At 38.3% G+C, this 72,089-nt stretch overlaps 2 protein-coding genes across 2 annotated transcripts; one reads left to right on the forward strand and one right to left on the reverse strand.

Annotated features, from left to right (window-relative positions):
* The first annotated feature begins 24,674 nt into the window (after nt 1-24,674).
* LOC131928424 (uncharacterized) lies at nt 24,675-32,189 on the forward strand. Its single transcript, XM_059284460.1, has 6 exons — nt 24,675-24,741; nt 26,378-26,475; nt 27,708-27,955; nt 29,486-29,717; nt 30,563-30,633; nt 31,995-32,189. Exons 2-6 carry the CDS (start codon nt 26,430-26,432, stop codon nt 32,010-32,012), a joined length of 615 nt encoding a protein of 204 aa, XP_059140443.1. The 5' UTR covers nt 24,675-24,741; nt 26,378-26,429; the 3' UTR covers nt 32,013-32,189.
* Nucleotides 32,190-36,103: 3,914 nt separating this feature from the next.
* LOC131928379 (uncharacterized) lies at nt 36,104-48,668 on the reverse strand. The gene is made up of 12 exons (XM_059284392.1): nt 48,566-48,668; nt 44,982-45,370; nt 44,209-44,294; nt 43,486-43,699; nt 42,433-42,545; nt 42,228-42,261; nt 41,813-41,979; nt 40,795-40,944; nt 40,173-40,353; nt 39,112-39,265; nt 37,647-37,738; nt 36,104-36,548 (listed from the first exon to the last, which is right to left on the reverse strand). Exons 2-12 carry the CDS (start codon nt 45,339-45,341, stop codon nt 36,468-36,470), a joined length of 1,632 nt encoding a protein of 543 aa, XP_059140375.1. The 5' UTR covers nt 45,342-45,370; nt 48,566-48,668; the 3' UTR covers nt 36,104-36,467.
* Nucleotides 48,669-72,089: the final 23,421 nt, after the last annotated feature.

Raw genomic sequence — 72,089 nt, forward strand, 5'->3', positions numbered from 1 at the left:
TTTTGGTTGGTTTATGCAAGTTTGAGAAAAAACCATTTTAAATTCTACATATAGAAAGGAAAGAGATAAAGAACAGAGAATCCTGAAAAAAAAATCGAAACTATTACCAAGCGGCATAAAGCAGTTCCACATTGATTTGTCAAATTATAAACAGATTTAGAGTAAAGCTGGATGTTTATTTTACTCATCTCAAAAATATATGTACATTTGCAGCAAGTGGATATATATACATGTACCTTCGTACTATCGACATTATGTGATAAGGTTGTGTAAATGAACTGCGGACAAACGAAAAGCCATCATAGGGTTTGAACACAGAATACTGTCGACTGACAAAATAATATTGAATCTAGTCATATTTTAAACAATACTGTGGTAAGACAAATTAATGGGTTTAGACATCTATAGAGTAGTAAAAAATTAAAATCTTAGATTATACGAAAAATTACGCAAGATATCTACATATATTAAATTACTATGAGTTGCCGTTCTTGGCAATTTAGAAGCAAAAATCAAAATAGGCATATTCTTTTACGTAAATTGCCCTTTTGAACATGACGATCCATAGAGTAGGTGAAGTATAGTTAATACGTTTCGGTGACCTCGGCAAATAAAGGGGCAGTTTGGTCAGCACTATACCCAGCTGCCTTTACTTTCCCAATTTGAGTTGGGTACCCATCAGAGCTGGGTGGACCCAGATACTCTCTATTAACACAACTCGTGATTTTTGGGCTAGCAGTGGTACGCTCTAGCGCTCTATCTCACAAATATTAATCTAATAAGGTAATTCTTTTATAATGTAGTAAGAGATTTATTATATCAGAGGGTATAATCATTCATCATGTAAAAATAATTTATAAATATTATACCCGGTACTTATAGGTAACAAGTATGGCGCATGATATTTTTGTATTGATATTTTACTCAAATTATATAAGATCTATATTAGTTGCCTTTTTTAAAATAGTTTTTTATAGTTTTTAAGCCATGCTAAATAACCATAAAGTTAGCTATAAATAATGTATCGTAAATTTTTTTTCTAAAAAAATTTTTTTTAATTATCAGTTGTTTTTTTTTTATTTATTTATTTATTGATAGCTGTGGTTTCATACAGTGCCCCGTCATAAAAATAAACATATCTCTCATCAGAGGCTACAGGTTCCTAGAACACTCAATCTAGCAGGTAGGAAAATATGAATGTGTGCTGTTTGAACCCTTCTATAGACCCCCTTCCCCCCAAATGAAAGCTTACGGATAAGTGTCCATATGCCATTTGTCACACTGGAGCAAGTATTAACTTGATAAAACAGCCTGCGGGTAAACTACATTTGGGCAAGCGTCTTTCGATAAAACATCCGACCATCGATTTGTTTAGTTAACACAGAAAATCTAAATTACTAACAACTAATTGCATGTATGGTTTACGAAGTGACACAAAAATACAGAACGGAACTTTGATTATGTCAGTTGTTTTATTAATTCCGAAAAAACACAATCGTTACATCACTTAGAATAGAAGACCAGATATGTTTATACTGTTCTAAGGGGTCATCCATAAATGAAGACACGCTTTTTTTGACGATTTTTACCTCCCTCCTCCCCTCCGTCACACATCGTCACAAAAAGCCAGACCCCCCCTTCCCCTAAAATGACGTCACACCTCAGACGACAACCCCCTCAAAATTGCAGTTGAATTTTTTCTTAAAACATCGATAATTTTCCAAAATTTTATCAGAACTCTGTGAACCTAGAGTATTTTAATCAATTCCTATTAAAATTTATTAAAATTTATTTTCAATTTATTAAAATTTATTAAAACCGTTTTCTAAATCACGAACAAACGGCTAAAACTAGTTTTCTAACATAGCTTTTTTATAATGCTAAACTGTGACGTCACACCATCTGACCCCCCTCCCCCTCATCACACACCGTCACAAAATTACGGACCCCCCTCCCCCCTACGAATGTGACGTCATTTATAGACGACCCCTAAACAACCAAATTTTGCTTATATAACTAACGTATATATGTTAGAAGAAAAAAGTACTTTTCTTTTAATTTAACAAGTCAGATCATTTCACATCTTCTTAAAATATACACACGTTCCATTTCTTGAGTTTGTGTAACTAAAATAAAAACAGCATTGGCAACACCCTTAAGTTTAAACAGAAATAAATTTTCCGTATTTGTTGCCAAAATTTTGCTTTTCCTAGCTCACAAATTCAAGAAAAAATGTTCGTGTTTAAAATAAGATGTAATCTGGCAAATATAAAATTGTCACGACACAATTTTTTTTGTTATGTGTGTCCGTACTCCCATTGAACGTGTTATATTTTGTTTCTTTAAATGTCCATAGAAACCCTAAAAATAAACTTTTTCACACAACTTTGTGCCAAATATTTTTGGCAAGGGCGTCAAGTTGAAATCTAAAAAATGTTTTTTTTTTGGTTATTGTTTAGCAATAAAATTTAAAAAAAAATATTAGATCAAATAAAGAAGGCCGTTGACAAAAATTATGTTCAGATTGTGTCATTTCAAGCAAACGTGACGCTATCGTGTTTCATGAAAAGTATTTTTCAATCAATGTTGTAAATGTTACATATTTGACATCTAATAATTTCGGGTATTTAAATTTAATAAATTATTTTTTTTTAATTTAATTTTTTTTCCTGATATTTTTAAATTATGCAGGTGAAGTATAGATGTTTTTAATTATCTATTAGCTACTTATATAATATTATTCACAATAATAATTCCCTCCTCAAACAGTAAAGGCTTTAAGTTGGCCAAGAGAGACATTATGAAAACTCAAGGGTTACCAAACGAATAGATTTTTAAAAATAAAATGCAAAGTAAAGACAAGAAAAAAGTATATCATTTTTAGTTAGGCTCATCAAATATTTATTAAAAATGATAATTATTAACAATAACAAACACACTAAAACAACTTGTGTTCAAACATAGGTTATATAAGAGCTAATGTTGCTTCGTCAGACTTTAAAGCTACAAGAACGGACATTTATATGAAAATATAACGATATGTGTATATTCATTTAAATTCTTTTTAACTGCGGGAATAATATATTTTATTATTATTATTAATGTTGTTGTTTTTTTTTGAAGAATTTTGCGGTGTGGCAGTCACAGCGAAACATGATAAGGGAAAGAAATGAGGCGGGCGCTTTCATGACATCACCTGACATGCCATGGGATGATGGCGTCGCTGTCCCAGCCTTTGTGTCTCACCTGTTTTGTCTGAGGCTATGGTTATCTTGGACGCAATTTTTTTTAGGAATTTTACACGTCTAAAAAATATTGACAGGTGTCGCCACGGTCAAACTTTGGCCTAATATTGTATTCTAGATTATAAATTTGAGGAAGATTTTTTTATTACTAGACAAGGTTGTTCAAACTTAAGTTGTCCTCAGAAACACACACAAAGAGTAAATAAATTAAAGCGAATTTTACTAAGTTTTAATTTACGCTTTTGTGAAAGAGATTCAGTGAAACAGGATAGATTAGAGTCAGGGTCGGCGCAACCTATAAGGCGATCGAGGCGGTCGTCTATGGCGCCATCCATAGTTTGAGCGCAATAGGTTTAATTGCTATTATCAAAAAGTACCTAATAATTAATAACTTTTAGCAAGGAGTAGCGATCTATTTCGGCACCCAGGACTAACTATCGATTTTGCGCCCCAACCCCAAAATTAGGTCTATATAGGCCTATCTTTATTCGCGATGGTGAAAATGCAACCCCACCTCCCTAATTTGGAAAGGTCGGGGCACTTTTTACCAGTCATTTGGCCTTTTTATTTTAGTGTCACACAATTGATGTAGAAAACGATTAAATAATTTTCGTAATTTAAATTTCAAACATTTCAAACGGTTATCTAATTTTAGTATTACTTGTAAATCTCGTTTTCTTTGACTTTAAATTATAAACCAGTCCTGGTGTAGAGAGCTTTGTAATGACGGGGTGTTCAAAGTATTGTACTTGTTTGGTAAGTTTTGATGGATCGTTTAGATTTGGGAGTAACGGCGGAAGGCTGTTATTGATATGGTTTCGTAGGTATAAAGTATCGAAGTGTTAAAGTGTCATAATTTTTATTCGGCCTTTTTTGTAGTTGAATGTCTAGTGTAATATGATTGGTAATAGAGAAATGAGAATGCAGGTGATGAAGTATCGTAGTTCTGAGTTCGAAAATATTGATTCTTGCGGTATTAAGGTATCGAGTTATATTGACTGTTAAATAGTAGTAGTAGGTCAAGTGAAATCGTTGTTCCGCATGTAGAGCTTGGTGAAGTTAAACGAGTTGGTATCGTAGTTCTGGAGCATCGAGTCTAGTTATGTTTAGGTATCGAAGTGTGATATGTGCTGTGAATGTAGTAGAGTATATCGAGTAGTCGAGTTTATCGCAAGTTAGATGATTTTAATTCGCTACGGAGCACCCTACAAAGATAGTTAAGCGTTCTCTAGTTGAAATATCTTTATTTTTTTATGAATCTATATTAACACTCTTAAAGTATTAATATATAATATTAAATAGGAAGGAATTTATAACCTACCGTAAAATTTGTTTTTTCAATTTTTTTTTATAATTTATCATTGACTCTAGCCCAGGGGTCGGCAACCTGCGGCTCGCGAGCCGCATGCGGCTCTTTAGAAATCAAGATGCGGCTCTCCAGCTCCTTGCACAAATACTAATAATCTTAATAAAAAAATAAAATATATGAAATAAAAAAATGTTAGTGGCTCTTTAAAACCAGGGAAATTTTGAAAATTGTAACTTTTGGCTCTTCCGCTTCAAAAGGTTGCCGACCCCTGATCTAGCCATGTCTAAAACAGTTACTCTTTTTGAAAGACGTCCCTTTATTTAAGGGATCCAAAATTTTATTCAATTTATTATTTTGTGACCCCTGTAAGTGCATGTCATCAAAATTGAATAGAAGAATGTTTTAATAAAGATACCACTTTTAGACTTTCAAATAAAACATACAGTTAAGTATTCAATAGGTAAAATAATTATTTTTACAGGTTAAATAGCTAAAATAAAAGCTTTGTTATAATTGTAATGACATTTAGAGCGTTTTATTGTGTTTTTAAACATGTTTTAGTTACACTTGTTTAATTTAGCTATTCTTGAGAAAGCTATTTCCCTTGAATAAAATTTTGGTATTTTGATTTTCAAATGGGAGATAATTCGTTGCTTAACTTTACATTCATTTCAAATTCCTTGACCCTAGGTTGACCGCTTTAAGTTATTATCTGCAATTGTGAAAATTATATAGAGCTTACGTTCTAAACAAAATAGTTTGGTAGTGTTTTTTTAGCATTAGTACATTACATTAGTAGCCGTTGTAGGTTGCAATCCTTAATGTTAGTAGACATACAGTCTTAGTCGTAAATTAAACATTCAATTAATTGTCTTTTCATATTTTTCACCCTCCCCTAAAGGATTCATATATAACAATTTAAGGCTGCAATCTCTAACATTTATAGCCTTTTATTTTTCAAAAACAAAAATAAATCGTTAAATAGTAACACAATATAGACATTTTACAATTATAACTAAAGACATTCAAGCTTAAAACAGGTAAGTTCCGTTTTGGAACTCACCTCGGTCTGCAGAGAGCCCAAATCTTCAAGAAATTTTTTTTATCAGTGTTTTTTTCCACATTTTTTTTTTGCCGGGAGGGTTGGGAAGCACTTAATATTTTCTAAGAGGGGTGGGGGGGGGCTATGCCGTAAAGTACAAAAGGCTCATGGACAATTTCAATAAAAAACGAAGGAGGCAAGATAAAATTTGATTTTGATGTCTACTTATAACCAGTGGCGTAGCGAGGTCGGGTGTCACGCGGTGCGGCAGTTAATGGTATCACCCCCCAGAGGCGTAGTGACCCACTCCCCCCCCCCAAATTTTGCACCCCCCCCCCCTCGAATTTTCGATTTGCACCCCCCCCCCCCCTCAAGTTTTTCTTTATATATTTTGCTGTTTTTTTGCCTTGTTGTCACCCGGTGCGGTTCTATGAGACATAGAATTTACAGCGTCAGTTGTGTGCTCGCTTTAGTATTACAGTTTTCATTATCGGCTTGTGAGGACTGATACAGATTTACAATAGTAATATTTCTTTCTTACCTGCTTTCAATCATTTTAGATTGTTTACTTATACAAAGATCTAATACAAAACTACTAAAATACAATTTTATTTTTAAACCTGAAAATGCAAATGTGTAATTAAATTGTGATTCAGGGTGGTTTTTTTTACAGTAGTGGTGGGTTGATGGGGTTTGGGCTTTTAAGTAGAGCTGAATTAAATTTGGGATTAAAGAAAAATAATATTATAAATATTATAAGCAGCCGGAATGTTGAGTACAATGAAACATATCAAATCAAAAGTATGGGTTTTTTTAAGTATAAGATCTATAGAAAAACCGCATTGGGTCGATTAGTGACGAATATAAATAAAATAAACATTACTAGTGCTAGACAACTCTTAAAAACCATATCTGTAAAGCGACTGGTTAATTATATACTTAACGTGTTGTCGGAAACGTATTTCAGTTGCAGTCTTTTGCTTATTTCAAGACACACTTAAATTTGTATTATTCTTTTCAAACGTGCATAATAAATATCTAATTAACTTTTGCGGGGGATAATAAAACACTAGTAACTCTTCCCAAGACAGACGAATGCGAGTTACGGGCCTTTTTTTTGACGGACAAAACGTGAATGTTTGTCTAGGAATGGAAAAGTTTGAGTACTGTAAACAGCTGTAGCAAATCTTTTAGTCAGAGGTCTATAGAAATGTGGACTAGTGACTATTTTAAGTCAGCCTCCTAAGCTAGCCGTCAACCAAACTGACCGGTGACTATTCTAAGTCAGCCGTCAACAAAAATCTGACCAGTGACTATTTTAAGCCCAGTTGAAGTGGGAGGAGGTGCGCGCGCAATTCGAAGATAATATGTTTACTTCCGGGCTTAACATTTTGGTCAGCTGTTTGTTGGCGGTGAAAGCGGGTCAGATGTAGTTTGTTTTGGACAGACGACAGCCCCTGGGGCGGCAAACAGACATCTGACATTTCTAGTTAGGGAGCGTATGGACATGGGCGCCAGGTCAACGGGGGTCACCTTACCCCCCCCCCCCCCTCCCCCGGAAATATATATACTGAAAATGTATCGGGAAATATCATAAAGTAAGTCTACACATTTTAGTAAATACTTAAACTTCATGGTATGTCACAATACCGATTCAAATAAAGGCTATTCTATTTTATATCAGTTTTTACAGTTTTTCTTCAGCATCGCTGTATAAGATTCGTCCAAAAATAAATGCCTTCAACGTTGTTATTGTTGATATTTCCTCCCCCCCCCCTTCACTTTATCCCTAGTCTTCGCCTCCAGAAAGCGAAACTCCCCTCTATAATGACCTTGCATTTTAGCCTACCTTTCCCCACCCCATCCTCCTAAACTGCACTTTTCCATGCACTAAGACGGCAAATCGTTCTTAAAATATCCACTAGACTTAGTCAACATAGGGTTTATTGAATCTATTTAAGGGGTCGGCGTGGTCGGTAAAGCTCATGGTTGCTAAACCGAAAGTCGCGAGTTCGAACCCTCGTGCAGATGAGGCTTGTTAGCTGGGGACAGCCACTCCAAAATCAAACAACTGCTGCCTTGAAGTTTGTTCTTGGTTGGACAAGGGCTATGGAAGCAAATCCAAAAAGAAAAGTAGGCTGAAATTGGAGTCAATGGCCTTAATGGCGCATAACCAGTTGACACGTATACTTAACTGTGTTGGAGGCGTGGTCGAGTCGGCAAAGCTCATGGTTGTTGAATTCGATACAGTCTCGAGTTCAAACCCTATGCCAGATAAGGCTCGATCCCCTCAAACACTAAACATTAAGAACAAAGAAGAAGAAGAAGAAAGACTCTATTTAATTACACATTTTAAATCCTTTTTCGAAGAAAAAGATTACTGCGAAATTCCGTATAAAATTTTTAAAAAATATTAAAGTGACACACTCATATTTTTTTTACTCTCGACCTCATCAACCAACATCACGAAATTCCTTACACTCCTAACTTCAAGATTGTAACGTCATATATTGAGAGTTTAAAAATAGAGCCAATGAGCTGAAATTTAAATACAAAAACTACACCGGAATCGATTTCGGACACTGAAACGATTTTATTATTATTACAATGGGGTATAGCCTGGTAGTTCATGTATTTTAATAATACACCTTCCCCTATCATCACAACACACTAACACTACTAATAAAATTAAAATGGAAAAGTGTTAGCTAATTTACTATTATATTATTAAAAAGTATTCCACTAGGCTCGAGTTCGAATACGGCTTCAAGTCAGTAGAACGTCCCTGAGTCTACATAGCTTAAATCGGTACCTAACTTATGTAAGGGAAAGTAAAGGCGCTGGGCAAAGTCCTGACCACAACCTCCCTTCATAAGTCGAGGTCAAGAAACATGAAATCTACTTCATATGTCCAATGGATCGCTAGGTCTAAAGATGATTCATTTTTTTTTTAATTTAATAATTATTTGTTTAAATATTACTAGCCATTATTCAACCGGAAATCATTTTGTACTTATTTAACAAATGTTATAAAATATTCAAGTTTGTATTTAATAAAATGCTATCTGGCAACATACATTGGAACCGGACTTTTCTAGCCTATTATCTAGTTTTTTTGTTTTTTTTAAATTTTCATTTCACCGTTTATTAAAATGCTTATACAATTAAACCGTAACTTAACCAAATGACCTCTCATTCGATTGTTATGCGGATTATCTAAATTTAGAATGATACTCTCTAATTCTATGTTAAAACAAAACATGTTTCCTTAAACCAGAATTACAAACAAAACACACAAAAAACGGCGAAAGATGCGTGCGCGACAATTCGCGTCAATTATTTCACACCGTCTGCGGCCACTGAGTCACGTGATGGCCGTTATTTCGGTCACAGCCCTGCGGACCCCTGGCCCCTCGGTCAACTGTGAAATTGCTACCCCCTTTAGGCGTTGGTTAGCGAGTTGTCGTGAGAGATGTTGCAGTGTGGGAAAAGTTAAGGGCCCTTGTTGACCAAAGGATTAAAATAAAACTTCTTGCCCTAAAGAGTGAACTGTGTGGATTAAAATTACCTTTAACCTTTTGGTGGATTTTACTTGAGTACAAGACACAAGGGGGTTTGCACGACGTTTTTAGGGACTCCCTGATTCATGCTTTATTTACACATTATTTTTTTAGAAAACATTTTTTTTTGTAGTATTCATTTTTTTATTTGTTCAGATGTGTTTTTTATTTTTATTTTCAATAATAGTTTTACAATATTGTCATTAATGCTTTTATTTTTTTTTCTATCGAGCATTTTCTATTAAATATTAATTTTTAAAAATTCTAAATAATGCTTTTATGTATTTGCTTATAACAATGTATTTTCTACTAAATAATAGTTATTTTTAAATTATAATTAATGTTGTCATTTATTTTCTTATAATCTAGAATTTTCGACACAATAATAATTACTTTTTAATTCTAATTAATGCTTTTACGTATTTGCTTATAATATAGCCTTTTCTATTAAATAATAATTATTTTTTAATTATAAGTAGGGGCCTAATGGTTTTATTTATTTTCTTAATAATCTAGCATTTTATCCTAAATAATTTTTTATTTAAAGTAACATTGTCATGAAAAGAAACATTTATTTCTTAAATGAATATATTTTAAAATATTTGTTATAGCTACCTATCTTAACAATTGTTTATTTTGTGGTTAGATGGGTTGAAGGGTTGGTTGTAGATTCGTTAATGGAATGGGGTTGGCATATGGAATAAGTTGTGTACCTCCCGTGAGCTACCACTAAACTCGTAATTCTGGTTGGTTAAATTAAAGTTAAGTCTGCTCATTCTTTAGTAGTTTTTTTGTTCAGGTTCCTTGTAGTGCGTTTAAATAAATGGTTACTGGCAAAATTATAATCGAATTGTTGAGTCTATATAAAATCGTATTTTATATAGGTGTAAATAGCCTAAAAATTCTATAGATTGCGGTAGTAGTGAGTAATGGTGTTTAGAAAAGTAAAATTGCATAGCCTGATGGGATACGAGGCCAAAGTGTGAGGTTATTTTAGTTGTAATTTACACTACTGTTGCTAACCCGAATGTCTCAAGTTCGAATCTTAGTTCAACTCAATAGAACGTCCATGAGTCCACCCAGTTCTAATGAGTACCTAAACATGTGAATTCAACTTCACTTGCCCATGGTTCGTAAGGTTCGAAGAGGGAACTTTACTTTTTACACTATTGTGCCTATGTCTTGTGACTGTTATGGTATAGTGTATATATATATATATATATATATATATATATATATATATATATATATATATATATATATATATATATATATATATATATATATATATCTTAACTGCGAACCTGGAATATCAATGCTGGGTTTGTTTGAAAATTGATTCGCTAAAGTTGCCAAGACACGAATTTTGTTGAGATAAACTCACTGATCCTCATTCATTTTAATACTTTCCGGCGTTTTGATCTCACCTAAAGGATTTCGTTTTGCCCTTCAATGTTTATAGTACTTAAACAAAAACAATTTTTAAAAATCTATTGTGTATAATAGCATTTCGTTTTCTTCACACTGGATCTTTTTAAGGGGAAATAATCCAACAGTTCATGGGTTTTAAATTTTTATCCCCGTCTAAAAAGAATAATTCCAGTTTTATTTTGTTGTTCAACAAAGGACGGCATTGTTGTCTGGTGTCATGTCACGTCGATCACGCAATGACAGCTGTCAGTCCTCGTCAGCTGACCTAATCCACGTGACAACAACCAGCTGTCCATGTTGACCCCAGCGGTCAGCGGTGCAAGATTTCCCAACCGGCCGTAATCCTAATTGCGCGACCCCGCTAAACCTTAACAAAAGACGGACCCTCTCTCAGCTCTCGACGGAAGTTAAAATTTGAACTTGAAAAAGTTAAAAAACTGTATCGCCTGTTCACAGACACGGAATTATTTTCAAATTTCGTCATGGCTATGATATAAATTTCGGGATTAAAGTTTTTATTTTTTATATTTTTTTCGGTGCTTGCAACCTAATAACAGTATGTTGGGTTAGGATTGTTTAAGAATTGTTTGTGTATACATCACAAAAAGGTTAAGATGGTGAATTGTTGAGTGTACATGAAAGGCTATGGATTGTTTCACGATAACTAGGCTCTTTTGTGAGGGAATAAAAAGCATACTTTGAGGATTACGTTGAATTCTGAATAAACAAGAGCAGAATGAATGTAACTTCAACAAAAATTATAAATCATATGACGGCGTGGCTTAGCAATAGAGTACTAGACTGCTAAACCGAAAGTATTGGGTTAGAATCCGTGTTCATTACGTCCATGAGTTTGTTCAGAACTTATGGGAAACTAACTCATGTTAGAGAAAGTACAAGCGGCTGAGCGTAGTGCTTTACCACATTATCCCTTCATATGCCGATGTAAAAAAAAAAGACATTTGAACTACGGTTTTTTTTTAAGCAAAAAATGAAACATGAAGAGAAGAAATAAAAAATGCAATGGCACAAAAAAGTTGAGGGTTTTCTTTGAATAATACTTATCCAAGGATTTCGACTTAAAATTCAACACCGCGTTCTCTTGATTCGAGTACCCATATTTTCCATAGTGCTACGTACATACAAGTTCTAAAGAGCAAAGTATGTGTGAGATAGCACCACCTATGTAACACGTTTTGATACCTAGAACCACATATAAGTTACGTCAAATCATGTACGTTTTGCATACATACATAAGTATGTGTCCCATAGGACCGCGTATGTGTCACATGGAACCGCGTTTGTGTCACATAAAAATATGAATGTGTCACATACATATGTCATATGCATTACATAACACAACGAATATTTTGCATATAACCACATCTATTTTAAATTTAACCATGTATGTGTCACAAAGTTCCACCTTATCACACACAATGTGGAAAAAAATTTTTTAACACAACTGATTGTCATTTATAAAGTTGAAACTAAAATAAATGTTTATGAGCTATTCATCATAAATGAGTCCTTTTATTTATATTTCCAAACATGCTTTGTTTTATTAATAAAGTGTTGTTTAAAAAAAATGAAAGATTGGGATACAATGCTAATAACGGACACTTACACCCTAAGACATTTGGCACGACTTCGACGTTTCAGTTTAAAACACCTGAAACTTTAAGCATTCACCTTGCAGCGTATTTAAAGAAATACCTGTCACACTACCAGGTCGCGGTGTCGATTAAACAGAGACGAAGTTAGATTAAAGATGACAGTCTGAACTAGCCATAAAAACCATTATTTTGTTTTGGGCTGTTATCTCCCTTGATAGTGGCCGCCATTGCCTACTTGAGAAATTGGAAAACACAGACCCTTATTTAGCCAGCTGGATAGTTTTCTTGGCTAACCAGCGTAAAAACGAAACAAGGACCACATCAGTTATTTATAAATATGAGAAGGTTTAGAAAAACGCTGATAATTCATTACACTTGAAACACATGTTTTACTAGGGTTGTTTTTCTAAAATAGTTGTATAGGCCTACACTCTTCATAAATTTGAATTCCTTCCACGTATATTTATTTGCACCCATGGTCTAATAAGTGGTCGGGTAGGCAATGCTCATGGGTGCAAAATCGAAAAGTCCCGAGATCGAACCCCCGAGCAAATTAGGAACATAAAAGAAGAAGGCTGATTGGTAATAAAAAAATATATAGAATAGAATCTGAAACAAACATTTTTATGTGAATTGTTTGTTAATCTTTGTTAATGAAGATATATTGATAAATGTAACGCAGGGGGGGGGGGGGTGATGGTAAAAATGTACTAGACCCTCCATAACCAAGCCATTTCCGCCTTGTAATTAGTTTTGGTAAACAAAGGCAATGGAAGCCAACCCTAAACAGGGTGACACTCAAAACTTAATCGTGTTGTGGGAAATCCCGTCCAATATACAAAAAGAACGATGTAGTATAGCGTTTCTTTAATAACTGTAGGTATGGTTCAGATAATCAGTATTTCTTTCAGACTTTTTTCTCCTGTTAGAACTTTAAAATTTCGGTGGGTTTAGGGGGGGGGGGGTGATGGGACTGGAGAGCGGAAACTGGTTAAAGTATATATTTTCAAAAAAAATATATTTCGAGAAGAGGAAACTCCAAAATCAAACAACTGCTGCTTTGCAGATTGCTCTTAGATGGAATAAAAACTATGGAAGCAAATCAGGAAAGTAGAGCAGGCTGAACTCAAAGTCAACAGGTAATATGGCTCGTAACATAATGACCCATAATATTTAGATGTGTTTGAAGGAAATAAAATTTAGATAATTTAGAAAAAAGACCGTTAAAATTAGCAACCGAGGAAAATAAACTCAATGAGCACATTGTTCGATAACAGCCAGCAAGTAGATGTATTCAATTAACAGACCGTTGAATAAGAGCTGATATGGAAGACTTAGAGTTGAGCGATATGACAATATGACAAATGACAATATGACAAATGACAATATGACCAATGACAATATGACAATATGACAAATAACAATATGACAAATGACAATATGACAAATGACAAATGACAGTATGACAAATGACAATATGGCAAATGACAATATGACAAATGACAATATGACAAATGACAATATGACACATGACAATATGACAATATGATAAATGACAATATGACACATGACAATATGACAAATGACAATATGACAAATGACACTATGACAAATGACAATATGACAAATGACAATATGACAATATGACAAATGACAAATGTGATGTAACGACTAACCTTGCATCTCCAGACGATAATCTGGCACAAAGTCTGGCTCCATAAACGGCGGTAAGGTCTGGACTCTGAAATCCACCTCAGTTGTTTGTGGGGTCTCCGTTGTTGTTGTTGTCGTTGTTGTGGTGGTAGTTGTCGTTGTAGATGTGGTAGTTGTTTTCGGCGTCGTCGTTGTTGTTGTTGTTGTGGTTGTTGGGGCGGGTGTCGTGGTGGTGGTGCTTGGTGTGGTGGGTGCTCTCGTTGAAGTTGGCTTCACTGTGATTGTGGGTACTGGAAGTGAATATTTAGGAAGCTTGACGTCATTTTTCCACCAAATGTTGGTCTGGAATAGTTTCTTGTTTTGACCAGATTTCAACGTTGTTTTACTAAGTACGTGCTTTGTCGTGAGCCCTTTAGACGTGAACATATCCCTTCGTGTCGATTCGAGAAATTGGATTTTACGATTGTTGAGCCGTCTTTGGAATACAGGATCCGTTCTGTTTTGTTGAATCAAAATCTGGCTTGAATACGGCTGTTTTTGTATTTGAACTTTGTACCCGTTTTTAAACTTGTTGTTTTGTTGTTGAATTTGGGATATTTTTTCGTGTCGATTTGGGATCGGGGCGTTGTTGCCTTGAGTGGTTTGGCGTGTTTGGATGTGCTGGGTTGTTTCACGCATAACTGGATTCTTAGTGTTGACGTAGGTTTCTTTTCTTGAAATAACTTTCAAACTGTCCTCTGGTAGCCTGTTCGGGTTTTTGAAATTAGGTTCGGGTGTTTTTGAGTTTTGATATTTGTTCGGTATCTCTGTTTCTGTTTTCACAAGCCTTGACTGCTGTTGAGATGGGATTCTCCGTGGCAGTTGTCTCTGGGTTGTATGTTCAACTTGTCTCTGTTTCAGGAGATCCATCTGTTTTTGTTGGTACCGTTGATCTTGTGATTTCAGCTTCTGAAACCGCGAGCGCAGATCTGTTGTTTGTTTTGGATCGTTGTTTTGAAAAACGTGTTGTGTTCTCGGCGTGTTTTGCAATTGTTGTTCTTTTTCAGGTTTTTTGTCTATTTTAGGTTCGGGAGTTTTCGGTTTTTGGTGCGTCCATGGGTTAACGCGTAGAACAGAGTTATTGTTAGTTTGTTTTTGTAGATTCCGTGGGGTTGATGGTGTTGGGGGTGGGGGTGGGTTGATGAAGGGTCTTCTTGTCACGGGTACCCGGGTTATAGAATTTCGAGGTACAGGTGTCCGAGTTAGCTGTTGATTTCGTGGTAAACTCGATCTAGTTTGTGTCAGTACCTGGTTTGTGTTTTTCGGTAACGCATGAGTAACTCCGGGTCCTTTCCTATCATTGTCTGAGTTTTGTTTTCTTCCGATTTTTTCATGTCGTTGCGGAGTCGTGTCGGTGTTCATAAAGTTGACTGTGATGTTCAATAATTGAAGAAACTTGGCCATGAGCTTAGGGTTGTCTGTGGCCTCTCGGTAGTTCTTACGAGCAGGTCTTTTGGTGAGGCTTGGGGCAGATTTCTGAAGAGATGGTTTCTGAAGGTTCGGGTTTAACCTTTCCCACGGGCGGCCGAAGGGAAATCTGGTTGAGACTAGCGACTTCCTCCCCCGCTGGGCGGCACTTGTGGAGGTGATTGGGTTCAGGCTTCTCGTGGAACGGATCTTAAGCGCGGGGTTTGATGACGCGATGTTGTGTCTGGCACTTGAATTACTGATGACGTCATTGTTCTCAGGGTCCAACTTCTGCTGTGTTTTGTTTAGATGCATCAGTGCTGATATAACCTGCTCTATTTTCTGACTACTGTTCGTCATTTTTTCTAAAGTAATCAGACTATTCCAAGGTAGCGTATTGGATTTGACAATAATAGATTCGATTTTATTTTTAGAATTGTTCGTTTTATTTAATGTTCTAGATGTCTTTATATCGGGGATTCCCGTAATATTTTTGTCAAATGTATTTCTACTTCCGTTTTTAAAACTGATGAATTCTTTGATTTCCGTTTTCGTTACAACTGGAGTTTTAGTTAATGTTTCCGCAAATAAAATTCCGTTATTTTTCTTTTCTGTAAAACCTGTATAAACAGGCGCTGGTGTGCTAGTCTGTACTGAAGAAAGTCTTAGTTGCACGGCATCTGGTTTTGTGTTTGGTACCAAAGTTGAGAGGTGGGCGATGTAATCCTGGTGCCTTGGCTGAGACTTCTGATAAGACATGTAGGGTTTAAGTATTTGATTTGAGTGTAACTCCGACTTGCCGGCACCCCCTGTAAGGTAATTGTCTTTCAGAAAAGATAATTTGACTTTCGAAAATCGATTGAAGTTTGAGATTTTTGTCGTGTATTCATTTTCTGTCGGGGTTTTAATGTTTGACAGGTTAAAAGTTGGTCTCATCGATGATGTGCTGTACAGAACTGAAGTTTTGGTGACTGTTTTTAAAGCGGGTGATGTATTCGTTGTTTTTGGTGTTTTAACTTCTTGAACAGTGCCAGCCTTTGGCGTGGTGATGTAAGTCGGATTCATGACATCGTATCTACTGGTTGAACTTGTTTTGTCAAAACTTTTGGCTGGATTTAATGTTGAGAGTTGTGATGGTGGAGACTTTGAGGTCTGCTTTGAAGTGGCGATTGTTTCGTTTTTTCTTAAATACACGTCTCCGTGATTTTTCTGGTTGTTAACTTTCAGAGTTCCTGCTTTGGAGTCAGTTAAACCTGATGTGGACTGGCTATGTGTTGAGTGGTTGTTAGAAGGTATGTTGGAGTAACTCTTGGATTGATTGGTCGTACTAGTGGAAGGACTTGGTTTCGTGATATTTTGGGTTTTCATTTGTTCATTTCTTTTGGCATCAGGTTTTGTAGTTGAGCCATGTTTTCTTGATTTTGGTTGCTGTCGGATGTCTATGACGCTGTGCTCTATCGTCTTTGTAGTAGAAGTTAAATCTTGTTTTGTTATTTTGGGTGGATTTGAAACGTTTGTTCGAACCGGTGTTGTGAGCTGTTGTTTCGATTGAAGTACTGTGACATTGGATTTGAGCGGAGGAGATTTCGTGGAAGTATCTGTGTTTTTTAGTTTACCTTCGGGTTTGATCAATAGCGCTTTCTCACTTTTCGTATTGCCTGGTTGTTTAGTGTAGTTCGTTTTGTCTTTCTCACCTGTAGACTTAAGGCTTTCTGTGTTCGTGGAGAGTTTAGTTGTTAAAGTTGTGTTTGGAGTATTCACGGACTTACGTTCTTGATTTCTAGTTGTTTCTGATTGTTGATTTTTCTTTTGATTTGCGTTACTTGGCTTTGGGTTAGAATCGGCAACCTGTGTTTTAAGTGACAAAGGTTCTCGGGTTGGTAATATTTTGGGGCTGCTATAATCTATACCACGTTTAGAAGTTGTCGTGTCAACAGTTTTGAGACTCTTCGTAGCGTGTAAGTACCCGGGTGATTTATCTTGCAGATGGTTGGACCCTGTTGTTGTATTTTTCCCAGAACTTCTGGTACCATTCTCAGGAATTATTGTTTGCGTTGTACCGCTATTTTGAAAGTACAACCGTCCTTGTCTCGCTTGTATTGGTACGCTAACAAACCCTTCTGTGTTACGGAATTTCTCAAAAGGCGATTTCGACGTCATTTCCGCCTTGCCGGAAGTCAAAGTAATGACAGTATCGTTACAATCATCAAACCTTGAACCTTTCCACACGCAAACGTTATGCTGGAGTGAAAAGACCGTGTTGTGGGTCGTACAGTTGAGTCGCCACTGCTGGGCACCAAAACACATGTAGAACACAGAGCAGTTGGTCGGATGACGGATGTAAACTTGCCGGGCAGCTGGCCAAACTCTGCCTGAACATGGATCACCTTCTTGAAGAAGCTCTTGAGAAGATCCTGCTTGCGTTGGTTGCAAAGCTGATGAAAGCCTCGCAATGATTGAAACGACAAGGATCATGTTTAGGTAATGGGATTGAAACGCTGAATACATTTTTCTGAGTGAGAAGTACTCGACCACTCGGTTATGATTTATTATATTTATAACTGAATTGTCTTTAGGTCGAAGAATATCTTGTTTGACTTCACGCTCAGTGATATTAATATCTGAGAGTTTTTTACAGACTAGGCCGTTGTTATACAGACATGATGAGTCTGTGTCATATTGCACGGTTGTGTTACAAGAATTCGGGTGAGGAAGAGGGTGGTTCAGATTGTCGTTACTCAAGGGAGTAATCGAACATCTTGAATAATCGAATGAACGTATCGCCGAGCCTGAACACCTGGTGACAGTATCGTCCAAGGTATCGCATACTGTTGTAGCAGTATCGATACTCAATAAGTCTTTACTAGAGCGTGTTTGAAACATGGGAATTCGCTTTTTACACATTGTTTTTTCCATTGTTTTTGACGACCTGTGGTGTTTAAAGTTCAGCTTAGATTCGTGTAACGACATTTTTTGATAAACGCCCTCAAGAAAATACTTCTTTGTTCTTTGTATTGATGTTATTACACCATTTTCATCAACCACACGTCATGATCATGTCTGAAGAAAAGAAAATTGTTATCAAAATATTTTTAAAATAAACACAATTTATCGAAAATCAAAAATGTAAAAAGTAAATCTTAGTCATGTTTGTTTGGATAAAAGTTTTCAAAAACTGCAAGACAAATATCACAGCAGTGTTCTTTGATGCAAATTAAACACATCGACCGTTTATAATTTTTATAGTCTTTACATTTAAGAATAAACAAAACATAAACAAAAACTTGTCAGATTATATTCAGATAAGCATCGCAAGTTTTACTGTCCTCACTTCCAATAAAATAATTTCAATTCTGCCCACTAACTGAGTCCACTCAGCTCTAATGTGTACCCGACTCATTTTAGTGAAAGAAAAGGCGGCTGGGCATACTACTGGGTACATCCTCTCTAAATGTGCTGTTGTCAAGAAACATGGTAACTCTACTTCATCTACCTAATGAATCGTAAAGTCAGAAATGGGCGCCTTTTTCTAGAGACAAGTTATACTTTCTTTTGAAAATAAAAATTAAAACAGAAACAAAACACACAACATTAACGGATTGTTAAACACTTCACAGAAACACCGTTCAAAATCCCAGTATACCGTAAAATACATAAACCCGACTACCTTGTACTTCCAATTAACGTGAGATGAGAGTGGAATGGGGAAGGGGGTGGAAAAAAGATATGATAACATTCCTGTCCGTAAACACATTACGTAGTTCCAATTTGAAACACTTTTATAATAAATAAAAAATGCCAATTCCTATCGTTACATCTCTCTACACGACTTAAAATTAAAACTTGGATCATTGACGTGGGTATATGTCATACATTTAAAAAATAAAAATAAAAAACCGCCATTTATGATCTATGTTTTTTATAATTTCTGTGGTCTTATCATTGCTTCTTCTTCAATAGTTTGTTTCACCCAAAGAAGATTTGAATCAATAAAATTATTGCGTATTACTTTGTGTCAGAGTTCTTTTTATCTTATTTTATTATATTTTATTTGAAATTTTTAAAACTTACTTTTAACGGTTAGATAATCTAAACTCCTTTCCGTAATACTTTAACTGACTGAGTTCTAAAACTTGAGGCAAATAAAATGATAAAGCACACATAAAGTTCGATTTCTGAACCGAATTTATTCTATGAAGTCGCTCATGCGGCCACAAAACATTTTATCCATTGTGACAATAAGCTAAACCTTTTCATTATACAAGGATGTGACAATAAGCTAAACCTTATCATTATACAAGGATGTGACAATAAGCTAAACCTTATCATTATACAAGGATGTGAAAATAAGCAAAACATTTTCATTATACAAGGATGTGACAATAAGCTATACATTTTTATTATACAAGGAAGTGATAATAAGCTAAACATTTTCGTTATACAGGCAGGTAAAGGAGAGTTTACCAGTTATTTTAAACAAGTTCATGTATGTCCAGTGCGCAAGACATAAACGCCTTTATTCTACACACATTAAGCCGGGTACCCGTTATAACTGAGACAATTTAGTCAGCTCAGCGGCTTTACTTTCCATATTCACTTTGGTTTGGTACTTTCTGTTTTAATTTATATTCGAAATAAGCGTGTTTGTCTTTGTTTGTTTGTGTGTGTTGGGGTCGTGTGTGGATGGGTGGGTGGGTGAGGGGGGGGGGGGTGACACTGAAAGGAAACAGATTGCCTTTTTTTTGTAAGTTTAATGGATGCTAAATTCAGAGGCCAGCGTTGGACTGGAACCCCCAGTGTGAAACGAAAATCAGGCCTATGCAATCCTGGAGAAAGATTGTGGAAAGAGAAGCAATCACTGCTGGGCCAACATGGGCTCAACTAAAGAGAGCTGCCCAAAACAGAGTCCGGTGGAGAGCCCTCTGCTCCTGATGGGCTTCAAAGGGTTAAGTCAAAGTCAAATTCAGAGTCCGTTCCTGATGTTATAATCAGAAATTTAGTAAAAGCGGTGAGTTATCTATACTCCTCCGATTATCCCATCATATAATGCAAGTAATACAAACATTATGGAGGACGTGGTATAGCGGTAGAGCGCTAGACTGCTAACCCGAAAGTCTCGAGTTCGAACCCGGGTTCAAAAGAGAAGAACGTTCCATAGTCTACCCAGTTTTGATAGATTTCTGGGGTCGGCGTGGTCGAGTCGGTAAAGCTCATGGTTGCTAAACCGAAAAGTCTCGAGTTCGAACCCTCGGGCAGATGAGGCTTGTTAGCTGGGACAGCCACTCTTCTAGGAGAAACAACTCCAAAATGTGTTCTTGGTTGGACAAAGGCTATGGAAGCAAATCCAAAAAAGAAAAGCAGGCTGAAATCGGAGTCAATGGCCTTAATGGCGCATAACCAGTTGACACGTACCGCTTAATTGTGTTGAAGGCGTGTTCGAGTCGGCAAAAAGCTCATGGTTGATAAATTCGAACAAAGTCTCGAGTTCAAACCCACTGGCAGATAAATCTCGATCCCTTTCAACACTAATAATTAAGAACTAAGAAGAAGAAGAAGAAGATAGATTTCTAACTCACGTAAGGGAAAATAAGGGCCGCTTGGCATAGTGTCGACGTCACAGAAACAGGTGAACTCTACTTCACTTGCCCAATGGACCAATAGGTTCGAAAGGAGAACTTTAAAACACAAACATCAATTGGTGTTTTTGCTGCTCATTTTCTAGACAATTCCAACTAATAGAATATTTTGAATACAGCTCTATTTCAATTTACCACCTAAAATAATGTTATAACCTTGTTAAAAACGGATGAATATCAAATAATTTAAAAAAAGAATTTGGTTTTTAATAACTAGACTCGGGTTCCTCTGTGGTCTTTGGTTTGGTAATACAGTACAGTAAACAGTTTATTATTTACAGCATATCGGTTAGGGCCAGTGTTCGTGCAAATAAAGTTATTAGCCACATTGACAAATAATATTAGTATGGATCTGTCAAAATTATTTTTAAAATGTTAAAGAAGCTAAATAATTCGTATACTTACGTATAGGCCTTCTATGATCCAATGGTATAGTGGAATGCTACAATGAACAATTATGAAATACACAACAAAATACCAAAATACTGTTTCTTATATGTCCAGTGTGTATTACCTCCCTTCAGCTGTTGTTAAAATTCCCTCTCACAAAAGTAGCCGTGGTGTAGTAACTTCCCTTTTATACCGACTGCAGTTTTCCTGCCGAAGTTTGTTGGTAAACGTCAGTTCAACAGTCTAGAAATATCCCTCAGATAATCTACCTGCTAAATTAAGATCCACCTCAGTCTATCTTTGTCTTGGGTTTTCTATTTTAAGTTGGACGAGTCTGCGCGGAAAGCGGTCGGACAGATTATTTAGCACGAGAATCGTACAGGATAAAGGCTTTATGAACAAATGCAACAAGTTTGGATGCCGTGCACTATCCCGGCCGGAGGATGGCTGGTGTCTCCGCTAGGGGCTTGAGCGAAGTGAACGCTGCAACGACGGTCCTTAATCTTTTAACTCCCCGCTTGTCTGAACTGCAAAGGCCCTTCACTCGCGTTGCCAAAAACTAAGAGAGGCAACTCCCCAGCGGGCAAGGAATTTCCGACGGTCACAGCTTTTTCGGTAGACACTGCAAGTCGACCTTTATTTTTTCTTTCGAAATTTAAAATATTATTATTTGTTGTTTAAAGTCTGCAACAGAATAAGTTTTGTTTAATACTTGAAAAATAAAAAATTTTATTCTGATTTAACAAAACAGTACAGGTGGCAATTTTTAGAAAACTTTTTCATATTACAAAATGTAAATATTACAATTAAACAGTATTTCTCTGACATTGTTAACGAAAAAAAAAACAAGCTTACTAATATTTCTCGTAACGTGTTTTATTTTTATCCCCTTCACCCTTGAACGTTGAATCAATACTTAATCAGGTTAAATAAAAGAAAAATTGAGGTATATAGGTGTGGAGGTTTTGAGTTTTGGAGGTATGGAAACGTGGAGGTTTAGAGTTGTGGAGGTTTCGAGGTATGAAGGTTTGTAGGTTTAGAGGTGTAGAGCTTTGTAGGTTTATAGGTGTAGAGGTTTGGAGGTTAGTAGGTGTGGAGGTTAAGAGTTATGGAGGTATGGAGGTGTGGAGGTTTAACACATATAACTTGCTCATGCTTCTAGCTTTGATGCACGTTGCAATTAAATCCTTAACACTACTAACGGCAAGACTCTCTGCAGCTTCATTGATGAATTTTACCGCACCATATAGATTCTATATTGGGTAATAAAACCGTTAGCACAAGTTGACACACTTCGCTGACATTTTATGCTTATTACCTCCCTTCGGGCTACCCGTCCGACGTCTATTTATAGACATTCGACGTAAATGAAAATGTTCATTTAAAAATAGCCCGAAAACTCTCACTGCGGCGATTTGTGTCTAATTGTATCAAGGTCGGGGGACCCTTGTCATTGTAGCCTCGCGTATTTCAGCCACTTGTCTTGGGCCTCGCCTTAACATTTTCTACATGGCAAACATGATCGGGGATTTTATTTTTAGCCAGACCAGCTAAAATGGGCAAACATTTTGCGTTGAATTTATCGGCCTCTAAATGTAATTTCACACTTCCTTTTTCGTTTAAAATCTTGGGTTTTTCTTTTTTAAATTTAAATTGAGTTTTTTTTTATTATTTCTAGAAGAATATTTCAAAATTACATTTGTTTAATAAAAAGTCGAAGTAGAAATAAACGAATCAATGCAAATAAGATTGTTTCAAATTTTAAGTCTCGAAATTTTTAAATGTTGTATTTAACTAAGAGAGAGCAATTAGGTCGAATGATAGATATCACTACTGCTAATCTGAAAGCCTCGAGTTTGAATCCCAGGCTAGAGTTTATAGGATGCTACTGAGTTTAGCCAGTTTTGACGTGTCTGATTTACGTTATGGAAACGAAAGTTGCTGAGCGTAGTGTCATTGAAGCAGTTGAACTCTACTTTATCTGCTCAGACGGGAGAGAAGGATGACGAAGATTTTACTTCGGACAGAGAAACATTTTTTCTTGTAAGAGTGCGCTAGCTTTTAAGAAAATATATATAACGCTAAATCTGATGGCGATCTGTCTCAAGATCTCGATCCATGTTTTTTTCTACGACTCTATGAGTTTCAGAAAAACACAAAGAACTACATTCCACCCACCATATATACTATGTCCGTCACTCTCCATCAACTACAACAGGGGTCTCCAAACTACGGCCCGCGGGCCGGATGCGGCCCGCGAAGTCCTCTCATCCGGCCCGCTGAGATCTTTTTGTGCAAGGAAAAATCGTTTGTTGGTGATGGCTGAGGTACTTTGCCAAGAAAAATCAAAGACATGCCTGGAAGAAACTGGCCCCCGAACTGAAGTTTGATAGTTAATGCGGCCCTCGGACTGAAAAGTTTGGAGACCCCTGAACTACAACCCCCTCGCCCATCGTCCGTCACTCCAAAACTTCGTTTCACAAGATGATGTAGAGTTTAGCAATACACTACAAACAAAGGACATGGCAAACACAGGAGAATACGAACACAAAAACACAACACAAACACAATACAAACACATTACAAACTCAATTCAACACAAACACAATACACTGCAAACATTGAACAATACAAACATTGGACAATACAAAAATTCGACAATACAAACATTGGACAATACAAACACAGGAAAATACACACACATGAAAAGACAAACACAGGACATTTACAAACATTGGACGAACACAGGACAATACAAACATAACACAAACACAATACAACACAAACACAGTACACTACAAACACTGAACAACACAAACGCAACACAATAAAAAACAAAATGCAAAACAAATACTGAAGACAATACAAACACAATATAACACTAACACATTATAATACAAACAAAATATCACTGTTCCAACATATAATACATAAAGCCATTCGTCTATCGAAATCACCCCCCCCCCCCTCCCACATTTTTTAAAACTATGTTCTTTATGCCCCGTGTACCCAATCATTTTTAAACCGATAGATTCCTGTTTTTCTATGATTTTAAAAAAAAAAATCGTCTTATAAACAGGCGTATAAACAGTCTTTTGATAAGAATGGTAAGAGGTCGATTTGTAAAACTATTTTTATAAGCCTATAAATTGATGGTATAAAATTTAAATCTCTGAGCGTTTAGGCTACATCAATTTATGTTATTAATAGCTTTTAATTATCACTGTCTTATCATTTGATTCTCAATATCGTTAAAATGACACCAGAATGTTAAAATATCGATATATATTTTTTTCTCCGTTTATTTTCAGCAAACTATTTTACATTGATCAAACACGTAATTTTACTTCCGTGGAGACTGATGAAGGAAGAACTATTTTCTTTTATTCTTGCACCTTCACCATTTTTATGAAGTATGTGTAGTAGTTTTTTTCGTCTAAATGTTCTCTATGTTTACATAGGTGTAGTATTAGAAGCTGCATGCTATACATAGTTAACATTCAAAGCCTTATGAAAACGTGGCGTATTATTCCTACTAAATCTAGATCTAGTCTATAATCGATAATCACGAAAATGCCACCATCATCATGTGATATGCTAAAAATGGTTTGTGCATACGAACGTCAGCACTGAAGCTATCTTTTACTTTAATCCAAGTCCTGACCTTAATTCTAACCCAATTTCCCATACAAACCTTAATTCTAACCCAATTTCCCATTCAAACCTTAATTCTAACCCAATTTCCCATTCAAACCTTAATTCTAACCCAATTTCCCATTCAAACCTTAATTCTAACCCAATTTCCCATACAAACCTTAATTCTAACCCAATTTCCCATTCAAACCTTAATTCTAACCCAATTTCCCATTCAAACCTTAATTCTAACCCAATTTCCCATTCAAACCTTAATTCTAACCCAATTTCCCATTCAAACCTTAATTCTAACCCAATTTCCCATTCAAACCTTAATTCTAACCCAATTTCCCATTCAAACCTTAATTCTTACCCAATTTCCCATTCAAACCTTAATTCTAACCCAATTTCCCATTCCAACCTTAATTCTGACCCTTCTTCTCACGCTAACCTGACTCTAATCATACCCCTGACAACAATACCCACACAAAAAACGTAATACAATAAATATTATCCTGTTGCTATTTTTATCAGAATCTATATAAATAATTCTCTTCTTGGAGCCGTTAGAAAACACCAAGCTGTAAGCGCGCTCCCTACCTCCCCACCCCTACATGGTCTGGTGAGCTGTGGTTCATGCTAAATGTTTACGACCGTAGAGCCGGGTTTCATGACGGCTATTAGGGGCAGATGATTTAGTTTGAAACGATTTTAAACTTAGGGGAGGTAACTAAGAGAATTTTGCTTTCACGGGGGGGGGGGGGGGGGGTGTAGGGGTTGGGGAAAGGAGAGGGGGGGGGGGGGGGGGTTATCGTCCTTAACGAGCTACTGATGGTTTTTTAAAGCAAATATTTTCAGTGGCAGCATTGGTACTGTCGAATTCACAAATTATGAATTACTGACAAGTAGAAAATAAAACAACTAAATAGCGGCGTATCATAAGCCGCGGGTCGGCTCGTTTTAACTAATCCGTCAATTCAATTTGAAGATGCTTGCTGTGTTTTAACTTATCTATGAACAGCAGCTGCAGTAAGATTGTATTGCTCAAGTCGCCTTCAGTAACGCTGGACACATCGAGCAGATGAAGTAGAGTTCGTCTGTTGCTGTGACCTCGGTGTATGAAGGGATAGTGATGTCAGCACTGTGCCCGGCCGCCTTTACTTTATCTAACGGGAGTTAGGTACCCATCAGAGATGGGTGACTCAGGGACGTTCTACTGGCTTGAACACGGATTCGAACTCGAAACTTTCAGGTTAACAGTCTAGCTCTTTCCCGCTAGGCCACCCCTGTCCCATTATGTATGTGTGTACGTACCCTTAAACAAATTAATTTGAATAGTTTAGCTTCAACTATACATTGCGTTACTTTTGTTAATGTACATTTTTATTTGTAAATAAACACAAAAATATCTTTCAGCTCCAGATTTTGTTATTCTGGTCTGTAAGAAATCAAAAGTCGCACGACAAACATGCAGTACGCCGCAATCATAAGCGGTTTGTGTTTGATAATATCAGGTAAATATGTTTAAAAAATGAGGGGTAATCGTTACATGACGTCCAGGTATATGATATTTAAATTAATCAATTTTATTTGCAATATACACTAAAGTCTTATCAAATTAGAAACAGCTGATAAAAATTTAGTTTCAAGTACCACTTTTTTTTTAAATAAAAAAGAGTGACAACACTTTATGAACCCCTTCCCCCCCCCCCCCCCCCCTTTGTCACATATTGTTATAAAGTTTTGTTACAACTCTTACAAATCGATTTAACCATCTTTTTTTCCACATAAGTCCTGTAGGTTTAATTTTCTATACAATACTCTATCTATTATGCTAAGGCGTTTGAAGTTAGGTATACAAACGTGCTAGTAGTAGTATTTTTTGAGATGGTTATAGATTTGCCTTGGGTTTAATAGCAATCCGCGTGCTTTAGCAAACAAAAATGGTTTCTGAAACGTACCTGCAAATACGCGATCTAATTCAGGTGTGATTCATTACCCTCCCCCACTTTTCTTTTTATAGTTAAAGTTTTTACGTGTATTCTAGACGAAAACGAGGCAATGTCAATTAAAGTTTGCAACGCAAACGGTTCTTGCTAATAAACAGCTCACAAAAAAAACGTAAATTCTCTCTATAGCTGATTAAATTTTTTTAACTGTTATAATTCGATCGCAGGTTATTTGAAAATTTTATTTCGTAAGGTAGTAAAATAAAATATGCGTTACAAAATCATTCCAGATTGGCGAAAAATGGTAGAACTGCATATTTTGGCTTTTATTTTACATTTTTAACTCTACTATTTTCATGAATTTTTTATTTTTTTTTTTTTAAATTTAATTGCTGAAAAAATATTATCAACATATATTATGGAGATTAACATGGAGTCAAAAAACGAATCCTGCTAACATCAATAAAATAATTTAGGGCGTTTCAAATTCCCTTAAACAATTGTAGATATATATTACGACCAAAGCACGTATTGGTCGGCTTTCTTGGTCAAAATCCAAAGAACTTGAAAATTATACATTTTATTTTGTACATTGGCCGGCCAATGCGCGCATTGCCCTGGTCATTCTCCGATGTAGGCTACAATGTAACTACCTCTGAAATTGTATTGAACTATAGAGTATGTCCGGGCATAGCGCTGTCCACACTATCCCTTCATTTGCCGAGGTCACAGAAACAAGTGAACTCTACTTCACTTGCCCTATAGACCGTCAGGTTTGAAAACTTTTTTTTTTATAGAGTATGTCCAAGAAGCCGGCTCCGAGGTTTCCCTGAATTTCCTCAACCAAAACGGACTGGTCGCGACGCTGGACGGTTACCTGCCCCGCTGCCCTGGGTGTGTGGTGTTCGGGAGAGATCCGCTCTACGTCTACGGCACGATGTACGTGCCGAACAACAAGCTGAGCCTGATGAACAGAGGAATCTTTTACCTGGAAGTGTGCGGCTGGAACGAAGACTGTCAGAATTATCAAAAGCAGCACAACAAGGTGATGTATTCTTTTTGGCACATTGGTTGATGTCTTCTTCTTCTTCGTTCTTAATTTTTAGTGTTGGGATGGATCGAGCCTTATCTGCCAGAGGGTTTGAACTCGAGACTTTTTTCGAATTTATCAACCATGAGCTTTGCCGACTCGACCATGCTTCCATCACAATTAAGGATTACTTGTCAACTGGTTATGCGCCATTGAGGTCTTTGACTCCGATTTCAGCCTGCTTTTCTTTTTTGGATTTGCTTCCATAGCCTTTGTCCAACCAAGAACAAACTACAAGACAGGTTCGAACTCGAGACTTTTCGGTTTAGCAACCATGAGCTTTACCGACTCGACCACGTCGACCCGGTTGATGTCTAATTTCTTCAAGAAAATAAAATAACTTTTGGAGATGGTGGTTAAAATAAGGACATAAATGCAGCCTAAGAGTATCTTTTAGGCATCTGCTATCACCCTCTAGCCAGCGACGTAGCTAGACGAAGGCCGGTGGGGTGGCCGCACCGCGCGCCGACCCTTAACGGGCGTCTAAAGGGGTAAAACAAAATTTAAAAAGCTCATTTTACGCTGGGGTATTTCATTATATAAATTCAAGTTAAGAAAGTAAATTGCTACAACGCTTTACTCACTTATTCAACTTTTTTCTGCATCAACTGGGTGGTACCACAATAACGACCTTATTTGGATAGTAACTGGTTAAAAGTACCATCAACCTTTCTTTCAAACTGAGGGGGGCGGGGGCGTTTTTTCACCAGGTTGAATAACTATATAATAATGATAGGGAGAGGGGGGGGGGGCGAAAATTTCGATGGCTCGCCCAGGGTGCCTGAATAGGTGGCTGCGTCTCTGTACCTAGACCCCTCACCCTTAGAAAAAAAAATTAAATATAGTTTCCGTTCAGCCCGGAAATTTAAATTCCCCCTCACAAAATTATCAAGTAGCCCCTCCACATTTAAAATATCTGGGGAAAAGAAAAAGATCCGCCAATGGTTTTAACATAAAGAACGTGTTTTCCATTTGTCTGATCACTTCTCTTCTTCTTCTTCTTCGTTCTTAATTATTAGTGTTGAAGGGGATCGAGATTTATCTGCCAGTGGGTTTGAACTCGAGACTTTGTTCGATTTGTTAATCATGAACTTTTTGCCGACTCGACCACGCCTCCAACACAATTAAGCGTTACGTGTCAACTGGTTATGCGCCATTGAGGGCATTGACTCCGATTTCAGCCTGCTTTTCTTTTTGGATTTGCTTCCATAGCCTTTGTCCAACCAAGAACAAACTACAACAAAGGCAGCAGTTGTTTAATTTTGGAGTTGTCCCTCCTAGAAGAGTGGCTGTTCCCAGCTAACGAGCCTCATCTGCCCGAGGGTCTGATCACAATACTGCAGTTTTCTATTCCGTCCGGAAATTTAAGTTCCCACTCACGAAATATCTAAAAAAAAAAAAAAAAAAAAAAAAAAATAATAACAAAAAATACAAGATCCGCCACTGTATTCAACAAAACAGACCGTGTTTTCCTTTCCATCACAGTACTGCAGCTTTCAAAAACATTTCGTGACCTCCTGCGAACGAGAGAAATCCACCTCCACCAACTGCTACTGCCACGACTTCGAGCCCAAGAGATGGTACGCCAGGATCATCCCAGAGGCCTTCGTCAGGCCGGATATGACCATACGATTTCTGTTTGACACGGACATGAACTCCAGGGCCGCGAGGGGCCCGTACATTAAAAACCAAACTCTATTCATCAAGGACCTCATTGGTAGGCAACTAGTTATACAACCAAATTCTATTCATAAAGGATCTTATTGGTAGGTCAACTAGTTATACAACAAAACTCTATTCATTAATGACCTTATTGGTAAGTCAACTAGTAATACAACAAAACTCTATACATCAAGGACCTCATTTGGTAATACAACTAGTTATACAGCAAAACTCTATTTATAAAGGACATCATCGGTAAGGCAACTAGTAATACAACCAAACTCTATTCATTAATGACCTAATTGGTAAGTCAACTAGTAATACAACAAAACTCTATTCATCAATGACCTAATTGGTAAGACAATAGTTATGCAACCAAACTCTATTCATCAATGACCTAATTGGTAAGACAACTAGTAATACAACCAAACTCTATTCATCAATGACCTAATTGGTAAGACAACTAGTAATACAACCAAACTCTATTCATCAATGACCTAATTGGTAACTCAACAAGTTATGCAACAAAACTCCGTACGTTCAGGACCTTACTGGTAAGTCAACTAGTAATACAACAAAACTCAGTACACCAACGACCACATTGGTAAGACAACTAGTAATACAACTTAACTTTGTAATAGCCAATACCTACTTGGTAGGTAGTGCTACAACCAAACTCCATATATATATATATATATATATATATATATATATATATATATATATATATATATATATATATATATATATATATATAAAATACATATATATAATACATATATATACATATAAATATAAATTATATATATATATATACATATACATATATATATATATATATATATATATATATATATATATATATATATAATATTATATGTATGTATGTGTTGTCAACAGACCTTGGTTTCATTGGTTTTGGTTCTAGCAGAACTGGTCGATCAGCTAACAGATCCTCGTCTAGTCATGAGGTGAGTACCTATAGTTGGTATCTAGTGAGTGCTGGGCGGTTTCAGACCCACACGGTATAAGAATTTAGTTTACACATTATTATTTTTTTTTAATTTTCAAAAAAAATCCCTCAAACCTTATAACGTTTAAATAATTTAGTTTTCATCTTAAATAAAAAGAATTACAATTCCTGATATTGTCTTAAAGAAAATTGCGGTATTAGTTTATTCATGCGAAAATTCTTAATAGCAATATGCAAAAATACTTATTATGCAAAAAAAAAAAAGTTACATAAAATATGTAAATATCACTCCTGTTACAAAATCATATACAGTAAGTACCCTTTCAAACCGAACGGTCTAACTTCTGCCAGAGGCGTAGCGAGGGGGGTGAGGGCGGGGGTGCGGACCGCACCGGGTGACACCATTTAGGGGAGGGGGGGATGACACCAAGGCAAAAAATAGCAAAATATCTAGAGAAAAACTTGAGTGGGGTGGGAGTTCACCTGTTTCAATGACCCCGGCATAAGAAGAGGTAGTGTGGTCAGTAGTATGCCCACTTTACATTAAGTCAGAGCTAGTTGCATTCATAGATGTTCTACGGATAAGTAGGCTACCCGGTATTCAAACTCGAGACTTTTCGGTTAGCGGTGATATTCTCTACCACCAAACTACGCCGTCCCCCCATATAACAAATACAACACCAACCAACAACCCGTTGTAATTTTACGATAATCTAAGTGTGATGTCGAGTTTGAGAAAGCTATATATCAGTTATGTTCCGTCATGAGCTTGTGACATACATTCTCTCCAGAGTTTCTTCCAGGCATCTCTTCGGGGGGGGGCTTCGCCCCCCCCCCCCCGAAATTTTTTTACCGCCCCCCCCCCCCCGAACGAAATGAAATTTATATAATTTATATAGAAAGTATATACTTTTAACAGTGTCCGCCCCCCCGAAGAAAGTTTACCGCCCCCCCCCACCCCCCCAAAAGATTTCAAGTGCCCCCCCGGAGAAAAAAGTCTGGAAGAAACACTGATTCTCTCTCGTTCCGCAGCTCCGCCAAATGTGAGGGTGGGGGCGAAGAAGAAACCCCCAGTTGTGAGGGTGGGGTTTTCGTGGTTATGTGAATGTGTATTTGTATACCGTAATGTATACTGTAATACACATCCAGTCCAGGGATCGTACCGTGTTGTCGTCTTCTTTAAAATCGTAGCCTGGCATAGTTTAGAATCAACACAAGTGCAACAATAAACTTGTCATTAACTTAATTTGATGAACTGAACTTTATAAAATTCTTATTTCAGCGTTCGACTGTTCTTGGAAATTAAGTTTTATCACAACAATAAAAAATGTTAACCTTTTTTTGTGTATGTCTTCACAGGTTTTAGACCGGCATTGATCTCAAAGGTTCTAGCACTGTGCTGATGCTGGCTACAACATAGGATGAAAAAACACAGTGTCAATGTTAAATTGCACTAGAGTAACTAATATGTAAACTTGGCATAGGTTAGAATTGGCACTAATTATGGTTTAAGTTTGTGAATTAGTAAGCACATATTCATTAATTAGTGGTTTTATGCTCATTTTCTTTAGGTCTAATAATTCCTTAGTGCGTAGTGTTAAAAATTGTTAAGATTTACATTACCATATTTAAAAATTTAAATAAAATTTGATTTATTTTAACATTTTTGAGATAAAGTTTTTTTATTTATTTTTGCATTGTGTTTGTGTTCAATCTTAGTTTTTGTTGTAATTTATTGGGAATAATTTATGGTAATTAGTTGGGAATGATTTGTGGTATTTTTTATTGGGAATGCTCAGTGGTGATGTATTGGGAATGATCTATCTTAATTTAATAGAATTGATCTGAGGTAATTTATTCAGAATAATCTATTGTAATTAATTGGGAATAATCTATTGTAATTAATTGGGAATAATCTATGGCAATCATTTGGGTGTGATATCTAGTACCTAATCTATTGTGAACTATCTGTTGTAATAAATTGGGAGTGATCTTTGGTTATTTAATTGGAATTACCTATGGTATTATGGTATGACCTATAGTAGTTTATTACCAATCGGGGAATGTTAGCGTGGAATATTCAAAGTTGAAAATGTTTATTCATAAGTCTCAAAATTGTTTTAGCTCGTTTCTTAAATTTAATTTAGTTGTTTGTTATTATTTTTTTTCGCGTATTTTCGATCTAAAATGTGATAGTCGTTTAGATTCATTTAAAAAATGTCTTAAGCATACATGCCGCAAGCGTGCTCTTGACTTTATATATTTTAAGGTTAAAAGCATGCAAATATTACATATCATCTTACAAAAAGAGCTTTCAAGTGTATTGCATGCACGCAATCAAGGAATAAGCTACATTAAAGAGGATTTCTTATATATATATATATATATATATATATATATATATATATATATATATATATATATATATATATATATATTAAATATGATATTATTTAAAAAGAAATTAGAAGTTTTTTTTTTTTTTTTTTATTTGTTATTGTGGCAGAGTTGTTAAAAAAAACTGCGTCTTCTATTGCGGTCATTGAAAGGTATAAATACATGGGCGTAGGACAGAAGTTTGACAGGAAAAATATAGTCTTTTCTTTATGTTGCCACAGAGGCGTAGCGACCCTTCCCGGCACCCGTGGACAAACTTTAATTTGCACCCCCCCCCCCTCAAACTTTTCGATTTGCACCCCCCCCCCCTGCAAAAATGCAGCTACAATGACATTTTAATTTGTTTTTACAACCCATTTTGGCGCCCCCTAAGGTCGGCGCCCGGTGACATATGTCCCCCCCCCTGCCCCCCCCCCCCCTCCCCCCATCGCTACGCCTCTGTGTTTCCCCTTTGTCTAGATCCTTATATAAATATTGTTCGAGGCGATTTTCTACATGTCTCAATGCAGTGACTAACCTTTCATTAATTCAAGCAGTTCCACATCATCGTACTGGTGTTTGGTCCTGCAAATGTCAAAATAACCTTCGGATCTAGCAGTCAATGACGTCATTATTATGAAGAGGGTTGTCAGCACTATGCCCAGCCGCCTGACATTCACTGACGTGAGTCAGGTACCCATTAGTGCTGGGTGGACTCATGCAGTCCCCGATTTATAGGCCTCATCTGTCTGGAGGTCTCGAATCCGAACTCTTGAATTTAGGGTATCCCACCGACCACACCTCTAATGAATGTGTATACTACCATACGACTACACCTCTAATGAACTTGTAGACTACATATAAACACATCTCTAGTGAATGTGTATACGACCATATCTCTAATGAACTTGTAGACTACATATAAACACACCTCTAATGAACTTGTAGACTACATATAAACACATCTCTAGTGAATGTGTATACGACCATACCTCTAATGAACTTGTAGACTACATATAAACACATCTCTAGTGAATGTGTATACGACCATACCTCTAATGAACTTGTAGACTACATATGAACACACATCTAATGAACTTGTATATTACCATACGACCACGCCTCTAGTGAATGTGTAGACTACATACAAACACATCTCTAGTGAATGTGTATACGACCACACCTCTAGCGGATGTGTATACTACTAAACGCTTCTAGTGAACTTGTATACTACCATACATCTAGTGAGAATGCGTAATATTACCATGTGACTACACCTCTAGTGAATGTATATACTACAATACCACAAAATTAAAACCTGGAAAACTAAACTAAACAGACTATCAAAACCATAGACTTATAATCAATAACATCAGTAACTAAAACAAAACAGTTTAAAAATTTATTGTTAAAAGAAAACTTAGTAAAAACATGGTTAAAACTACCTTAAAAACAGTTTTGTAAAAATAAATTCAAAATATTTTGATTCTAACAGAGGCAATATAGTTAGAACACTATTAATATAATTAAGCATATATAGAAAGCAAAAAAGTCAAAAAGCAATCACCCATTTTGAAGGGGAAAAAAATTACTTAAGTCAGGTACAATATATGTCGAAAATTTTGAAACAAAACAGTTTTGTAGAAGTAAGTTGTTCTAACAGATGCAATGCATTTAGAACTGTAGCTATTAGATTTAATAAATATATAAATTGTTTATTGAAAACATGGTATGAAAGCAATTTAAGTGATCAACAGTTTGGAAACATTTTTATTGACTTCAGGTTCAATACGTTGTTTTAAGTTTAAGTCACTTTACAACAAGAAATCATGTAAGTGAAGTCATGCCCCAATCAGGTAAGTGACAGAGGGCATGGTTGTCTTTGGTATTCTGCTTTCAGTGATTCAAAACAGCGATTCAAAACATGGCACTGTATAATATTGACATTGATTTCAGACATGGCACAGTCTATTATCGACAGTTATTTAAGATATGGCACTGATCATTGTCAGTCATTTATGACTTAACTATCAGACATCAGGCATTTATGATATGTCACTGTATGGTGTCAGTATTTTGTAAATATGCACCATCTGATGTCAGTGATTTGAGAGGACAACATGGCATAATGAAGTTGATGTATATAGTATTTTTTAATATTTTTATTAATTTAAACCTTCTTGGATATTTTTCCATGACCCAAATTTACTGGGATGGTTTAGGGAATGTAACCAAAACTATGCAGGTCTTAGCTCATTTTTGAAAAATGTTATGGAAGTACTTTTTCCATATAGTTATATAAGCAGTTAGCAAATTATTAGACCTGTGTATTTACATACATTCATAAATGGTAACAAAATGGTAAATTGCAGAATTTTGCACACAATAAAAAAATTTAATAATATCATTTTATATAAATAGTGTTATGCTCTAGCAGAGGAATAAACGTAAACCCATTCAATAATTTATGGAACTTTGTATTCATTTGGAAAATAACACAGGGGAGATAATGAAACCATCAACCATGGAATATCAAGTTGTTCTGGCTCACTGATATTTTTATCTGAGTCAGGGAATGGTGAAGATAGTATGGTTGCAATGTGGTACAACTGGCAAGGTGTGGCTACATCACAAAAAAAATGCTTGTAACAATATTGACAAACCATAAATAAAAAAATTGCCACTTTTACCCTCCGTTAAACAACAGACCCAAATTAAAAGTGAATACAATTTTACATACGTTTTAGTGAAAACAAAAATACATTTTTTTTTAAAAATTGCACTTAAAGTAACGAAACATTTGAAATAGTTAACGAAAGTCAATTAAGATGCATTCTAATACAATATTTACATAGAAAAAAAGGATTATACAAATATTTATTTGGCATTTAATATTTTATGAACAGGTTGTGCAAGTAAAAACAGCTCAATCAAAAGCAGTGATGTGATTATGCATAGTTATAACTAATATGTAAACTATATTAAATATTTAAATTTTTATTTTAAAATATATATTTTATAATAAAAAAATTTTATCACTTCAGAAATACACTTAAATACTTTAAAAGGCAAGATAAAACTAAAATAAAATGTTTCATATTTAATTTCAATTGAGGTGTTTAATCACAACTTAAATGATGAAAAAACTCAGAAAAGCAACAGGTTGCAACACACAAAATTTGTTCATAGTTAACTACAACCATAATATTAATCAGAAAAATAAAAAATAAAACAGTTTCTGAATTTTTATAAACAAACTTAATATTTCCATAACCAGGGTAAGATAAAACACTGACGTTTTTCCTTAATTTATTTTACTTTTTCTAACATTTTTGCCATTCCAAATAAGAAGGGGAGACAACCCAACAATTAGACCAAGAGATTCTCGTCAAAGGATGACCTCAACCATGAGCATTACTAGGTTGAAATTATTTTAAGCTGTTTTGGTGTTCAGTTCTAGAAGAGTTTTCTCTCCTTGTTGCGACTCTTATGTTTGCTCAAGATTCCAGTCTCACGTTGCTCTGTTTCCAAGAAACCCTGGATAAACAAATTGGAGGTGTTAAAATATTTGGTAATTAATTAAACAAAGCCAGGGGAAAAAGTGGATAGCTGCATTTTGAAAATTTTAGTAAACCAAAAAATAGTAAAAAATAAAGTATATCTAAATTTAATATGACAGTAAATGAATCGGGCTAAGTTGGATCAATACATTACAAGCACGCAAAACTTTTTTTAATAACACAAGCTTGAAATACACACAAAAATTATTTTTTTTGAATTGTCTAGTATTGGTTTGGATAGAATGTTTAAATAAATAAATTGAAAACTAAACTGCAGAATGTCCCATATATGACACAACTTGAGAAAAAAAAATGTTATAACCTGTTTACTTATACCCCTGTATTGATACAAATAGGACTATGGTATAAAATACATCTGATACAAAATGCAATTCACTTACATGTTTTAAAATATCAGTATTATTTTTTAACATAATTTTTTAGGATACAAAGAAAGTATAATGTCATAGTCAGTGCTTCACACACATACTGTGAATTTTCAGTATGAAATAACTGTGAAACTTCTAAAAAATATAATTAATTATTTTTCTGTTTTTTTTTTCTAAATTGGTAAAAGTAAACACTAGACCTTCTAATGTAATTTACTAATGCAAATTCATTTATTAAAACAAAATTTTTGGCCTTTATATTAATAAGATCACTTAGTAGAAAAATCTAATAATTCCTTAATTATTGAAAAAGTGGTGTAATTAATTTGAACAAGTGTATTTTGCAAATTAAAAAGTTATTCATTATTTTCTCTAATCTAAAATTAAGTACATTTTCTATCTTTATTAAAATAATATTCCCCTGTAAAGCTATCAGTTATGATAATGCATAATTGTGTTGGCTTTAAAAATAAAAGAAAAAAAGATGAGACATTTTACTGTGTCTACTAAAAAATCAAGGGAGAAAAAATAATTCCAGTTAACAGGGAAAACAGTTTTGGACTTCACTTTACTTAACACGTACTTCTACCTCTATAAATCCCTATTTACCTTAAAGCCTGCCACTACCTCTCTAAATACCTATTTACCCTAATGTCTACGACTACCACTGGTAAATCCCTATTTACCTTAATGGCTGCTCCAACTCCATTTAAGTCCAAAAGAAATGTGTCATGACCATATAGAGAGTTTAGCTCATAAAAGGTTACCTGTTGGTTACCTGAAAGGAAAAGTCAGATAGCTCTGGTAAGGTAAACCATCAGCTAACTCAATGAGAGGCAAGATAATCACATAATATACCTCGGGTCAGAAAATCACTTAATATAAAATGTAAGACAACAACATAATATACCACTGGTTAGAAAATAACATAATATACCACAGGGTAAGAAAGTCACATAATATACCGCAGGTAAGAAAGTCACATTATATACCACAGGTAAGAAAGTCACATAATATACCACAGGTAAGAAAGTCACATAATATACCACAGGTAAGAAAGTCACATAATATACTGCAGGTAAGAAAGTCACATTAAATACCACAGGTAAGACAAACAATGACATAATATGCCAGGTCAACGACAAATACTGAAAAGCCACATTTGCCCGAAGGCAGTTTTCCCAAATGGACGTTGCAGGAATGAGAGCACATGCTGGAGTGAGACAACTGCTTGAATGGACATAGACCAAATGAGAAAAATGGCTGAAAGCAACTTGCACGAATGACATTTGCCCAGATATAACTACATTATAAATATGTATGACACTTGGATAATTAACAGAAACCTAAGCATATAAATATATCAATTTGGTTGGATTTTTTAAATTTATATTTTATGTTTAAAAATTGAGAAATTGCTGTAAAAAAAGGAAAAATCTTTTTCTTTAACAAATATTCAAACATGCATGAAGTAATCTCATATGAAAAAAAAATTCTTTATTAAATTTTATAAATAACATTAAAACATTGTATGAGCATCTTGATTAGTCAGGGTATAGAGGTGATTTTAATAATTACTATGCAGTGTAAAAGCTCCTTTAGACATATAACTAAAGTGCTGATGTTTGAACTTGTTTGTTAAGCCAATGTTGTTGGTAAGTTCACAAAAGAATAAGGCAAGTATTAGGTGGTGACTAATAGTCAATAAATTACAAATTGTTTAGACAATAGTTTTAACTGATCACTTAAAAATCTAATTAAATTTTCTATAAAAAGTAAGATAAAATGGTATTTTTAAATTGTTTGATAGCTAGAAAAAAACAATAATCCATTCTCTTGTTTATCACTGACACATTTTATGCTTAAACACAAATTTGTTTTTGTATTTTTAACATGATGTACACATCTGTACACCAATTTTGATTCTTAAAATATTTTCTGGCTATCATCCATTCTGGAAATTGGCCTTTTTAGGAATTTTGTCAAATATGGGCAATTTGTCCATTCCAGAAAAAGGCCTTAATTCAAACAGCATTCAGAGGAGTGTCTAGCTCCCAACATACTATAGGTAAGACAATCACGTACCACAGTGACATTAACATTGACATAAATCAGGCACAGACCTGAAGAGTAACAAAGTAGGTCACCCACCTGCTGCCTGTAGAGCAGCTGCCAGCTCCCTCTGTTGCCAGATTGGGAACAAGATATCCGTCTGCACACCAATCACCATGACAGGGCACTTAACTCTGGACAAACCTTCATTCAAAGAACCATAACCCTCGGCAATATCAAACATATCCATAGCCTGTGGGAAAATAAAATAAACCTATTATCATACAACAGGAAACTTAATTTTGATAACTGATTTTAATTTTAAAACAATAAATATGCCCAGTAAATTTTATGCATATATATTACTAAAATCCTTTTTTTCCCCCAAAATCAAGTGTAAGGTTGTTAGCAGAATTGGAATATTGGAGAAACATTAATGTTATTTCTAGACATGGGTTAGGGATGTAAAAAAAGCAAGATATACTAGGTTATAATTAACAACAAATGACCTAACACCCCTTTATTTTTAACAATATTTCATTATTAGGCCCTTATGGGAACATAGGCAATGTAATTATGTAAACATATATAAACAATTTTGACTACATAGTGGGAAAAAAAGGAAAATAATTTTTAAATTGGATAAGAGTATTAAATTGATTAAAGCAACAACATGATTATATTTACATGTTAAGTAAGTCACCATATTTTTTTAAAAAATACGTAACTGCTTGTTGAATGTGAAAAATATTTGTGTAAAAAATTGAAATTAGAAAACAACATTAAAAAAAAAAGAACTACATTATATGTAATTAATTATTGGTTTAATCAACACTTCAACTTGGTGACTAAACTTTTTAAAAGCTGGATGCTCAAAGCAAAGTTATTTTTCCACATTTTGACCTCACCCTATTTCACAAATGTCAGAACAAACCTGATTCCCCTCAGTTTGTGTAAACAAGCCTAGTGATTAATTTAACTGGGGCATAAATGTATCTCCTTTTCTTGTTGCTAATGCGAGCTAGGGTGAAGATTTTTGGTAAACATGGATGAGTTTCTTATCTACACTACTAATGGGTAAACAAGATATATTTTATACTATAGTCATTAAGGTCAAGGTCACTTAAATTTGACTGGCAGGGGAGGTCAAGGCCACTCACCTTGGACATGTAGAGGAGAGAGTTCGGGTCATATTTAGTGCTGAAACTCTCCCCCTGGTGCTCCAGGTATGACTCGATGAGGAAAGTGGGGCACAAAGATGGCGGCTCATCGCTGATTCTGTTACGGCCAAACCTCTCATCCCACTCTGGTCCGCTCCTGTATGTGATCGTTGCTATCTCTCTAGAAAATTTTAATAAACTTTTTAGATATACAAATTCTTTACAAAAAATGACTGCAATATGTGCTCAATGCAACAACAACATCTACAAATATCTCAAAACATTCACATGGTGCCCGAATAAAATACTAAAGACTTATTAGTTTTGCAGAGGCTAAATATTTTAGACTTAAATGCAACAATGAATATTGTACCAATATAGAAAGAAAAAAGTATGATAGAAAATAAAGTCTATTAGCAGAGTGTGCATGAAATAAAATTTTGCAAGGGTTTATTTTCGGAGAGACTGTTTTACAAATATTGCATGCTACACAGTTTGGAATGATATTCATGGTAACTAGGGGGTTATAGCTAATGGCAAAATGGGTGTTGCTACAACTTTTTTATTATTAGGTGTTAAAGTATTGAATCTATAAACCATATTAGTGATGTTGAGCACTCACCTCGCCAGTTTCATGCCAGTCTTTGGGTATGCCTTGCCGTAGTAGTGTCCATTGTTCCAGTTGGGGTCGCACATGATGCATTTCCGCTGCAGGTAGCGCATGGCGATAGAGGAGGGGTGGGACTGGGCACAGGATGAAATGGTGACGAACCTAAAGAAGAAGTAGCATAAGCAAAAATTAGCGTGGGCTAACAAGACAAACATACTATGATGGTGAATATAATAATATAATGATGTCCAGTTTAAATGAGTATGGCTAATCTGAGAATGGCCAATACATGAGGATAGACCAGCATGTATTTTGAAGTTCATGGAGTGGAAAACAATGGGTTCTCAGGTAGAGACTGTACAAAGTAATCAGGAAATATTTCAGACCACCCGCCCCCCCTCACCGTCAGTAGGTTGTAAGATGGCCCAGATCAACTCATCTAGTTCTATAGCCAGAAATACAATTGGATTTGGTCACCAACTTAATGCCTGCCTGCTTGCTTCCAAACTCATGACAAGTAATTATATATGCTGAATATCCGAAAAAACTCAAACAAAAACCATAAACAAAAATAAATAAACCGGGAGTGATCTCCCCTAAACTTTCTCGAATATTCTTATATAACTTGGAATATAGACATGATTTTTAATTACTTAAACTTTTAAAAATAGAATAGAATCTCATAGAAAAAAGAATTGCGCACCAAGCGAACACAAAAAAAATGTGCATAATAGTGCGCAATATTATTAGCACTTTATAAATTTACATGAGTTTTTTTGAGAAATCGGAAATAGCGTAAATTAGTACTTCCGGTCAACGGAAATTACTCAAAATTTGAAAGAAGGTAGACAATTAGATCTTTTACTTACATGTGAAATTTCATTGATCTATCTGAAATAGTACTCAAGTTTTAGGCTTTTGAAAATTTCAAAGTAGAAAAAGTACCATCAACCTAGCTGTAACGTATAATCGAGAAAGTAAAAACATGGCATAAACAAAAACATAAGCGTGCAACAAACTTTTTTTTTACCTCCCGACTCGATCAGGGAACGAAACAGCTGACTGCAGAGACAACATCCCACCAAGGGAAGAACCCACACAGCTGTGCAGCCGGTCAATGCCAAGGTCATCAAGCAGCAAGAAAATTGCATTGACCATGTCTTCGATTCCAATAATTGGGAAAGTCGTTGCATAGGGCTGAGGACCAACAATTTTCATAAGGATAAAATATTTTTTAATTTGAATGTGTGTGAATGTATTTGTATATATACATACATAGATTTATAATATTTATACATACATATATAACTATATCCATATATATTATATATATATTTATTTCTATATTTAGATGATCAAGGGGCTAAGTAAATCAAATGTTATGATTACAGAGCCAACCCTAATCCTTCAGGGACTATTGGTTATTGTTATTTAAATTTGCTTACCTTATTATTGCAGATGTTGATTGATGAAGGTCCCCTATGAGTATTAAAAAAATGTTTTAGCATAATACACTTTTTTCTTAAAGAATGTACAACACAGGACATAGGCTATTTAGGACAGTACATTATTAAATGGTAGGACTTACAAAGTCCTTACCTTAAAACAAAGGACACAGACTCTACAGGACAGTATATTATTAGAACTCACGAAGTCCCGTAGCACCCTCCTAGGTTGTTGGGGCAAATGACAAAAAATTTGTTCGTGTCGATAGCGCAGCCATGGCCAATAAACTTCTCCCACCAGCCTGGCTTCATGTTGTCCTGGAATTTTATTACTCATTTTTTTTATTGAATTATTAATTATTATCTCAACTCATCTCATGGTTAATTATTGAAATGTTTGTTAATTGGCGTTAATTGAAATTGATTCTAGTGAATGGGTTATTACAAATCAGAATGTTACATTTGTTTTTGGTCAATGTCAAGATAGAAAGAGGTTTATTGAATATGTTGCAGAAAATCAAAATTTTGTTCACACTACTACAAAACAACACTATAAAAATAAAATCTTTAAGTTAATTTTAAGTTAGTTTTCAATGAAAATTAAGAAGTGGGTCAAAATTGAGTAATAAAATTTCCCACAAACCCATAGACAGATATTCAAGTAAAATCTTATGATATAAAAATGTAAAGTATTTACAATAAATACTTGAAATAACAATTAATATATAAACTCTTTAAAACCATAATGACGCTCACAGGCGTTGACATGCTGGCCTGCCATACCGTAACAACAGCATTTTTTTAATACTGCGAAATTCCGTTCAATGGCCGCGTCTAAACATTTACATCGCCACATTAGTATTTATACTAAGACTAATCCTATCCATGATTTTTGTAGAAAAATGAACATACTTTCATTTTCTATGAATAAGAACTCATGAAAAGTAATTCTTATCATTAATTTTCCTGACCGAAGCATATTTTTTTGCCCGAAAAAATAAACTCTTTATTTTTTCTTCAATAAAACTAAGTAATTGTTTTCTTCAATAAATAAAAAATTATTTGAAATTTATACCAGTGTGCAGGGCATTCAACTGCGGTTAATTTTTTTCATTAATGTGTGGGGTTTAAATAAACGGGTAAAAAGATATGGGTCCTTTAGCCACAGGGGTACTGAAAAAAAGGAGTAAAAAAAAATAATTCCCGTAAAACTAGAAAATAATTATGGGGTTAAAGAGTGTAACATTTTTGTACTTACCACCGAACTCCGGGCATGCGAGCTGGCTGACAACCCAGCCAAGACAACCACAGCATTGGACTTGTCCTCATTCAATTTTCCCCAGGTTTCATAGGCAACGTCCAGCTTTGGTAAAACACCGTTATTTATTTTCAGTGAGAAAGGTTTGTGGGAGGAGAATAGCTTGTAGCCTTTTGTGATGTTGTCATACTCTGGCTCTGGGCCTGTGTTCTTTCTAGATGTCAAACACAGGAGAAGTGTTAAATAACAGATAAATCTTGCTTGAAAAAAGGAGAGTGTAATCTAATTTGAAAATTAATTTTTTTTAAATTTAGTAGTTAAATCCCTTAAATTAAATTTCATTTACAATACTTTATTCTTGGGATTTTATAATTTTACTTCCCGAATATTTACTATACAATTTCATACAAAAAATGAGTCTTAAAATGAATGTATCTCGAAATTTAGAAAATATTCTCCAACACTAGGAAATATCCTACAGCGTGGACAAGACTTCACTCTTTTAAAGATTACGTTTTAAAGAGGCATAAAATCTTTATTTTCAGCACTAAAATTTTAATTTTAAAACAAATTAAGAAAAAAAAAACAACAAATTTGAAATCAAAGATTACTTTTTAAAAAGGCATATAATCTTTATTTTCAGCCCTTAAATTTTAATTTTAAAACAAATAAAGAAAAAAATAATTTTAAATCATGTCCATAGAAAAATAAACACTAACTTACGCTCTGGCCAGACAGGGGAAGCTGGTGTCAAGTCCTTTAAATTGGGAATCTTTAGAAAATAATTCTTCAGCAACTGGAACAGCAACCTAAAATTAAACAAATATAAAAACTTTATTAATAAGCTTTTAAATGCACTGACAATTCTTTTAAAATTAATAAAACAAACCTTTTTTTTTAAATTTAAAAAATCATTTGCTAAAATAGGTTAGAGATTTTATGAGTGACCATAAGAAAGAGAATATATTCAACGATAATTCTGAAAGCAAATGGAATATAATCATCTACATTAAAAAGAATTCTTCCATTTTTAAACCTGATGGTCCATGGAGTGGGTTCAACTATTACTGTGACCTTGGCATATAAAGGGATAGTGTGTTCCCAGCCGCCTCTACTTTCCCTATGTTAGGTACCCATGAGAGCTGGGTGGACTCAGGGACGTTCTACTGACTTGAACCCGGATTCAAACTATTGACTTTTGGGTTAGCAGTCTAGTACTCTCCTGCTAAGCCACGCTGTCCTACTCTACAGTTAACATACTTAAAAATGGTGACTTTTTTTTTAACCTCGATCAGATGAAGTAGAGTTTACCTGTTTCAGGGACATTGGCATGACAAGGGATAGTGTGGTCAACACTATGCCTTACCACCTTTACTTTCCGGTACCCATCAGAGCTAAGTGTACTCCAGAATGTCCTAAGGATCCAAACTCAAAACTTTCGAGTTAATAGTCATTCCCTCTACCATCCCACAACGGTGTCCCTTAAACATTTTTACCTGCTTCAAATTACTTGTCATTGGCTGTTCCTTAATCTTCACTGACGCACTATCTGTTGCAAAACTGCGTCTACAATCTAAGGATACAACACCAGCACTCCTGTGGCATGCCAAAAACTTTTTCTGCTGTCTACTTAGCTGACGTGTCACAGATCTGGAATTCCCAGCAAGGGATTTGGAATCTAGCGCCAAAACCGATGGCTGTGAAGAAATAGACGGCCGCGCTGGTTGAGAATGGTGTTGTAATCTGCGAACCACAACAGCTAAGTTTTTTAGACTGTTGAGACATTGCCAAGTGTCAGTGAGAGGCTGTAGAGATAATCTGTGCCAAGTTGATGCTGCCAGTGATGTTGATGCCATTGCCGAAAGCCCAGTGTTATTAAGCTAATCTTAAGCATGGAAGAAAAATTTGACAATTTAGTAAAATAGTTGAAAATACAAGTACTATACACTATTGAACACTAATGTAGGTTAGTGGAATGGAAATTATTTTAATAAAACCTAAGTTACAAGTTAAATATTAAATTACAAAATATTTCTTCAATACATCTGGTCTAGCATATAGGCCTATAAATAGACGGCCCTAGAGTTAAAATTATTTATTTTTAGGCCTCAATAACCCAAAACAGCCTAATACTAATTATAATAATAAGATATTGATAAGTTATCCAATAAAAAAAAACCTATGATGTAAGACATTCATTCATTGTAGAATCTCAGTAGTACTTAAAGAATTTACTCAAAAGTCATTAACCAAAAATATCTAAACACTAACAAAGACGACGTGGTGAATTGGTAGAGCTCATGACTGCTGGTCAGAAAGTCTCAAATTTGGATACCAGGCCTGTGTCATTGTGACCCCTCTGAGCCCACCCAGCTCTGATGGGCACCTGACCCGCATTAAAAAGGCCAAGGACGCTGGGCATAGTGGTGACAATTCTACTCCTCTGTATGCCAAGGTCACGGAAACTTGATCTGCCTTATGTGTCTTGGGTATGGGAGATGATGATGAACCATCTAGCTAGGCTATTTATAATTACTAATTTAATAATCAATTAGGTCCTATGCTCAATTTGGATGATTTTTAGATACGGATGTCCGATAATAGACTCTTCTATAAAATAGGTGTGTTGGGTTGTTACTAGTATTGTAATCTCGACTAATTTTATAGTTAGAAATTAGGGTTAGGCGTATGGTAGGACTAGGGTTGGGGTTAGGGACAAAGTTAGCATTGACTTTAGCCAGCAATGTGTGTATTTAGTTAACTACAAGTAACCTAACATCCCTTTATTTAAAGAAGATTCTATTATCGGACACTGGTATAAAAATTCTCCCTAGATCTAGTTGAAATTCTAGATCTTGATTAATCTAGTCTAGATCTAGAATCAATCTGAATCTACTGAATTTAGAATCTAGATTCTAAATCTATTCTCTCTAGACTCTAGACCTACTATATTATTAATTTTTTAGCCTAGGCCTAACTAAAAGTAGTATTAAGTTTAACCTTCTCAATCAATAGTTCAATAGTAACAGAGTAATAATAGTAATAGTAAGTAAGTAAAGTTTCCTTTCAAACTTGACGGTCTATGGGGCAAGTGAAGTAGAGTTCACTTGTTTCTGTGACCTCTGCATATAAAGAGATAGTGTGGTCAGCACTATGCCCAGCCGCCTTTACTTTCCCTAACGTGAGTTAAGTACCCACCAGAGTTGGGTGGACTCAGGGACGGTCTACTGACTTGAACCCGGATTGAACTCGAGACTCACAGGTTAGCAGTCCAGCTCTCTTACGCAAGATCACTCGGTCCCGCAATAGTAATAGAAAAGGCCTATAAGACTCATAGTGTGAGTAATAACACCTAAGTGACTACTCGGAAAAAGATTTTTCGCCCCAACGTCTCCACCTAGTCTGCAAAAGTTAGTTCTGCGCATGCGCAGTGATCTATGGCTAGGGTTAGGGATAGGATAAGGGTTAGGGTTCTGCGGTTGTAAACACATGCATGCGCAGTACCATCGAAAACTTCGCTGCGAAGGCAAGTGGCAGTTTCTCTCCATTGCGCATGCATATCTTTTTCCGGCTAGCATCGGCCTAAGTATTAGACCCTACTATAACTACAGAATTATTTAATTTTAACTATAAGTATTAGTATTAAGTATTAGGCCTATAAATAGTAATAAAATAGGCTCATATCATATGATATATGTATATAATTCTCTAGTTAGGCCTATTTTAAGTAAGTGTTCTTGGTAATCTATTGTTTTAGGTGCGTAAAATCGTCCGAGGCTTGTAATGTGCGAAAAAGTTGCCTCATTGTTAAGGCTTTAATTGAAGTATATTGTGATATAGGCAGTATTTGTGTCAAATATTATAGATAACAGAATAATAAACCAAAATCAATGGCTAAATATATCAATTAAGGCTAGAAATTAACTTTAAATTAAACAGTGTTTGCGAGCAAGATTTGCTATATAAACAGCAGCCATCAGTAAGTTAGAGTGGTTTCCCCTGAATCTCCCACTATACTTCTAACAACAAAAAAGTTAAACAAGATGACTGCTATAGCTGCTATACTAGGCTATAGGCTAAAGTAAATGAGCTTGGTTGTATCTGATAAAAACATCACTAAATCTAGTCTTAATATATTACTTAAGTTTTAATACAATATTGTTGAAAAACATGTGCATTAATGTCAATGAAACTTTGAAACATGTTTGTAACTTTCAAAACATAGGGGCCTAAATTGCTAAATCCTACTAAAAATGTGAAATATTGTTAAAAATTTAATGAGTCACCTTTTTTTCACATCACTAGTTTCGGCCGATTTTACGTACCTAAAAAACGATAGATTACCGTATTCTTAGGCTATAGCCTACTTATTCTATTCTAAATCTAGATATAGATCTAGATCTAAGATCTAGATTTCTAGATCTAAATTTAGTCTAGAATCTAACTCTTAAACTCTAGAGATCAGGAAGACTTTTAAACTTTTAGTTTTACTTTTATTTTTAAGACAAGTTTAGTTTAGTAATTATTAATTATCAGTAATGCCTACTCACTCAGTACTCAGTATGAAATGAATGAATTACACTTAGGCCTTAGGCCTACTTGTCACTTAGTCACTTAAACTACAAACTACTACTAGATCTAACTAGATCTAGATCTAGATCTAGATCTAGATCTACAGACCATTCATTAAAACATGAAAAGCAAATCAAAGCAATGTCATCATCACGACACAGATTAACTAAGTGTACACGAAAAGTACACGTGCTGAGTGCATGTTTGGTTGTCTGCTAGCCTAGGCCTAGTCTAGTTGATATTCACAATGACTCTGCAAATAATGGTATAAATATAGCATTGTCCCATATTTCCATGGGCGTTTTTATTTTTATTATTTAGGCCTAGCTTGAAGTTTAAAGTTATCCTGTACTGTAGAGTCAAGAGTTCATAACGTTAAAAATGTCGGAACAAATAATAAATAGATTATAGATCTACATGTTACAAAGAATTACGATCCAGTACATTAATGTTTTAAATAATATTCAACTTAGTAATTTGAATTTTACAAGCAGTGTATCATCCCTACCTGTAACACTGTTAGAAGTCGCCGATGAAGGTTGTGTCTGGGTTAAAGTTCACAACCGCGAAACATAAACATTCACGCAACCCAGGTATGATCACTTGGTTTTTCCGGTGCAAGATTTTAACATTAAAAAAAAAAGAATCTGTCGCTAGGAACGCTAAGTTCATAGTTGTTAAACACAAATTATATATAGATCTAGAGTCTATATGGAATAATTTTTAGGCCTACTTAGTTTTCCAGTTAACATTATACTATGACGTAGCTCTTATTCTTATCTGTGCACTAAACCACACATCATATGTAATAAAAAAAAAGAGTGACTTAGTTGTACTGAAAATTAGAAAGAAAAATTAAACGGGAGTGATATCCCCTAATCTCTCTTGTATAATTATCTTTTGTGAAAGCCTATAATTAGTAGGCCTATATTTAAACTATATTAGTTAGGAGGTCATCCATTTATGACGTCCACAATTTTTATTTCAATTCCCCCCCCCCCCCCCCCCCCCCCAGTGGCGTAGCTAGGATTTTCGGGCCCCTGTGCAAACATTATTTTTGGGCCCCTACGTCTATCTGTAAACTGTGTATTTTATACGTATTGTGTATTTATACGGCATTATTATGTAGTACCCCGTAACGTAAAATACCTTTGCTTTTACATAACTTTTATGTAAAAACCAACTAAAAAATTACCTGTAAGCCTGTAACATTTAAGTAACCTAAAACAGTAGTGTAACAGGGCAGGGACCTCACAATTTAGGCGTGACACCATGACGAAAACTCGTAAAATTTATTGTCAAAACTATGTTTTATTCAGTTAAAATAATAAGATATTAAGGAGAAGGGGTAACACTCCACCGGAAATGCAAAATTGCTGGATGGGGTGGGGTGACACTCACTAAACCAGTGTTTCTTCCAGACTTTTTCTCCAGGGGGGGGGGGGGGGCTTTTGAAAATTTCGGGGGGGGGGGGGGGCGGTCTACATTTTTCGGGGGGTGGGGGGGGGGGGGGGGGTAATCCCTTTCTCCGTTGTGGACGTCCACACAAATTTAGTACACCTCTCAAAATTTAATTTCAATTTACTTTTTCAATAACATGTATTGTGTAGACCCTATCGCCTGCTACAGTAGAATCTAGAAAGCAGAGATATAAAGAAAATGTGTATGTTTGACACGTCAAAGTATTAACATACTATTTATTGACATGATTTTCCCATTAACGTTCATCGCGCGTCTTCAAAACTAAACGGCCCCGTCAAAACGGCTATATTGTCTAGACGACAGCCCCCCCCCCCCTCTCAAAAAAGGTGCCTGAAAGAAACTTTGGTGTAAACCTACTCACTGTGTAGCACAAATACCACTATGTGTAACCTGCACATTATCACCTACCTGAGTCAAAAGACACAAGTGGGCCTATATATGCTATAAATACCTCTTTGAGTAACATGCGCACAGTCCTATACCCAATGGGTTTACCCTGTGATTAATGGGTAACACCCACACTATACCAGTATGGGTATAACATATTACTACGGTTTTTTCAGACTTTTGTTATTTCGGAGGGGGGGGGGGGGGGGGGGGGGGGGCGCTAGGAAACTTGCGGGAGGGGCATTTGAATCTTCAGCGCGGGGTTTCGGGGGTTAGACTAAATGTTTTTTTTTTTTAAATGTCTATTAAAACTCAATATTTTCTATTTTATCGGTGGACGGTTGACGTGTTTCAGGGAGGCAGTGCCATCCGCTTCCCCCCCCCCCCCCCACCCACTTTGGGCTTTATGTTCCATTTCATTTTTGTAAAATACATATATCCTTGTACAAAACCGCGCACACACATTACACATTACACACTAGCTTTTTCCGTTAGAGAGAACGTTGCTCGGACTACACATATAGGCGACACTTCTCCATTCCCCATCATATAACATCAAATGAGACAAATTTTAACCACTGATGCTTATCGCCGAATCCAAGTACCGCCAGAGTTTCTTCCAGGCTCCGCCCCCCCCCCCCCATAGAAAGTCTACCGCCCCCCCCCCATAGAAAGTCTACCGCCCGCCCCCCCCCCCGGTGGCGTAGCTAGGCGACGGCGGGTGGGGCGGCCGCCCCGGGCGCCGACCCTAAGTGGGCGCCAAAAGGGGTAGAACAATTAATTGAAAAGCTCAATTTAAGCTAATTTTAAGCTGAATTATTAAAATATATACAGTCAAAGTTAAGAAAATAAATGACTTCAATTCGTTTCACATTAATTTAACTGTTTTCTATATCAATTTCGTGGCACCGAAATAGAAAATCCATTGGAATAGTAACTGGTAAGAAGCTCCACAAACCTTTCCAATTTATTTACTTTGGAGGAGGGGGATGGGGATTTTTAAAAAACGGGGGAGGGGCGCTTTTTCAAAGACAGGAATAACTATAAATAGAATGGGAGGGAGGGGTGCAAAAATGTATATTCTGCCCCGGGCGCCGGAATCGGTCGCTACGCCTCTGCCCCCCCCCCCCCACACGAACGAGATGGATTTTATATAGTAAATATACACTTTTACTAGTATCCGCCCCTCCAAAAAAATGTTGACCGCCCCCCTCCCCCCCAAAAATTTAAAATGCCCCCCCCCTCGGAGAAAAAAGTCTGGAAGAAACACTGAGTGCCGCTAAATCATACCTGGATAACATGTGCAGGACTTATAGGCTTTCCTGTTACAGATTCTATTACAGTCTGAGGCAGAATCTTTGGCCTAGTCGTCACGCATGGCCAAATACTAGCACGGCGGAATGTGGGCGTAAACCCGGATCGTCGAAACGGAAGTGCTTAAATTTAAAAATGGCTGTTACTTTCGAAATTACAAGGCCTATGCGATTTAAAAAAAAAAACTATCATAATTTTATAATACTATTATAATTTTATCTATATTACATTTAAGATCCAATTAAGTAAAAAGCAACATTTTATATTAGCCCAGAAACTATGTCAAATTCTTTCAGATTTTCCAATACTTATTCAATTGACCCCGATGTGCCAATATAGTGTGATTTGTTTTACGTTAAAAGAAAAAAAACAACAACAGCGAATTAAAAAAAAACTTTCTAATATAACATGTGCAACATCCATTATAATATAGACATACAACATACTACGATATAAAAATAGGCCTACTTTGGCAATAAATAAAAATTAAGAACATTTCAGGATACGGAAACAACCAACATAATATAAGTCCTATTTGTTATTTATTTAATCATTGAACATTATCTTACTTCAATAAAGTGTATAAAAGGGAGTGCACAATTACAAAACACAATGATACTTAAAAGAGGTTAATTCCCTTTAACATTTCAGGTATAGGAATTTTTTTGCTAAAAATGTTTTGAGAATTTGTTCAAAGGAGACTATCACGGACGATAACTCTTAAAACCAGGAGTAAACATTTCAAGAAGGAGACATTTAGATCTAGTGACGATCGTTTTTTTCGGTAAATTTTTTGAACAACAATATAATAAACATAGAATGAAAACCCCGTCATTAAAACGACTGTTTTACGGCTAATGATAGGGCGACTATGTAAAATGGGGTATAAGACATTTAGATATCATCATCAGTGGCGTAGGCAGGGGGGGTGGTTAGGGGGGTCATAACCCCCCCCCCCCCAAAGACCCCTCGGTATATATAAAATATATAAAAAGTATAAGGGGGGAGCAAATCGAAAGTTTGGGGGGGGGGGTGGTGCAAATCAAAAGTTTGTCCCCGGGTAAAAATTGGACCCCCCCCCCCTTGAGACGATCCTGGCTACGCCACTGATCATCATACACAATGCGAAGGGAGGGTCGTTTGCAGTATAAGAATGCACTAGCTCTACAAATAAGGACACGGAATTGCAATCGTCTTCATCATGCAAGTGTAATAATCTTTTTCAGTTTGTGCCCATGACACATGGGGTAGATGAAGTAGAGTTTCAATGACTTCGGCATGCACGAGGACAATGGGATCATCACCATTTTCATGCATCAAATGTGTAGCCAAATAAAGGAATAGATACAGCACATGTGTAGTCAAATAAAGGAATAGATACAGCACATGTGTAGCCAAATAAAGGAAGAGATACAGCACATGTGTAGCCAAATAAAGGAATAGATACTGCACATGTGTGGCCAAATAAAGCAACATATACAGCACATGTGTAGCCAAATAAAGGAATAGATACAGCACATGTGTAGCCAAATAAAGGAATAGATACAACACATGTGTAGCCAAATAAAGGAATAGATACAGCACATGTGTAGTCAAATAAAGCAATAGATACAGCACATGTGTAGCCAAATAAAGGAATAGATACTGCACATGTGTGGCCAAATAAAGCAACATATACAGCACATGTGTAGCCAAATAAAGGAATAGATACAGCACATGTGTAGCCAAATAAAGGAATAGATACAACACATGAGTAGCCAAATAAAGCAATATATACAGCACATGTGTAGCCAAATAAAGGAATAGATACAGCACATGTGTACCCAAATAAAAGAATACATACATCACATGTGTAGTCAAATAAAGCAATAGATACAGCACATGTGTAGCCAAATAAAGGAATAGATACAGCACATGTGTAGCCAAATAAAGGAATAGATACAGCACATGTGTAGTCAAATAAAGCAATAGATACAGCACATGTGTAGCCAAATAAAGCAATATATACAGCACATGTGTAGCCAAATAAAGGAATAGATACAGCACATGTGTACCCAAATAAAAGAATACATACATCACATGTGTAGTCAAATAAAGCAATAGATACAGCACATGTGTAGCCAAATAAAGGAATAGATACAGCACATGTGTAGCCAAATAAAGGAAGAGATACAGCACATGTGTAGCCAAATAAAGGAATAGATACTGCACATGTGTGGCCAAATAAAGCAACATATACAGCACATGTGTAGCCAAATAAAGGAATAGATACAGCACATGTGTAGCCTAATAAGCAATACATACAGCACATGTGTAGCCAAATAAAGCAATAGATACAGCACATGTGTAGCCAAATAAAGCAATATATACAGCACATGTGTAGCCAAATAAAGGAATAGATACAGCACATGTGTACCCAAATAAAAGAATACATACATCACATGTGTAGTCAAATGAAGCAATAGATACAGCACATGTGTAGCCAAATAAAGGAATAGATACAGCACATGTGTAGTCAAATAAAGCAATAGATACAGCACATGTGTAGCCAAATAAAGCAATAAATACAGCACATGTGTAGCCAAATAAAGCAATAGATTCAGCACATGTGTAGCCAAATAAAGCAATAGATACAGCACATGTGTACCCAAATAAAAGAATACATACATCACATGTGTAGTCAAATAAACCAATAGATACAGCACATGTGTAGCCAAATAAAGCAATAGATACAGCACATGTGTAGCCAAATAAAGGAATAGATACAGCACATGTGTAGCCAAATAAAGCAATAGATACAGCACATGTGTAGCCAAATAAAGCAATAGATACAGCACATGAGTAGCCAAATAAAGGAATAGATACAACACATGTGTAGCCAAATAAAGGTAGAGATACAGCACATGTGTAGCCAAATAAAGGAATAGATTCAGCACATGTGTAGCCAAATAAAGCAATAGATACAGCACATGTGTACCCAAATAAAAGAATACATACATCACATGTGTAGTCAAATAAACCAATAGATACAGCACATGTGTAGCCAAATAAAGCAATAGATACAGCACATGTGTAGCCAAATAAAGGAATAGATACAGCACATGTGTAGCCAAATAAAGGAATAGATACTGCACATGTGTGGCCAAATAAAGCAATAGATACAGCACATGAGTAGCCAAATAAAGGAATAGATACAACACATGTGTAGCCAAATAAAGGTAGAGATACATCACATGTGTAGCCAAATAAAGGAATAGATACAGCACATGTGTAGTCGTATAAAGGAAGAGATACAGCACATGTGTGGCCGAATAAAGGAAGAGATACAGCACATGTGTGGCCGAATAAAGGAAGAGATACAGCACATGTGTGGCCAAATAAAGGAAGAGATGCAGCACATGAGTGGCCAAATAAAGCAATAGATACAGCACATGTGTAGCCAAATAAAGGAATAGATACAGCACATGTGTAGCCAAATAAAGGAATAGATACTGCACATGTGTGGCCAAATAAAGCAACATATACAGCACATGTGTAGCCTAATAAAGGAATAGATACAGCACATGTGTAGCCAAATAAAGGAATAGATACTGCACATGTGTGGCCAAATAAAGCAACATATACAGCACATGTGTAGCCAAATAAAGCAATAGATACAGCACATGTGTACCCAAATAAAAGAATACATACATCACATGTGTAGTCAAATAAAGCAATAGATACAGCACATGTGTAGCCAAATAAAGGAATAGATACAGCACATGTGTAGCCAAATAAAGGAAGAGATACAGCACATGTGTGGCCAAATAAAGGAAGAGATACAGCACATGTGTAGCCAAATAAAGCAATAGATACAGCACATGTGTAGCCAAATAAAGCAATAGATACAGCACATGTGTAGCCAAATAAAGGAATAGATACAGCACATGTGTAGCCAAATAAAAGAATACATACATCACATGTGTAGTCAAATAAACCAATAGATACAGCACATGTGTAGCCAAATAAAGGAAGAGATACAGCACATGTGTGGCCAAATAAAGGAAGAGATACAGCACATGTGTAGCCAAATAAAGCAATAGATACATAATATGTGTAGTCAAATAAAGCAATAGATACATCACATGTGTAGCCAAATAAAGCAATAGATACAGCACATGTGTAGCCAAATAAAAGAATAGATACAGCACATGAGTAGCCAAATAAAGGAATAGATACAACACATGTGTAGCCAAATAAAGGTAGAGATACAGCACATGTGTAGCCAAATAAAGGAATAGATACAGCACATTTGTGGCCAAATATAGCAATAGATACAGCACATGTGTAGCCAAATAAAGGAATAGATACAGCACATGTGTAGCCAAATAAAAGAATAGATACAGCACATGTGTACCCAAATAAAAGAATACATACATCACATGTGTAGCCAAATAAAGGAATAGATACAGCACATGTGTAGTCGTATAAAGGAAGAGATACAGCACATGTGTAGTCGTATAAAGGAATAGATACAGCACATGTGTGGCCGAATAAAGGAAGAGATACAGCACATGTGTAGCCAAATAAAGGAATAGATACAGCACATGTGTAGTCAAATAAACCAATAGATACAGCACATGTGTGGCCGAATAAAGAAAGAGATACAGCACATGTGTGGCCAAATAAAGGAAGAGATACAGCACATGTGTGGCCAAATAAAGCAATAGATACAACACATGTGTAGCCAAATAAAAGAATAGATACAGCACATGTGTAGCCAAATGAAGGAATAGATACAGCACATGTGTAGTCAAATAAAGCAATATATACAGCACATGTGTACCCAAATAAAAGAATACATACATCACATGTGTAGCCAAATAAAGCAATAGATACAGCACATGTGTAGCCAAATAAAGGAATAGATACAGCACATGTGTAGCCAAATAAAGCAATAGATACAGCACATGTGTAGCCAAATAAACCAATAGATACAGCACATGTGTAGCCAAATAAAGCAATAGATACAGCACATGTGTAGCCAAATAAAGCAATAGATACAGCACATGTGTAGCCTAATAAGCAATAGATACAGCTCATGTGTAGCCAAATAAAGGAATAGATACAGCACATGTGTGGCCGAATAAAGGAATAGATACAACACATGTGTACCCAAATAAAGCAATAGATACAGCACATGTGTAGCCAAATAAAGCAATAGATACAGCACATGTGTAGCCAAATAAAGGAAGAGATACAGCATATTATTCTGTGGAGCCAAATAAAGCAATAGATACAGCACATGTGTAGCCAAATGAAGGAAGAGATACAGCACATGTGTGGCCAAATGAAGGAAGAGATACAGCACATGTGTAGCCAAATGAAGGAAGAGATACATTACATGTGTAGCCAAATAAAGGAATAGATACAGCACATGTGTAGTCAAATAAAGCAATCGATGCAGCACATGTGTAGCCAAATAAAGGAATAGAGAAAAAAAACAAGTTTCACGATCAGTTTTATTTATTGGCCAATTTTTTTTTTACCGTTGCTTGTGTTGGGAAAAACGTATAGAAAATGTTTAATAATGGGAAACGGTTTAAACTTTAAAGCCAGCAGGTATACATTTCCATGCTGTGTACAGGTATTTGGGGTGGGGTGGGGTATGACAGGAGGAACAAAGGAAGAAAGTATAAAGGGAAAACACGATATAAATGGAGAGATTTGTTAAGGCTGGGAGGTGTGAGGGCATCATTCATTAAGTGATGGCTCAAACTTATTTGCAGGTGCATTTGTGAGCGTTTTTGTACCTGTTTGTGTACGTTGGTATGGGTATAGGTATAGGCGTATGGATATGTGAATTTATATGTGCGTGTGCATGTGCATGTGAATATTTGCATATATTTTACATGTATATAGAGACAAGGAGAAAGACAGCGAGAAGAATAGCAGGCATCATTCATTAAGTGATTGCTCAAACTTATTTGCAGGTGCATTTGTGCGCGTTCTTGTACCTGTTCGTGTACGTTGGTATAGGTATAAGCGTATGGATATGTGAATGTATATGTGCATGTGCTTGTGCATGTGAATATTTGCATATATTTTACATGTATATAGAGACACATAGAAAAACAGCGAGAAGAATAGCAGGTATCATAGATGTTTAAAAGTGTAAATTAAAGCGCCACGCTGCTGTGACAGGTACAGACCCCGCCTAAATCACGTCGTTAATTCGATTTACGTCACCATATTGTAGTGACACACAACAGAACTGCAAGTCTAGTACCAGTGGTACTAGTTTATCATGCCCCTGGACTGATAAAAAGAAACAAATCCACAGGGCAGAACAGAGGGTTTTTCTTAAAACTTAAATTTATTCAATCAATATTTGCATATATACCTGGATTTAAAAAATTACGAGACATTTTCCGAACTTTGTCCCACAGTTCGTGCCAAGTAAAAAAAAAAAACAAGAATAAAAAGGCAAGTATAAATTTAAGTTCTTGAGTTTTTAAAAATATATTTTTAAAATAAATTAATACTGATGATAGTAATGTTAAAATTAAGTGCATTCAAAAAAAAAAAGAAATCATTACCGGACAATATAATAAATTAAAGCAATCTGGTGTAACATTGATGTAAACAATGGAACGGTGTCTATCATTGTATTTATATTGTAGGATATACGAAACAGAAAACAATTGTCAATGCCGAATCGATGAACGAATACAATATAATAAGGCTCTTTATATAATTTTTTATGTTGTGCTTTATCCACACAGTGTAATGTGGTGCTATATCCACATAATGTAATGCGGTGTTACATCCACATAATGTAATGTGGTGCTACATCCATAGTGTAATATGGTGCTACATCCATAGTGTAATGTGGTGCTACCCCAACCAAATTTAATGTAGTGCTATATCTACAGTGTAATGTGGTGTTACATCCACATAATGTAATGTGGTGCTACATTCACATAATGTAATGTGGTGCTACATCCACATAATGTAATGTGGTGCTACATCCATAGTGCAATATGGTGCTACATCCATAGTGTAATGTGGTGCTACCCCAACCAAATTTAATGTAGCGCTATATCTACAGTGTAATGTGGTGTTACATCCACATAATGTAATGTGGTCCTACATCCACATAATGTAATGTGGTCCTACATTCACATAATGTTATGTGGGGCTACATCCACATAATGTAATGTGGTGTTACATCCACATAATGTAATGTGGTGTTACATCCACATAATGTAATGTGGTGTTACATTCACATAATGTAATGTGGTGTTACATTCACATAATGTAATGTGGTGCTACATTCACATAATGTAATGTGGTGCTACATCCACATAATGTAATGTGGTGCTACATTTACATAATGTAATGTGGTGCTACATCCATAGTGCAATATGGTGCTACATCCATAGTGTAATGTGGTGTTACATCCACATAATGTAATATGGTGTTACATCCACATAATGTAATGTGGTGTTACACCAACCAAATGTAATGTAGTGCTACATCAACAGTGTAATGTGGTGCTACATTCACATAATGTAATGTGGTGTTACATCCACATAAGGTAACGCGGTGCTACATCCATATAATGTAATGTGGTGCTACATCCACATAATGTAATGTAGTGCTACATCCATAGTGTAATATGGTGCTACATCCATAGTGTAATGTGGTGCTACCCCAACCAAATTTAATGTAGTGCTATATCTACAGTGTAATGTGGTGTTACATCCGCATAATGTAATGTGGTGCTACATCCACATAATGTAATGTGGTGCTACATCCATAGTGTAATATGGTGCTACATCCACAGTGTAATGTAGTAGTTCTACCACACAGTGTAATATTGTTCTACATCCACAGACAGTGCAATGTGGCGTTACTACCACACAGTGTAATGTTGTGCTACATCCAAACAGAGTAATGTGGTGCCACATCTACAGTGTAATGAAATGTGATAGTTCAGACTGTTTTGTTACATGCACATCGTATGATGTAACACAATTCATTACTGGCACAATGAAGTACTGACATATATGGTCAATAACTACGAAAATAGCAGTAAATGGATATCTTTTTCACAACAGCTTGATTCATATCGAAGTATTCTATTAATATCAACATTGACTTTGTTTCGGCAGTTTTATATCATCTCAGTATCAATATTTCATAATTTTAAGTAGGTCGGGGTGTCAGCCGGTGCGGCACTTAATGGTGTCACCCCCCCCCCCCCAGAGGCATAGCGACCCTTCCCGGCGCCCGGGGACAAACTTTCAATTTTCAATTTGCGCCCCATCCCCTCCACCCTTGTTGTCGGGATTTGTCAAATTTGCTCTGAAAAGACTTTTTAACAATCGAATTAATCACTTAATTAAGTGGAATTATCTTTTTTCTCTATACATTTTGCTATTTTTTGCCATGGTGTCACCCCCCCTAAAATGGTGTCACCCGGTGCGGTCCGCACACCCCGCCCCCTCACCCCGCTACTCCACTGCTTTGATGTACCCTATCAATATTTTATCAATTTTAAGTAGTTTGATTGCCAATGTGGTGTCATTATATGGTACCTATTTATACGTTTCATTATAGTTGGGCCAATCCATTATGGCTAGAACACTCTTGAGTGCAGTGGTTGTGTCCCTTGTTGTGTATTGTCAACACACTGAGGCAGGTAGGTACAGTATTGTTATACTGATTCTATGTAAATAGGCCTACATATTTTTTGTCAATGGTAATTTAATTTCAGACGGATGTAAGTGTGTAAGAAATGTCAAATTTTTACAGAGGAACTTCTTTGAGAAATGTCAATATTTTTACAGAGGAACTTCTTTGAGAAATGTCAATATTTTTACGGACGAACTTCTTTGAGAAATGTCAATATTTTTATGGACGAACTTCTTTGAGAAATGTCAATATTTTTATGGTCGAGTTAGATTTGTTAAATTGTATTAGATTTACTACAGTCATGTTATAAGTGTCCTTTATGGGAATGATACAAAACACGATGTTATATTGCTCGCCAACTCGAATAACCTTTTCATTTTGTTTGTTCCGAATATATATCTGACCTGTTAATCTATGCAGCAGTCTGGAAGTATAATAGTGTTATCTGTAAGAATAATAATAATAATGGCCCTTATCTGCTCTTTGCAAGAAAAATACAGTATATTCCAGTGGCGTAGGCAGGGGGGGGTTAGGGGGGGTCATAACCCCCCCCCATAGACCCCTCGGTATATATAAAAAGTATGAGGGGGGGTGCAAATCGAAAGTTTGAGGGGGGGTGCAAATCGAAAGTTTGAGGGGGGGGGGGGGTGCAAATCGAAAGTTTGAGGGGGGGGGTGCAAATCGAAAGTTTGAGGGGGTGGTGCAAATCGAAAGTTTGAGGGGGGGGGGGTGCAAATCGAAAGTTTGAGGGGGGGGGTGCAAATCGAAAGTTTGAGGGGGGGTGCAAATCGAAAGTTTGTCCCCGGGTAAAAATTGGAACCCCCCCCCTTGAGACGATCCTGGCTACGCCACTGGTATATTCACTAAGCCTATTTGATACGTAGAAAAATAAAACGCAGCCATCAATATATATAATTCTCTTCTGGGAGACGCTAGAAAACAAGCTGTAAGCGCGCCTTGCAGTCCCCTCTCTTCTTCACTAGGCATAAATCAACCTCCCCCACCCCCACGTGGTCTGGTGAGCTGTGGTTCACGCTAAATGTTTACAATCATAGAGCCGGGTTTATTGACTCCTATTAGGGGCAGATAATTTAGTTTGAAACTATTTTAAACTTAGGGGAGGTAATTAAGAGGAGGCTGCTTTCATGGGGGGGGGGGGGGTGTAAGGGTAGAGGTTAGGGGAACTGAGGGTGGAGGGGGGTTATCGTCCTTATCGACCAACTGATAGTAGTTTAAAGCAAATATTTTCAGTGGCAGCATTGGTACTGTCGAATTTACAAATTATGAATTACTGAAAAGTAGAAAATAAAACAACTAAATAGCGGCGTATGATACGCCGCGGGTCGGCTCGTACTACCAAAACGTGTAACCATACTTATCTTAAAATAGATGGTTACTAAAAATAGAAAGCATTGTTTACACATTTATGGCAATAAAAAATGCACGTGGTTTTCCCTTCTTTTTTTTTTTTTAATGGGCTAAAGGAATGTGTTTGGTGTGCAATCGAAATCAAGCACACCATTCACGACCTAGGAACATTAAGGACACGGCGGAAAGTTAATGGCCATAAACATTGTGTACGTCTCGAGAATAGAGTTAGCTTTTCTTTCTTTTAATTAAAAGGTTAGGATGACCCAATACTTGTTTAAAAAAAGGAAACCTATATGTTTTGTTGAAGCGAGGCGACTTTTGTTTTTGGCACACTGTACAAAGGCTTATGCTGATCTCGATAGAGTATATATTGCTTTACGTGATTTCCCATGTTAGGGATATTTTATATGGTGGTTTAGAATCACCGTGTATAGTGGCTTTTAGAACCTTTAGGACAGTGCGGGTGGTGGCCTTTAGGATAGTGTGTGGTGGCCTTTAGGACAGTGTGTGGTGGTGGCCTTTATGGCAGTGTGGGTGGTGGCCTTTAGGACAGTGTGGGTGGTGGCCTTTAGGGCAGTGTGATCGTTGGCCTTAGGACAGTGTGGGTGGTGGCCTTTAGGACAGTGTGGGTGGTGGCCTTTAGGACAGTGTGGGTGGTGGCCTTTAGGACAGTGTGGGTGGTGGCCTTTAGGACAGTGTGGTTAGAGGCCTTTAGGACAGTGTGGGTGGTGGCCTTTAGGACAGTGTGGGTCGTGGCCTATAGGACAGTGTGGGTGGTGGCCTTTAGGACAGTGTGGGTGGTGGCCTTTAGGACAGTGTGGGTCGTGGCCTATAGGACAGTGTGGGTGGTGGCCTTTAGGGCAGTGTGGTTAGAGGCCTTTAGGACAGTGTGGGTGGTGGCCTTTAGGACAGTGTGGGTGGTGGCCTTTAGGACAGTGTGGGTGGTGGCCTATAGGACAGTGTGGGTGGTGGCCTTTAGGACAGTGTGGGTGGTGGCCTTTAGGACAGTGTGGGTCGTGGCCTATAGGACAGTGTGGGTGGTGGCCTTTAGGACAGTGTGGGTGGTGGCCTTTAGGACAGTGTGGGTGGTGGCCTTTAGGACAGTGTGGGTGGTGGCCTTTAGGACAGTGTGGGTAGTGGCTTTTATGTCAGTGTGGGTGATGGCCTTTATGGCCGTGTGGGTGGTGGCCTTTAGGGCAGTGTGGGTCGTGGCCTTTAGGACAGTGTGATCGTTGGCCTTAGGACAGTGTGGGTGGTGGCCTTTAGGACAGTGTGGGTGGTGGCCTTTAGGACAGTGTGGGTGGTGGCCTTTAGGACAGTGTGGGTGGTGGCCTTTAGGACAGTGTGGGTGGTGGCCTTTAGGACAGTGTGGGTGGTAGCCTTTAGGACAGTGTGGGTGGTGGCCTTTAGGACAGTGTGGGTCGTGGCCTTTAGGACAGTGTGGGTGGTGGCCTTTAGGACAGTGTGGGTGGTGGCCTTTAGGACAGTGTGGGTGGTGGCCTTTAGGACAGTGTGTGTGGTGGCCTTTAGGACAGTGTGGGTAGTGGCTTTTATGTCAGTGTGGGTGATGGCCTTTAGGACAGTGTGGGTCGTGGCCTTTAGGACAGTGTGGGTGGTGGCCTTTAGGACAGTGTGGGTGGTGGCCTTTAGGACAGTGTGGGTAGTGGCTTTTATGTCAGTGTGGGTGATGGCCTTTAGGACAGTGTGGGTGGTGGCCTTTAGGACAGTGTGGGTGGTGGCCTTTAGGACAGTGTGTGTGGTGGCCTTTAGGACAGTGTGGGTAGTGGCTTTTATGTCAGTGTGGGTGATGGCCTTTAGGACAGTGTGGGTCGTGGCCTTTAGGACAGTGTGGGTGGTGGCCTTTAGGACAGTGTGGGTGGTGGCCTTTAGGACAGTGTGGGTAGTGGCTTTTATGTCAGTGTGGGTGATGGCCTTTAGGACAGTGTGGGTGGTGGCCTTTAGGACAGTGTGGGTGGTGGCCTTTAGGACAGTGTGAGTGGTGGCCTTTAGGACAGTGTGGGTGGTGGCCTTTAGGACAGTGTGGGTGGTGGCCTTTATGGCAGTGTGGGTGGTGGCCTTTAGGACAGTGTGGGTGGTGGCCTTTAGGACAGTGTGGGTGGTGGCCTTTGAACAGTGTGGGTGGTGGCCTTTAGGACAGTGTGTGGTGGCCTTTAGGACAGTGTGTGTGGTGGCCTTTAGGACAGTGTGGGTCGTGGCCTTTAGGACAGTGTGGGTGGTGGCCTTTAGGACAGTGTGGGTGGTGGCCTTTAGGACAGTGTGAATGGTGGCGTTTAGGACAGTGTGGGTGGTGGCCTTTTAGGACAGTGTGGGTGGTGGCCTTTATGGCAGTGTGGGTGGTGGCCTTTATGGCAGTGTGGGTGGTGGCCTTTAGGACAGTGTGGGTGGTGGCCTTTATGGCAGTGTGGGTGGTGGCCTTTATGGCAGTGTGGGTGGTGGCCTTTATGGCAGTGTGGGTGGAGGCCTTTAGGACAGTGTGGGTGGTGGCCTTTAGGACAGTGTGTGGTGGCCTTTAGCACAGTGTGTGTGGTGGCCTTTAGGACAGTGTGGGTGGTGGCCTATAGGACAGTGTGTGTGGTGGCCTTTAGGACAGTGTGGATGGTGGCCTTTAGGACAGTGTGGGTCGTGCCCTTTAGGACAGTGTGGGTGGTGGCCTTTAGGACAGTGTGGGTGGTGGCCTTTAGGACAGTGTGGATGGTGGCCTTTATGGCAGTGTGGATGGTGGCCTTTATGGCAGTGTGGGTGATGGCCTTTATGGCAGTGTGGGTGGTGGCCTTTATGGCAGTGTGGGTGGTGGCCTTTAGGACAGGGTGGGTCGTGGCCTTTATGGCAGTGTGGGTGGTGGCCTTTAGGACAGTGTGGATGGTGGCCTTTATGGCAGTGTGGATGGTGGCCTTTATGGCAGTGTGGGTGATGGCCTTTATGGCAGTGTGGGTGGTGGCCTTTAGGACAATGTGGGTGTTGGCCGTTATGGCAGTGTGGGTGGTGGCCTTTAGGACAGTGTGTGGTGGCCTTTAGGACAATATGGGTGGTGGCCTTTAGGGCTGTGTGGGTGGTGGCCTTTAGGACAGTGTGGGTGGTGGCCTTTAGGACAGTGTCGGTGGTGGCCTTTAGGACAGTGTGGTTAGAGGCCTTTAGGACAGTGTGGGTGGTGGCCTTAAGGACAGTGTGGGTGGTGGCCTTTAGGGCAGTGTGGGTAGTGGTCTTTATGGCAGTGTGGGTGGTGGCCTTTAGGACAGTGTGGGTGGTGGCCTTTAGGACAGTGTGGGTGGTGGCCTTTAGGGCAGTGTGTGTGGTGGCCTTTAGGGCAGTGTGTGTGGTGGCCTTTAGGACAGTGTGGATGGTGGCCTTTAGGACAGTGTGGGTGGTGGCCTTTAGGATAGTGTGATCGTTGGCCCTTAGGACAGTGTGGGTGGTGGCCTTTAGGACAGTGTGGGTGGTGGCCTTTAGGACAGTGTGGGTGGTGGCCTTTAGGACAGTGTGGGTGGTGGCCTTTATGGCAGTGTGGGTGGTGGCCTTTTGGACAGTGTGGGTGGTGGCCTTTAGGACAGTGTGGGTGGTGGCCTTTAGGACAGTGTGGGTGGTAGCCTTTAGGACAGTGTGTGTGGTGGCCTTTAGGGCTGTGTGGGTGGTGGCCTTTATGGCAGTGTGGGTGGTGGCCTTTAGGACAGTGTGGGTGGTGGCCTTTAGGACAGTGTGGGTGGTGGCCTTTAGGACAGTGTGGGTGGTGGCCTTTATGGCAGTGTGGGTGGTGGCCTTTAGGACAGTGTGGTTAGAGGCCTTTAGGACAGTGTGGGTGGTAGCCTTTAGGACAGTGTGGGTGGTGGCCTTTAGGACAGTGTGGGTGGTGGCCTTTAGGACAATGTGGGTGGTGGCCTTTAGGACAGTGTGTGGTGGCCTTTAGGGCAGTGTGTGTGGTGGCCTTTAGGGCAGTGTGTGTGGTGGCCTTTAGGACAGTGTGGATGGTGGCCTTTAGGACAGTGTGGGTGGTGGCCTTTAGGATAGTGTGATCGTTGGCCCTTAGGACAGTGTGGGTGGTGGCCTTTAGGACAGTGTGGGTGGTGGCCTTTAAGACAGTGTGGGTGGTGGCCTTTAGGACAGTGTGGGTGGTGGCCTTTATGGCAGTGTGGGTGGTGGCCTTTTGGACAGTGTGGGTGGTGGCCTTTAGGACAGTGTGGGTGGTGGCCTTTAGGACAGTGTGGGTGGTAGCCTTTAGGACAGTGTGTGTGGTGGCCTTTAGGGCTGTGTGGGTGGTGGCCTTTATGGCAGTGTGGGTGGTGGCCTTTAGGACAGTGTGGGTGGTGGCCTTTAGGACAGTGTGGGTGGTGGCCTTTAGGACAGTGTGGGTGGTGGCCTTTATGGCAGTGTGGGTGGTGGCCTTTAGGACAGTGTGGTTAGAGGCCTTTAGGACAGTGTGGGTGGTAGCCTTTAGGACAGTGTGGGTGGTGGCCTTTAGGACAGTGTGGGTGGTGGCCTTTAGGACAGTGTGGGTGGTGGCCTTTAGGACAGTGTGTGGTGGCCTTTATGGCAGTGTGATCGTTGGCCTTTAGGACAGTGTGATCGTTGGCCTTTAGGACAGTGTGGGTGGTGGCCTTTAGGACAGTGTGTGGTGGCCTTTATGGCAGTGTGGGTGGTGGCCTTTAGGACAGTGTGGGTGGTGGCCTTTAGGACAGTGTGGGTGGTGGCCTTTAGGACAGTGTGTGTGGTGGCCTTTAGGACAGTGTGGGTCGTGGTCTTTAGGACAGTGTGGGTGGTGGCCTTTGAACAGTGTGGGTGGTGGCCTTTAGGACAGTGTGGGTGGTGGTCTTTAGGACAGTGTGGGTGGTGGCCTTTAGGACAGTGTGGGTCGTGGTCTTTAGGACAGTGTGGGTGGTGGCCTTTAGGACAGTGTGGGTGGTGGCCTTTAGAACAGTGTGATTAGAGGCCTTTAGGACAGTGTGGGTGGTGGCCTTTAGGACAGTGTGGATGGTGGCTTTTATGGCAGTGTGGACGGTGGCCTTTAGGACAGTGTGGGTGGTGGCCTTTAGGACAGTGTGGGTGGTGGCCTTTGAACAGTGTGGGTGGTGGCCTTTAGGACAGTGTGGATGGTGGCCTTTATGGCAGTGTGGATGGTGGCTTTTATGGCAGTGTGGGTGATGGCCTTTATGGCAGTGTGGGTGGTGGCCTTTAGGACAGTGTGGGTGGTGGCCTTTAGGACAGTGTGTGGTGGCCTTTAGCACAGTGTGTGTGGTGGCCTTTAGGACAGTGTGGGTGGTGGCCTATAGGACAGTGTGTGTGGTGGCCTTTAGGACAGTGTGGATGGTGGCCTTTAGGACAGTGTGGGTCGTGCCCTTTAGGACAGTGTGGGTGGTGGCCTTTAGGACAGTGTGGGTGGTGGCCTTTAGGACAGTGTGGATGGTGGCCTTTATGGCAGTGTGGATGGTGGCCTTTATGGCAGTGTGGGTGATGGCCTTTATGGCAGTGTGGGTGGTGGCCTTTATGGCAGTGTGGGTGGTGGCCTTTAGGACAGGGTGGGTCGTGGCCTTTATGGCAGTGTGGGTGGTGGCCTTTAGGACAGTGTGGATGGTGGCCTTTATGGCAGTGTGGATGGTGGCCTTTATGGCAGTGTGGGTGATGGCCTTTATGGCAGTGTGGGTGGTGGCCTTTAGGACAATGTGGGTGTTGGCCGTTATGGCAGTGTGGGTGGTGGCCTTTAGGACAGTGTGTGGTGGCCTTTAGGACAATATGGGTGGTGGCCTTTAGGGCTGTGTGGGTGGTGGCCTTTAGGACAGTGTGGGTGGTGGCCTTTAGGACAGTGTCGGTGGTGGCCTTTAGGACAGTGTGGTTAGAGGCCTTTAGGACAGTGTGGGTGGTGGCCTTAAGGACAGTGTGGGTGGTGGCCTTTAGGGCAGTGTGGGTAGTGGTCTTTATGGCAGTGTGGATGGTGGCCTTTAGGACAGTGTGGGTGGTGGCCTTTAGGACAGTGTGGGTGGTGGCCTTTAGGGCAGTGTGTGTGGTGGCCTTTAGGGCAGTGTGTGTGGTGGCCTTTAGGACAGTGTGGATGGTGGCCTTTAGGACAGTGTGGGTGGTGGCCTTTAGGATAGTGTGATCGTTGGCCTTTAGGACAGTGTGGGTGGTGGCCTTTAGGACAGTGTGGGTGGTGGCCTTTAGGACAGTGTGGGTGGTGGCCTTTAGGACAGTGTGGGTGGTGGCCTTTATGGCAGTGTGGGTGGTGGCCTTTTGGACAGTGTGGGTGGTGGCCTTTAGGACAGTGTGGGTGGTGGCCTTTAGGACAGTGTGGGTGGTAGCCTTTAGGACAGTGTGTGTGGTGGCCTTTAGGGCTGTGTGGGTGGTGGCCTTTATGGCAGTGTGGGTGGTGGCCTTTAGGACAGTGTGGGTGGTGGCCTTTAGGACAGTGTGGGTGGTGGCCTTTAGGACAGTGTGGGTGGTGGCCTTTATGGCAGTGTGGGTGGTGGCCTTTAGGACAGTGTGGTTAGAGGCCTTTAGGACAGTGTGGGTGGTAGCCTTTAGGACAGTGTGGGTGGTGGCCTTTAGGACAGTGTGGGTGGTGGCCTTTAGGACAGTGTGGGTGGTGGCCTTTAGGACAGTGTGTGGTGGCCTTTATGGCAGTGTGATCGTTGGCCTTTAGGACAGTGTGATCGTTGGCCTTTAGGACAGTGTGGGTGGTGGCCTTTAGGACAGTGTGTGGTGGCCTTTATGGCAGTGTGGGTGGTGGCCTTTAGGACAGTGTGGGTGGTGGCCTTTAGGACAGTGTGGGTGGTGGCCTTTAGGACAGTGTGTGTGGTGGCCTTTAGGACAGTGTGGGTCGTGGTCTTTAGGACAGTGTGGGTGGTGGCCTTTGAACAGTGTGGGTGGTGGCCTTTAGGACAGTGTGGGTGGTGGTCTTTAGGACAGTGTGGGTGGTGGCCTTTAGGACAGTGTGGGTCGTGGTCTTTAGGACAGTGTGGGTGGTGGCCTTTAGGACAGTGTGGGTGGTGGCCTTTAGAACAGTGTGATTAGAGGCCTTTAGGACAGTGTGGGTGGTGGCCTTTAGGACAGTGTGGATGGTGGCTTTTATGGCAGTGTGGACGGTGGCCTTTAGGACAGTGTGGGTGGTGGCCTTTAGGACAGTGTGGGTGGTGGCCTTTGAACAGTGTGGGTGGTGGCCTTTAGGACAGTGTGGATGGTGGCCTTTATGGCAGTGTGGATGGTGGCTTTTATGGCAGTGTGGGTGATGGCCTTTATGGCAGTGTGGGTGGTGGCCTTTAGGACAGTGTGGGTGTTGGCCGTTATGGCAGTGTGGGTGGTGGCCTTTAGGACAGTGTGTGGTGGCCTTTAGGACAATATGGGTGGTGGCCTTTTAGGGCAGTGTGGGTGGTGGCCTTTAGGACAGTGTGGGTGGTGGCCTTTAGGACAGTGTGGGTGGTGGCCTTTAGGACAGTGTGGGTGGTGGCCTTTAGGACAGTGTGGGTGGTGGCCTTAAGGACAGTGTGGGTGGTGGCCTTTAGGGCAGTGTGGGTAGTGGTCTTTATGGCAGTGTGGGTGGTGGCCTTTAGGATAGTGTGATCGTTGGCCTTTAGGACAGTGTGGGTGGTGGCCTTTATGGCAGTGTGGATGGTGGCCTTTATGGCAGTGTGGGTGGTGGCCTTTAGGGCAGTGTGGGTGGTGGCCTTTAGGACAGTGTGGGTGGTAGCCTTTAGGACAATATGGGTCGTGGCCTTTAGGACAGTGTAGGTGGTGGCCTTTAGGACAGTGTGGGTGGTGGCCTTTAGGGCAATTTGGGTGGTGGCCTTTAGGACAGTGTGGATGGTGGCGTTTAGGACAGTGTGGGTGGTGGCCTTTTAGGACAGTGTGGGTGGTGGCCTTTATGGCAGTGTGGGTGGTGGCCTTTAGGGCAGTGTGGGTGGTGGCCTTTAGGGCAGTGTGGGTGGTGGCCTTTAGGACAGTGTGGGTGGTAGCCTTTAGGACAATATGGGTCGTGGCCTTTAGGACAGTGTGGGTGGTGGCCTTTAGGACAGTGTGGGTGGTGGCCTTTAGGGCAATTTGGGTGGTGGCCTTTAGGACAGTGTGGATGGTGGCGTTTAGGACAGTGTGGGTGGTGGCCTTTTAGGACAGTGTGGGTGGTGGCCTTTATGGCAGTATGGGTGGTGGCCTTTAGGACAGTGTGGGTGTTGGCCATTATGGCAGTGTGGGTGGTGGCCTTTAGGACAGTGTGTGGTGGCCTTTAGGACAATATGGGTGGTGGCCTTTAGGACAGTGTGGGTGGTGGCCTTTAGGACAGTGTGGTTAGTGGTCTTTAAGACAATATGGACGGTGGCCTTTAGGACAGTGTGGGTGGTGGCCTTTATGGCAGTGTGGGTGGTGGCCTTTATGGCAGTGTGGGTGGTGGCCTTTAGGACAGTGTGGGTGGTGGCTTTTAGGACAGTGTGGGTGGTGGCCTTTAGGACAGTGTGATCGTTGGCCTTTAGGACAGTGTGGTTAGTGGCCTTTAAGACAATATGGACGGTGGCCTTTAGGACAGTGTGGGTGGTGGCCTTTAGGACAATGTGGTTAGAGGCCTTTAGGACAGTGTGGGTCGTGGCCTTTAGGACAGTGTGGATGGTGGCCTTTAAGACAGTGTGGGTGGTGGCATTTAGGACAATATGGGTCGTGGCCTTTAGGACAGTGTGGGTGGTGGCCTTTAAGACAATATGGACGGTGGCCTTTAAGACAGTGGTGTTAGAGGCCTTTAAGACAGTGTGGGTGGTGGCCTTTAGGACAGTGTTGTTAGAGGCCTTTAGGACAGTGTGGGCTGTGGCCTTTAGGACAGTGTGGGTGGTGGCCTTTATGGCAGTGTGGGTGGTGGCCTTTATGATAGTGTGATCGTTGGCCTTTAGGACAGTGTGGGTGGTGGCCTTTAGGACAGTGTGGGTGGTGGCCTTTAGGACAGTGTGGGTGGTGGCCTTTATGTCAGTGTGGGTGGTGGCCTTTAGGACAGTGTGGATGGTGGCGTTTAGGACAGTGTGGGTGGTGGCCTTTAGGACAGTGTGGGTGGTGGCCTTTATGTCAGTGTGGGTGGTGGCCTTTATGGCAGTGTGGGTGGTGGCCTTTAGGACAGTGTGGGTGGTGGCCTTTAGGACAGTGTGGGTGGTGGCCTTTAGGACAGTGTGGGTGGTGGCCTTTAGGACAGTGTTGATGGTGGCCTTTATGGCAGTGTGGGTGGTGGCCTTTATGGCAGTGTGGGTGGTGGCCTTTAGGACAGTGTGGGTGTTGGCCGTTATGGCAGTGTGGGTGGTGGCCTTTAGGACAGTGTGTGGTGGCCTTTAGGAAAATATGGGTGGTGGCCTTTAGGACAATGTGGATGGTGGCCTTTAAGACAGTGTGGGTGGTGGCCTTTAGGACAATATGGGTCGTGGCCTTTAGGACAGTGTGGGTGGTGGCCTTTAGGACAGTGTGGGTGGTGGCCTTTAGGACAGTGTGGGTCGTGGCCTTTAGGACAGTGTGGGTGGTGGCCTTTAAGACAGTGTGGGTGGTGGCCTTTAGGACAATGTGAATAAGAATTATTTTGTTTATTTTTTTACGAGTATGTTGTTCTGGTGGGTGGGGAAGAGTGCGGCTTTAACATTGTGTGTGCTTTGGTTTGATATTCGCGTAAATAATAGAGTTTTTGTGTGTTAAGGTTTCCTTAAATTTAATTTTAGGTACGTTTTAGAATTATGAAATATGGTTTAAGGATTGTGTAATATTAGGCTAGGAATGTTTTTTTTTACTGTTGACGTTAGTGTTATTTAATTATAGCTAAATAGTTTAGATGTGAAGTTATGGTATGGGTTATGTTATTATCGTTAGATTTATTTTTAGGTTGTTAAATGAAATGATTTTACAAAATTGTCACAACAATTTTATTTGTTGTGTAATACATAATCGTAGTTTCATTGACAATTAAAGAGGTAATGTAGAGGATTTATAAATAGCCGCATTTTATTTACCAAACCAGGCTAGGTATCCCGCAGTGCTGGGTGGATCCTCGCTTTAAAATTTGTAAAGAAAAATGTAAATACACAACGCAACATACTCGGGCAATAAAAAAGAGCAACCAATATACAAGCAGAATAAGGGGAAAGAAATCTGGATTGTAAATTTTTGTAATAATTATGAAAGTTGTGTCCCTTTAATGACAGCCTAAATTAAATGAACGAAATAAAATACTTAAAAAAAACTTTTTAAAAAACCACGTTTTTCTTGTGGACTAAAAAGTAGAAAATAAAATACTTAAAAAAAACTTTTTAAAAAACCACGTTTTTCTTGTGGACTAAAAAGTAGAAAATAACTATTTACATACATTTGATGACAAAAAACGTGGGTCGGGCAGATGGGTCGGGAAATTTGATGGTGAACGTACCCACGTTTTTTGTCATCAAATGTATGTAAATAGTTATTTTCTACTTTTTAGTCCACAAGAAAAACGTGGTTTTTTAAAAAGTTTTTTTTAAGTATTTTATTTTCTACTTTTTAGTCCACAAGAAAAACGTGGTTTTTTAAAAAGTTTTTTTTAAGTATTTTATTTTCTCCTTTTTAGTCCGTTGCTACACATGAAAAACGTGGTTTTTAAAAAAGTTTTTTATATAGTTTATTTTCTACTTTATCTAATGACTTGATTAAGTATGAATTGACTAAGTGTTTATAAATACACGGACTAAAAAAATCTTGAGCGACCAGGATTCGAACCTGGGTTGTCGCGGCCACAACGCGAAGTACTAACCACTATACGATCACGGCCAGCGCGCTCACATCGATTGGGGCCGAAGTAACTGTGTCAATAA

Source organism: Physella acuta, unplaced genomic scaffold, assembly GCF_028476545.2.
Source record: "Physella acuta isolate Inbredline_101_S28 unplaced genomic scaffold, ASM2847654v3 ptg000090l, whole genome shotgun sequence".
NCBI classification, from domain to species: Eukaryota; Metazoa; Mollusca; class Gastropoda; family Physidae; genus Physella; species Physella acuta.

Coding starts and splice junctions, on each gene's coding strand:
- LOC131928424 (XM_059284460.1), top strand. CDS start 26,430: ATGCAGTACGCCGCAATCATAAGCGGTTTGTGTTTGATAATATCAG. Junction 26,476..27,707: donor TTTGTGTTTGATAATATCAG/GTAAATATGTTT, acceptor TTTTTTTTATAG/AGTATGTCCAAGAAGCCGGC. Junction 29,718..30,562: donor ATTCATCAAGGACCTCATTG/GTAGGCAACTAG, acceptor TGTTGTCAACAG/ACCTTGGTTTCATTGGTTTT.
- LOC131928379 (XM_059284392.1), bottom strand. CDS start 45,341: ATGGCATCAACATCACTGGCAGCATCAACTTGGCACAGATTATCTCTA. Junction 39,266..40,172: donor CTCTCCTCTACATGTCCAAG/GTGAGTGGCCTT, acceptor ATTTTCCCACAG/GCTATGGATATGTTTGATAT. Junction 37,739..39,111: donor AGCTGCTCTACAGGCAGCAG/GTGGGTGACCTA, acceptor TTTTCCTTTCAG/GTAACCAACAGGTAACCTTT.